Source organism: Scyliorhinus torazame, chromosome 25 (assembly GCF_047496885.1).
Source record: "Scyliorhinus torazame isolate Kashiwa2021f chromosome 25, sScyTor2.1, whole genome shotgun sequence".
Lineage (NCBI taxonomy): Eukaryota > Metazoa > Chordata > Chondrichthyes > Carcharhiniformes > Scyliorhinidae > Scyliorhinus > Scyliorhinus torazame.
The window spans coordinates 14,165,850-14,237,060 of record NC_092731.1 but is presented as its reverse complement, the minus strand read 5'-3'; the positions used below and the strand labels follow the sequence as shown (position 1 = coordinate 14,237,060).

At 51.2% G+C, this 71,211-nt stretch overlaps 1 protein-coding gene across 1 annotated transcript; it reads left to right on the top strand.

The window, feature by feature from the left end:
• Positions 1–19,695: 19,695 nt before the first annotated feature.
• On the top strand, positions 19,696–67,439 carry LOC140402343 (uncharacterized). Its single transcript, XM_072490060.1, has 12 exons — positions 19,696–19,856; positions 32,708–32,743; positions 34,112–34,893; positions 40,969–41,120; positions 43,118–43,209; positions 49,524–49,649; positions 51,641–51,745; positions 53,855–54,070; positions 58,693–58,758; positions 61,723–61,782; positions 64,766–64,828; positions 66,934–67,439. Exons 1-12 carry the CDS (start codon positions 19,808–19,810, stop codon positions 67,401–67,403), a joined length of 2,217 nt encoding a protein of 738 aa, XP_072346161.1. The 5' UTR covers positions 19,696–19,807; the 3' UTR covers positions 67,404–67,439.
• The last annotated feature ends 3,772 nt before the right edge of the window (positions 67,440–71,211 follow it).

Below are 71,211 nucleotides of genomic sequence, written 5' to 3'. Positions count from 1 at the left end.
TTGGGGGGTTCCAGTTGGGGGGTGGGGGTCCAGTTGGGGGGGGGGGTCCAGTTGGGGGGGTTCCAGTTGGGGGGGGGTCCAGTTGGGGGGGTTCCAGTTGGGGGGGTCCAGTTGGGGGGGGGGTGGATTCCAGTTGGGGGGTTCCAGTTGGGGGGGTGGGGGTCCAGTTGGGGGGGGGGTCCAGTTGGGGGAGGGGGGGTGGATTCCAGTTGGGGGGGTTCCAGTGGGGGGGGGGTTCCAGTTGAGCAAATATTGAACTGCCTCCCATCGCCACCGAGACAGCGCATCAACAGCCTGTGCCCCCTCCCAAAATCAGGGTTCAGGCACCCTGACCCTTAAAATGTGGCTTGGCATTTGCTCCACCACCTGTGAATCTCTCCGCCCTCCCTCACTGCCCCCCCCCCCAACTCTGGGAAAGATCTCGAGATGTTCCTCGATCTTAGATAAATGGTAGTGTTTTTCTGCCTCGAGTTTATTCCACCTGTGACCGGGAGCGGAGGGGGGGACCCGGAGCCGGGTTCAAACCCGGGACCTCGGCGCCGTGAGGCAGCAGTGCTAACCACTGCGCCACCGTGCTGCCCTCACATTTGCCTCTCTTCACAGGCAACTGAGCCGAATTGACGTTGGCAAATGAAAGGACTTGACAGTGGATAAATGGTCACACTTGCTGAATTTGTATCAGCTCCAGTTTCCTCCTAAATGTCCCTGGCTGTCCACAGAGATTAATCATTGCCTGTGGAGTGCCTCACTTCTGTGATCCTGAGGAAATGACGGGGCACTGCCAGGGTGAAACCCGCTGGTCGCCTCAAGTCCCACCTCAGACGCTTGAGTGTGCAACTCAGACTGAGGGAGTGCTGCACTGTCGGAGGCACCTCCTCTCACGCGGGGTGTTAAACCGAGACCCTGTCTGCCCTCCACCTCGGACGTGTAAGATCCCGTGACATCAGTTTAAAACTACAGAAGGCCAGTTAATCCCGGGAATCCTGACCAATATTTAATCCTCGAAAAACATCACTGACAAAGAGCTAATCTGGTCATTATCACTTTGACGTTAGTGGAAAGCTGCTGTTTGCAAATTGGCTGCTGGGTTTCCCTGCAGATGTGACTACACCTCAATAAAATACCTTATTGGCTGCGAAGCACTTTTGGGCTGTTCTAATATTATGACGGGTGCTATATAAATGCGAATCATTCTTTATTACAATATGTTTTGCCGGTTTAGCTCAGTGGGCTGGATGGCTAGTTTGTGACGCAGAGCGAAGCCAGCAGCGTGGGTTCAATCCCCGTACCGGCTGAGGTTATTCGTGAAGGCCCCGCCTTCTCAACCTTGTTCCTCGTCTGAGGTACGGTGATCTCAGGTTAAATCACCACCAGTCAGCTCCCCCCCCTCTCACAGGGACAAGCAGCATTACAATTTACAGTGCAGAAGGAGGCCATTTGGCCCATCGAGTCTGCACCGGCTCTTGCAAAGAGCACCCTACTTAAGCCCATGCCTCCACCCTAACCCAGTAACGCCACCTCACCTTTTTGGACACTAAGGGGCAATTTGGCATGGCCAATCCACCTAACCTGCACATCTTTGGACTGTGGGAGGAAACCGGAGCACCCGGAGGAAACCCACGCAGACACGGGGAGAACGTGCAGACTCCGCACAGACAGTCACCCAGCCGGGAATTGAACCTGGCATCCTGGAGCTGTGAAGCAACTGTGCTAACCACTGTGCCGCCGTGCTGCCCTCCTTCCTCATAGACATCTGGGACTATGGTGACTTTACTTACTTACGTATATAGCCTGGTACACAGTGGCCACGCTACTGGGCTAGTAATTAGTGTTTCGATCCCTGATTTTTAAACCAAATCTCAGCATCTGCTGTGGTGGGATTCAAACCTGGGTCATCAGGTCTCTGAATGCCTAGTCCAATGACAATACATCTACTCTACCGCCATTAATTTAAAAAACTCTGGAATTGAAAGTTAGTCTCGATAATGGTGGCCTTGAGGGCAGCACGGTGGCGCAGTGGGTTAGCACTGCTGCCTCACGGCGCCGGGGTCCCAGGTTCGATCCCGGCTCTGGGTCACTGTCCGTGTGGAGTTTGCACATTCTCCCCGTGTTTGCGTGGGTTTCGCCCCCACAACCCAAAGATGTGCAGGTTTGGTGGATTGGCCGCGCTAAATTGCCCCTTAATTGGAAAAAAATGAATTGGGTACTCTAAATTTATTTTAAAAAAATAAAAATAAAAATAATGGTGGCCTTGAAACGACTCGACTGCTGTGAAAATTGTCATGATATTCAGGTAAACATCATGGTGCAAACATACATACATACTGATGGACAGATCAACGCACCAATCAATACACACACACTACAGCCAATCACAGGCAAGAGCATACACACTATAAAACGGGGAACACAACACTTCCCGCTCATTCCAGCAGGAGACAGCTCAGGGCACAGAGCTCACAGCGTGCCACTCAGACATCCACCATGTGCTGAGTGCCTCTCCAAGATAGTGTTAGGGCTGGGTCCACAGATTCAAGGGTAATGAACGAACCACAGTAACCAGTTTACCATTGTAAATACTGTTAGTAATAAAACTGAGTTGCACCATCTGCAACCGTGTTGGTTTGTCTGTGTAGCAGAGCACCCAACACGACAAAAACCATCTCATGTCAGTCATGAAACTCGCAGCGTTTGAGAAGAAAGAAACCTATTAAAACATTCTCGGGATGTAGGCGTAGTGATCTCTGTATATCAATACACATTATCAACATATGTAATGCTAGTACAGGCAATTGAACACTAGATGTCTCACTGTCCTGGTGTCACAGGGTCAGCACGGCACATTCTGTCCATCAAGTCCATGCTGGCCCTCTCTAGATCGATCCAGACAGTCCGTGATGCCCGCGAATCCCCTTTAGGGAAGGAAGTTTGCCGTCCTTACCCTGGTCTGACCTACACGTGACTCCAGACCCACAGCGATGTGGTTGACTCTTTGCTGCCCTCTCTCTCCGCTAAGCCACTCGGTTGCACTCGAAAAGGCAGCTCACCGTCACCCTCTCGAGGGGTTGGCAAGAAAATGCTGGTCTAACCGGGGAGTGGCGGAGGCTGGCGGACTCCATCCTTGAGGGTGCGTCATCAATACTCACTCGCCCCAACCCCGGAGTTGTCGGCAAGTAGGAAAAAGCTGCGGACACAATTTAAACTATTAACTCTGGATAGGGTGGTGCGCCAGCTACAACACTCGAGGGGCATGTTTTATGAACACGGGGAGACGCCCAATCACCTCTTAGCTCACCAGCTGAAACGGGCAGCACATGGGCAGCACATAGTGTTATGGGCCAGGGTTTAGAGAACCCCAAAGTGTATCATGGAGTTCACCTGACCCACAACTTTTACTAGATTGTGGTACGGGGAGCACGCGGCCCACTCTACAGGTGTGGTACAGCAGAAATGGAAAAGTATTTTTTTAAGCAAAACAATGTTTATTCTATGAACTCAAGTTAACCTTTTTAAAACATACAGTGAACATCTTAGCAACCATCAATTCAAATACACCCCCCAAAGAATACAACACTAAGTAATCCTTAATAACTTCCCAAACAGCATTCAGAAAACAAAAGACCCTTTTAACACAAAGATCAGGTTTAAATTCACTATTGAGAGCAGTCACCATGTTGAAATCAGCAAATGAACATTCATAAGCTTGCAGAGATTCACACACATCCTGCTGTGATTGCAGCTTCTCCAAAACTAAACCAAACCCACCCTGCAGCAAAAAACCTAAAGCGAAAGTAAAAAGCTGACAGACAGCCCAGCTCCACCCACTCTCTGCCATCACTGCAGTAAAAAACACCCATTTCTTAAAGGTACTCTCACATGACAATAGATACATAGCAGATAGGAGCAGGAGGAGGCCTTTTGGACCTTTGAGCCTTCTCCGCCATTCATCACAATCATGGCTGATCATCCAACTCAATAGCCTAATTCTGCTTTCTCCCCATAGCCTTTGATCCCACTCTCCCCAAGTGCCAGATCCACCTGCCTCTTGAATATATTCAAAGTTTTAGCATCAACTAGTTCCTGTGGCAATGAATTCCACAGGCTCACCACTCTTTGTGTGAACAAATGTCTCCTTATCTCTGTCCGAAATGAATCCTCAGACTGTGACCCCTGGTTCTGGACACTCCCACAGCACGTTAGCACAGTGGTTAGCACTGTTGCTTCACAGCTCCAGGGTCCCAGGTTCGATTCCCACTCGGGTCACAGTCTGTGCGGAGTCTGCACGTTCTCCCTGTGTCTGCGTGGGTTTCCTCCGGGTGCTCCGGTTTCCTCTCACAAGTCCAAAGATGTGCAGGTTAGGTGGATTGGTTGTGCTAAATTGCCCTTCGTGTCCAAAAAGGTTAAGTGGGCTTACTGGGTTACGGGGATAGGGTGGAGGTGTGCGCTTGAGTAGGGTGCGCTTTCCAAGAGCCGGCGCAGACTCGATGGGCCGAATGGCCTCCTTCTGCACTGCAAAATCGATAATCCATGACAGGTGGCTTTGCAGACGATCGTACAGGTATGTGACTCGAGTAGAAACCTGGTTTTGGCCTCACCTCAGATCACTGCGGCTTTTGAAATATTTTATCGGGACCTCTATAGATCCGAGCCCCCGGTGGAGTCAGCCATGACCGATTTTTTTAGGATGGATTATCCATCCCAGCTGTGGAGGGGGAGAGACGGGAAGAGTTGGAATCACCATTGGGCCCAGAGGAAATTCTGAAATGCATTGGGTTGATGCAGACTGGGAAAGTCCCTCACCCTAATGGCCTCCCCATTGAATGTTGGAAGAACTTTGTGGAATCATTTAATGATTCATTGTCCCGGGGTTTGTTACCCTCGGCCCTCGCGCAGGCCTCTATCTCCTTCATCCTCAGGAAGGACAAGGACCCGACTGAGTGTGGGTCGTACTCAACCTATTTCACTTTTAAATGCAGATGTTAAGCTACTTGTTAAAGTACCGGCACTGTGGCTGGAGCCCTCCCTCCCAGAGGGGATCTCGGAGGACCAGACGGGCCGTTAAGGGTCAACAATTGTCGGCCAATATATGTTGTCTGTTAAATGTTGTCCTCTCCCCCTTCTCAGTGGCCAGACCAGAGGTGATTGTTTCCCTAGAAGCTGAAAAGGCGTTTGATAGGGTGGAGTGGGGATTTGAGATTCTTGGGAGGTGTGAATTTGGACGAAAGTTTATATCCTGGATTTGTTGAATTTACGCCCCCCCCCCACCCCACAGCTAGTGTTCGCACAAATGCTTTGAATTCTGGCTACTTCCTGCTGAGTAGGGGCAGGAGGCAGGGACGTCTATTGTCTCCGCTGCTGTTTGTTTTGGCAATAGAACCGCCCAACATCGGGCTGAGATCTTCTATTAAGTGGAGTGGGATAAGTCGGGGAGAGGTGGAGCAGAGGATGTCCTTGTAAGCGGAAGACCTGCTTCTTTATATTACGGACCCAGTATCCAGTACGGACGAGGTAATGAAGCTGCTTGGGAGCTTAGCCGTGCCAGATCTACCTTTCATTATCTGGAATCCGGGTGACACATGATTGGGCCTTGCTTCATAAATTAAATCACTGGTCAATGGACTTGCAGAGGTGGGACAACCTCCCCCCTCCTTGGTGGGCAGGGTTCAGACTATTAAAATGAACGTAGGGGCAGCACGGTGGCGTAGTGGTAGCACTGCAGCCTAACGGCGCTGAGGTCCCAAGTTCGATCCCGGCTCTGGGTCACTGTCCGTGTGGAGTTTGCACATTCGCCCCGTGTCTGCGTGGGTTTCGCCCCCACAACCCAAAGATGTGCAGGGTAGGTGGAATGGCCACGCTAAATTGCCCCTTAATTTAAAAAAATGAATTGGGGGGCAGCACGGTGGCGCAGTGGTTAGCACGGTTGCCTCACGGCGCCGGGGTCCCAGGTTCGATCCCGGCTCTGGGTCACTGTCCGTGTGAAGTTTGCACATTCTCCCCGTGTTTGCGTGCGTTTCGCCCCCATAGCCCAAAGATATGCAGGGTAGGTGGATTGGCCACGCTAAATTGCCCCTTAATTGTAAAAAATGAATTGAGTACTCTAAATTCATTTTTAAAAAATTTTTTAATTCTCTAAAATTAAAAAAAAAGTGGGGTGGTCTTGCCAAGGTCGGTGCAGACTCGATGGGCCAAATGGCCTCCTTCTGCACTGTAACTTCTATGTTCTATGAATGCCGCCTTTTGCTACTCGGCATTTGGGAAAATTGGGTGCTCTAAAAAAAAAATTTTAATGAACGTGCTCCCGAGATTTTTTACTTTGATTTTTCTGTGTCTCCCCACTTTTCTCCCCAAGGTTTTCTTTGTCAAAGTTAATAAATTGGTGTCGTCATTGATTTGGGTGGGTAAGACCCCAAGGATCCCTAGGGCGTTGCTTCAGAGAGACATGCAACCGGAAGGCTTGGCTTTTCCCAATTTATTATTCTACTATTGGACAGCCAATATTGAGAAGGTACTGGGGTGGTTTACTGATCCTGGTTCCGTCGGGTTTCCGTAAGGGTTCTAGCCTTGTCACCAGTGTAAAGTCTCAGGCAAGCGATCACTCGGAAGCGATGACTGTAAAAAAGACTTGATTTATTCTCCTTACAATTTGCACCTCCTACTCCTCAAAGGGACTCCTGCGATCGTCCCACACTTGGGCCGGGGGTATTTATGTCCCAGCAGTCCTAGGAAAGGAGGGGTAACCCTGCCCCCCCCATCATATGGGTAAATCATACTCAGGTGAGGCCACGGGGACTCTGAGATTGCAGATCCCTGGGCTTCCTGTCGAGCAATACTAGTTGCATCGCTGCCTTTCTCTCCGGTAAGGTTTTCCCTGAATCCAATAGTGGTGTCCACCCTAAGAATCTGGACACATGTAGGCAGCTTTTTAAACTTAGTTCCATGTCTTCACTGTCCCCTATCTGCAATGATCACCTTTTTTTGCCAATGGGTTTAGACTCGACGTATAGGTCCTGCAAGGGGAAGGGTTTGGAGAGGTTTGGCGACCTATTCGTGGACGGAAGGTTTGACAGCTTTCAGGAGCTGTCGGAGAAATTCCAACTCCTTGGTTCCAATCTGCTTCGATACTTTCAGATTTGCCACTTTTTGCACAAGGCACCACCCTCCTCCCTGTTGAAGAGGATTTCGTCAACAGCCAGCTCTGGTGGGGGGCCGATTTCAGAGGAACATAGGAATTAGGAGCAGAAGTCGGCAATTCAGCCCTTCGAGCCTGCTCCGCATTTCAATCAGATCATGGCTGATCTTGTCCTGGTCGCAAACCCTCCCCACCTGTTGCCCATATCCATTTAACCCATTTTTAAAAATCAGAAACATATCTTTCTCCCTCTTGAAACCATTTAATCATTCAGATTCCACCGCACTATGGGCCAGCGAGTTCCACAAATTCACCACCCTCTGCGAGTAGTTCCTCCTTATCTCAGTTTTAAATCTACCGCCTCTTAATCTATATCCGTGACCTCTCGTTCTAGATTGCCCCACAAGGGGGAACATTTGGTCTACGTTTATTTTATCAATCCCACTTAGTATTTTATACACCTCGATCAGGTCCCCTCTCATCCTTCTAAACTCCAGCGAGTATAAACCCAGACTGTTTAATCTCTCCTCATCCGTCAACCCTTTCATCCCCGGAATCAATCTGGTGACCCTCCTCTGAACTGCCTCCAATGTCCCCACATCCTTCCTCAAATAAGGGGACCAAAACGGGACACAATACTCCAGATGTGGCCTCACCAACACCCTATTCAATTGCAACAACACTTCTCTACTTTTATACTCCAGTCCTTTTGCAATAAACACTAACATTCTATTTGCCATTTTAATTACATGCTGTACCTGCATACCGACTTTCTGCGATTCATGAACAAAGACACCCAGATCCCTCTGCACAGACGCATTTTGAATCTGCTTTCCATTAGATAATAATTTGCCTATTTTCTTCGGCCAAAATGGATAACCTCCACTTATTCACATTAAACTCCATCTGCCAAATTTGGCCCAATCTCCTAGCCTATCTATATCCTGTAGCGAAAAGGGTTTATTTTACTCCACAACAGGCTGGTATTGGGGGGTCACAGGTAACTGTGGGTGTCTCTCTCCTACAGGTGTTAATACCACGACCCGGAGGTTTCGCACTGGGACTCGCAAGAGAGAGGGGACAAGTCTCACTGTTTATACCTAACCAGTGAGGTTGTCCTTCTGCCACACCAGTTTCCTTGACTGCCACCTACGCCTGTGAGTCTCTCTCCTGTGATGGTGAAATGTCACCCGGAAGCGCCCCAATTCACGAGAGAGGAAGAGGGACCACTGTTTATTCCTAACCAGTAGCCTCTCTTGAGTGAGCCTTTTCGAAGCGCTCAGATTCCCTTTTCCAGTCCTTGGCTACGGGATTATGTCCTGGCAATTATTGTGACTTGACCAGAGCGGACAGTGAAAGGAAGGTGAGACCACAATAATGGTAGTTTTAAAATAATTGATTTATTCAAGAGAAATTAAGTGTTCTGCAACTCAGATTAACCCACACACACAAATACCGATGATGAAATACTATGTGTAAAACAAGAGACCAAACGGCACATCGAAAATTCTTACAGCTTACACAGATTTACTTTAGCGACGCAAACACAGATACATTCACTCACCCGCCCCAAACCTCGACAAGCTATACTAATTGGGAGTTTTCTGTGAACTGGAGGAATATACTCACCGCTCCAGGGACAGGATAGTTTAAAAAACGTTGACACAGATTTCTTTAGATCTTCTTCCGAGTTGGCCGGTCCTTGCGGCCGTTGTCCCTCCGGTTCTCGTGGTCTGTTTTCAGCCAGGCGAAGCGTGGGTCAGGCAAGAGAGTAGAGCTTCTCACAGTTCCTCAGACTTGGCTTTCTAAGGGCAAAACCCTGAATGGGTCATACACTGACCCTCCCACAGGTGAGTTCCAGGACAAAGGAAGCCTTTCTGATTGTTGACAGGATGGAAGTGATCAAGTTCCCCAATCAAAAGGTGTCATAATGTAATGTGATTTTAATCAGTGCTCTTGCAAAAAGCTTGCAATGTCTCTGCTTTCTGCTGGTCTCTTGACAATGGTTGTTTTAGACAACTTTAATCGTTATCCCATTAAGGTATTGTGCTTCCGTCTGGCCAGGACATTAAGTGATTTGCATTTCAACTGCCCCTGGTCTCTTGACAATGGTCGCTGGAGATAACTTTAACTGTTGTCCCATTAAGGTATTGTGAGTCTTTCTGGCCGGGGCTGCAAGTGATTTGCATTTCAACTGCCCCTGGTCTCTGAATGAGATTGGGCTGCTTCATGACTCACGGCCTGTTTGTCTTGATTCAGTTGTCTGCCTGGTCTGCCCATTTAAAATGGAATGTCCACTTCAGTTTGGTCCCTTGATGAGTTTGCTACAACTTACAATCCGTCTGTCGAATCTGTATCTACTCTTGACTGTCTGCTTTCCCACCTATTTTAGTATCATCTACAAATGTTGCTATGTACACTTTGTAACTGCTTGTAGATCATTTATATAGATTGTGAACAGTTGAAGTCCGAGGGCTGAACCCTGCGGCACCCCACTAGTTACAGTTCGCCAGGCAGCGAAGGACCCATTTAACCCGACCCTCTACTTTCTGTCAGTCAGCCAATCCGCAATCCAATCTAGTACTCTACCCTCAACCCCCTACGATCCTACCTTCAGGATCAGTCTTTTATGTGGCACCTTGTCAAACGCCTTCTGGAAGTCTAGATACACCACATCCACAGGTTCCCCATTATCCACCTTGCTGATTACGTCCTCAAAGAACTCAAGCAAGTACGACTTACCCTTCATAAAACCATGCTGACAATGGTGGATTGAGCTATGTCTTTCCAAATGTTCAGTCATCTCCTTGATTCCAGCCACAGAGGTCAAGCTATAGGTTCCTAGTTTTTGCATCTCTTCATTTTGAATAGGGGCGTCACATTAGTATGTTTCCAATCCACCGGGACCTTTCCAGAATCCAGGGAATTTTAAAATATCATAACCAATGCATCCACTATCTCTGCTGTCACCTCCTTTAATACCCTAGGGTGCAGGCCATCTGGTCCCGGAGACTTATCTGCCTTTAATCCCATTCAATACCTTCTCCCTAGTGATGGTTATTGCACCAATTTCCTCTGCATTAACTGCAGTTCTTGGGAAAAATGTTATTATCCTCTATTGTGAAGACAAGAGGTAAAATATTGGTTCGGTGGAAGAAATGAATTGGGCACAATAAACTTTTTAAAAAACAGTTCACCATGAGGGGACGGTAGAGGGGTTCTACCTAAGATGGTAGCCAATCATTTCCTTTTTCGAAGAGTTAGTCACCGTCCGTTGTTATGTCTGGCCGGATCAACTTTATAAATGTAGTCCCACTCGATCGGGCGGAATCTTCTGCTCACGCCGCTGCAGGAATCGTGGTCGGCCTGGGAGCGGGAATTGGCGGGTGGCCAAAAATCAGCGGGAAGTTAGTTTGGAAACATGTTCTCCTAACTTTCATAACGGCTTAAGGATGGGAGTCGAAGAGCAGAGTGGGAGAGTGATTGGCTGTCTGGGTGCCGTGCGAATATGGCGGACTGGACGTTGGGGCCTATTAGCTAAAGGCAGAGCTGCCCACTTCCTGCCCGCCGTGCCACACAATTCGATGAGCGTCTCGCAGATGCATAACCAATAAGCTGAACAGCACAAGATCTTGTGTGTTCAGCAATCTCCTGCAGGAGTCTATAGAACTATGGAACCATAGAATTCACACAGTGCAGAAGGAGGCCATTCGTCCCATTTAGTCTGCACCGACGCTCTGAAAGAGCACCTTACCTCGCCCCATTCCCCGTCCTATCCCCGTAACTCCAACTAACCTGCACATCTTTGGACTGTGGGAGGAAACCGGAGCATCCGGAGGAAACCCACGCAGACACGGGGGAGAAAGTGCAAACTCCACACAGGCAGATACCCGAGGCCGGAATCGAACCCGGGTCCCTTGCGCTATGAGGCAGCAGTGCTGACAACTGTGCCACTGTGCCGCCATCCAGGGGTAGGATTCAAACCTGGGATCTCCTGGCCAACCCATGGATGCGCCAAAAGACCTCCTCCGAGCGAGCTGGTGCTACCCATATAAATAATGACTGTCATGTGAGAGTACCTTTAAGAAATGGGTGTTTAAGAAATGTACCTTTAAGAAATGGGTGCTTATCAGTGATGTCAGAGTGTGGGTGGAGCTGGGCTGTCTATTAACATTTTACTTTCGTTTTAGGCTGTTTGCTACAGGGCATGTTTTAGTTTTCGTTTTCAGAGCTGGATAGCTGCAGTCACAGCAGGAGGTGTATGAGTCTCTCTCTCTGTACTCTAAAGAATGTAAATCAATCCTTTGGTGATTTAAAATTAATAACTGCTCTCAGTAGTGACTTTAACCTGATGTGCTTCTGTTAAAAGTTTTTTTTAAAGTCTTAAGGATGTTGAAAGGAAAGCTTAAAGATTTACTTCGGGTTGTAGTCTTTGGGGGTTGTATTTGAATTACTGGTTGCTAAGATGTTCACTGTATGTTTTAAAAAGGTTAACTTGAGTTCATAGAATAAACATTGTTGTGCTTTAAAAAAATACTTTTCCATTTGTGCTGTACCACACCTGTAGAGTGGGTCGTGTGCTCCCCATACCACAATCTAGTAAAAGTTCTAAAGCAATGCACCAAGTGTCACACCCCCACCTTCTCCCTGTAACCCTTCACATTCTTCCTTTTCAGATCTGGATTTTAGATATATTGGATTATAAACATTTGGCAATTTAAGGGTTAAAATCCTGGGGTTATAGTGCGTTCGACTGCAGTAGTCAGGTTTTTCAAAAGAATCTTGTTTTGCAAGACCCGAAAGCTTTTAGGAGCCAAAGATGAAATTGACCAGAGTAAAAAGCCTGGGCTGATGCACTGTTGTTTGACTTGGGGGAGTCCCTGGGGAGTTAATTTGTTTTCAGCTTGGGAAGATGATGTCATTGCTGGGTGGAACTAAGGCATTCAGACATGATGAGAAAGATTTTGAGTTGAGTTCTGATCTAGCTAACACCGAGCCCACAGGTAAGGCAGTTTCCTCTCACAGTCGGATAATTGAAAAAGATGAATAGTATTTGAAACAGTGCAGACTTGTCTGAGGACAAGGGGGGGAAGCTGAAACAAACCAGGTGAAACAGCTTTTTGAAGAAATCCAGCAGGAGTCTATAGGGGTTCTAACGAGAGCCAAATCTGTTCTGGAAAGCAAGCATTGCTCTGTGCCATTGGGATGTGGGATGGATTGAGAGCCATATATTTTTTTTTTTTGTGTCCTTTAATTGGGAATATAGATAGTGATTCAGGATATTGTATTTCCTGTATTGAGTAGTATTGGTTATTGGATAATTGTAAGCTATTTCAGGTGTGAGGTTTGAATTCAATTCCAAACTGGAATTAAAAGTCTAACGATGACCATGAAACCATTGTCGATTGTCGTAAAACACCACCTGGTTCACTAATGCCCTTTAGGGAAGGAAATCTGCTGTCCTTACCCAGTCTGGCCTACACGTGATTCCAGACCCACAGGAATGTGGTTGACTTTTTTTATAATAATCTTTTTATTGTCACAAGTAGGCTTACATTAACACTGCAATGAAGTTACTGTGAAAAGCCCCTAGTCGCCACACTCCGGCACCTGTTCGGGTACACTGAGGGAGAATTCAGAATGTCCAATTCAACTAACAGCACGTCGGGAACCCACGCAGACGCAGGGAGAACATGCAGACTCTGCACAGTCACCCAAGCGGGAATCGAACCTGGGACCCTGGCGCTGTGAAGAAACAGTGCTACCCACTGTGCTACCGTGTTCCTCAAGGGCAATTAGGGGTGGGCAATAAATGATGGCTCACGTCCCATGAACGAATAACAAAAAGATTAGTGCCTCTCTTGTTCTCGATTCTTAAACCAATGGGAGCAGGTTTCTCTTGATCAACTGTGCCCAAACACCTCCTGAATCATAGAATTTACAGTGCAGAAGGAGGCCATTCCGCCCATCGAGTCTGCACCAGCTCTTGGAAAGTGCACCCCACTTAAGCCCACACCTCCACCCCATACCCGTAACCCAATTATCCCACTGAATTGCACTAAGGGCAATTTGGCATGGCCAATCCAGCTAACCTGCACATCTTTGGACTGTGGGAGGAAACCGGAGCGCCCGGAGGAAACCCACGCAGACACGGGGAGAACGGGCAAACTCCGCACAGACAGTGACCCAAGCCGGGAATCGAACTCGGGTCCCTGGTGCTGTGAAGCAACGGTGCTAAACACTGTGCTAGAGTATTGTGCACCGCTAACAAACCTCAAACTTTTCTTCTCCAAGGAAAACAGTTGCCTGTGACCTCTACCAACTTAGAAGGACAAGGAGGGCAGCAGGTGGGCAGGAACACCTTCACCACCCGTGCGTTTCGGACACCATACCGCTGTCCCTTCACTGTCACTGGGCCAAGATTCTGGACCTCCCTCCCGCCGCACTGTGGGTCCCGGTGCCCCTTAAATGAAGTAAAAAACTAAGAGGCTGCCAGCTGCTTGCACGTAACCATCCCTACGCCAAAGGGGTCTTACACACTGAACGACACAGGCGATAGAGAGAATCCCCAGTGCGTCACCGTTGGTTTTGATATTATTTCACTGAGAGTACAATTGGTTGTTTGGGGGGAACTGATACTGCAGCCTGGTGGGAGTTCTGGGTTTCGGTTTGGTGTGATTGTTGTATTTATTTCCCCATGATGCGGATAGTTTTGATTTGTCTGGGAACAAAGTGGGAGGCTCCTGTGGTCAGACCTGTGGCCTGTTCCTCATCAGCAGTGGAACCATGGCCGACAGACGCAGCTGAACGGGGCCAGTTTCACAGTCCACCGGCAAGGACTCTGGCAGCTTCACGTGCATTTATATGGCGCCTTTCACAACCTCAGGACCTTGTGTCTTGGGAGTCAACCTTTGTCGCTGTTGCAATGTAAGAAGCACGGCTGCCAATTTGCACGCAGCAGCTGTCACAATTGTCAGGTTTGTCAGGTTATTATATTTTGGGACTGTAGCTTTAGATTTAGGGAGCTATGCGGCATTTGCCTGACAGTAAACCTGGTTGGTTTGGTTGTTAGAGATCAAAAGGAAGGCTTAAATTGTTTAACCCAGAAGAAGATGCAAGATATTTAGGCTCGAAGACGATGGCAGCAGTCTCTGAGTTTACAATGAATAAACTCTGAGTGACCCAAAGTCCCAGAAAGGTGTTGTAAGGTATTGGGTAAACCGTTGTTCTGTAAATATTCTATTCACTTTATGGTGAAAGGGAGTTGGAGTTGAGGGTAACTATTTATCATTTCTACTTGGATGCAAGGGTAATAATGGGTTTCATGGTGCCATGGGGAAGAGACCATTTTTAATATCAGGTTACAGGATTCCCTACAAACCACTGAATACCACAGACAGGTGGCAGTTTTGTGTGGTCAGGAGAAAGGCTGCTTGACTTTGCAAACGACTAGAGCCAGAAGGTAGAGGAAGATGGTTTCTAGTCAGACATGCACCCCCAGCCATCTAAGGATCCCGGGAGTTCCTATAAAGCTCTGACAGGGCTGGACAGACTGGATGCAGGGATATTGTTTCCTCTGGCTGCAGTTGGGTGGGGGGTGGGGTTGTCATGACACTCTGGGCTAGTGCGCAGTCAATTCCATCCTCACTTTCCCCGGGGTCACAACACAAGTGAATAAACCAACAATTCTTTAAAAAGTATCCAAAATATTTGGCCCTTGGCTGCCCAACGTAAGTTCAAACACAATTACTGTTCATTTATAACAAGAGCTACAATGAAATATGCAGCAAATACAACTGGTTAACTATTTTCTAATTCCTAATTCCCTGCTTCAACTTACTCCCCCCCCTCCCCCCCCCCCCCCCCCCCCCCCCGCCACACCCTCTACATATACACACACAAGACAGACAAACACAGAGAGGGAGAACGGGGGTAAAAAATCTTGAGAAAAAGAGTCATCCTTTCAAATGGGAGAGAGAACCGTCAAGCCTGAAACCTCTGTTCAAGCTGGCAGAGTCTAGCAGGATGTTCTCTCCTGTAGCTTAGCGAGCGCGGGGATATGGCGTAGAAGTAGAGGATCAGGCATGATCATAGTGAATGGTGGACCAGGTTCGAAGGGCCGAATGGCCTCTTTCTGCTCTTATTTTCTATGTTCCTCTTTGTATTTTTAATTTTAATTGCCTTGCAATAAAATGTATTTATTCAGTAGTGTTCTTTTAGTCATTTAGAGGCATAGAGCCACACAGTACAGAAGGGGCTCTTTGGCCCATCGGGTCTGCACTGACAACACTATACTAAATCTGCACTCATCCCACTTCCCAGCACTTGGCCCGTAGCCTTGAATGTTGTGACATTTCAACTGCTCATCCACATACTTTTTAAAGGTGGTGAGGTTTCCCTCCCTGGCAGGGAATCCCAGATTCCCACCACCCTCTGGGTGATACTCTTTTCCTCAAATCCCCTCTCAACTTCCTGCCCCTCACCTTAAAATTAAGCCCTCTCATTATTGGTCCTTCAACTAAGAGCAACAGCTGCTTCCTATCCACCCTGTCCATACCCCCCCCCCCCCCCAATAAGCTTATACATCTCAATCGAGTTCCCCCTCAGCCTTCTCTGCTCCGAGGAAAACAACCCCAGCCTAACCAGCCTCCCTTCATAGCTAACATGCTCCATCCCAGGCGACATCCTGGTGAACCGTCCTTCCTATAGTGAGGTGACCAGAACTGCACACATTACTCCAGCTGTGGCTTAACTAAAGTTGTGTACAGCTCCAACATCACGTCCCTGCTCTTATAGTCCATGCCACAACTGATAAGGCAAGTGTCCCGTATGCCTCTTTTTTTTCTTCTTTTTTTTTAATAAACCTTTTATTGAGGCATTTCTGGCATAGTAACAATAACAAAATAAACAATATACATGAAACCAGAAACTTAGTGCAAAAGCCATTTACCTTTCGTACAGATGCCACCCGTATTACCCCCTACTCTAATCTAAACTACTCCCCCCCCCCCCCCCATCTTCTGACGATTAATTTCCCGCAAAGACGTCGACGAACGGTTGCCACCTCCGGGTGAACCCTAACAGTGACCCTCTCAGGGCGAACTTGATTTTCTCCAAACAGAGAAAGCTAGCCATGTCCGATAGCCAAGTCTCCGACTTCGGGGGCTTTGAGTCCGTCCGTGCTAATAGTATCCGTCTCCAGGCTACCAGGGAAGCAAAGGCCAGAACGTCTGCCTCTTTCTCCTCCTGGATTCCCGGGTCTTCCGACACCCCGAAAATTGCCACCTCTGGACTCAGTGCCACCCTTGTTTTTAACACCGTGGACATGGCGTCCGCAAACCCCTCCCAGAATCCCCTAAGCTTCGGACGTGTCCAAAACATGTGGACATGGTTCGCCGGTCCTCCTGCACATTTTGCGCACCTGTCCTCCACCCCAAAGAATCTGCTCATCCTGGCTACTGTCATGTGACCGTATGTCTTCTTAACTACCCTATTAACCTGTCCTACCGCCTTCTGGGATCTGTGGATAAATACCCCAAGATCCCTCTGAGCTTCCTATTGTCCTGCCATTCATTCAGTACTCCCTTGTCTTATTACTCCTTCCAAAGTGCATCCCCTCGCACTTTTAAGGGTTACATTACATCTGCCACTCATTTGCCCATCTGACCAACCTGTCTACATCTTCCTGCAACCTAAGACCTTCTTCCTCACTATTAGCCACTCTGCAATCTTCATGTCATCTGCAAACTTACTATCTTCCCCCCTCATTCTCATCTATATCATTTATATATATATATATATAACGGTCAATAAAGGACCCAGCACTGATCCCTGTGGTACACCACTGGACACCAGCCTCCAGTCACACAAACAGCCCTCTACCACCACCCTCTGTCTCCTACCACTAAGCCAGGTTTGGATTCAACTTGCCAAGTTACCCTGGATCCCATGCGTTTTTACCTTCTTTCTCAGTCTCCCATGTGGGGCCTTGTCAAAGGCTTTGCTGAAATCCATGTAAACTACATCAACTGCACCGCCCTCATCTACACACCTGGTCACGACTAGGGGATTTTCACAGTAACTTCATTGCGATGTTAATGTAAGTCTACTTGTGACACTAATAAAGATAATAATTATTATTGCCTCAAAACATTAAATACAATTTGTTGGGCATGAGCTCCCTCTGACTAAGCCATGCTGACTGTTCCTTGCCTCTCCAAATGGAGATTAATTTTCCCCTGCAGAATTATCTCCAATACTTTCCCTACCACTGATGTGACACTCACTGTTCCGTAGTTCCCTGGATTATCTATGCCCCCCCTTCTTGAAAAGTGGAACTGCTTTAGTTGTCCAATCCTCTGTCACCTCACCTGTGGCCAGGGAGGACTTAACAATTTGGGTCAGAGGCCCTGTTATTTCCTCCCTTGCCTCCCACAGCAACCTGGGATACAACTCATCTGGACCTGGGGATTTATCCATTTTAAGCCTGCCTAAACCTCCAAGATCTCCTCACTCTCTATGTCAAACTGTGCAAGAGCTTCACAGACCCTCTCTCCAAATTCTGTACCTACATCCTCCTTCTCCCGAGTGAAGACAGATTAGGAGTACTCGTTTAACACCCTACCTACATCCTCTGACTCCACAGATTGTCCCTAATGGGCCCCACTCTTCCCCGTGATATACTTAAAGAATTTTTTTTTAAATTTAAAGCACCCAATTTTTTTCCAATTAAGGGACAATTTTAGTTTGGCCAATCCACCTATCCTGCACATTTTTAGGTTGTGGGGGTGAAACTCACACAAACACAGGGAGAATGTGCAAACTCCACATGGACAGTGACCTGGGGCCTGGATCGAGCCCGGGTCCCCAGCGCCGTGAGGCAGCAGGGCTAACCACTGTGCCACCGTGCTGCCTACTACGAGAATACCTTGGGACCTGCTTTAATCCTACCTGCCAGTACTTTATCATGCCCCCTCTTTGCTCTCCTAATTGTTTATTTAAGTTTCCCCCTGCACTTTGTATTCTCCACTAAGGCCTCCGCTGATTTATGGACTCCCTACAGTGAAGAAGGAGGCCATTCGGCCTCTCGAGTCTGCACCGAACATCTGAAACAGCCCCGGTAGCACTGTTGCTTCACAGCGCCGAGGTCCCGGGTTCGATCCCGGCTCTGGGTCACTGTCCGTGTGGAGTTTGCACATTCTCTCCGTGTTTGCGTGGGTTTCGCCCCCACAACCCAAAGATGTGCAAAAAGTGCAGAGGATACTGGAAGTCTGCAGTAGGATTTGGATAGGCTAAGTGAATGGGCTAGGGTCTGGCAGATGGAATACAATGTTGACAAATGTGAGGTTACCCATTTTGGTAGGAATAACAGCAAAAGGGATTATTATTTAAATGATAAAATGATGTGATGAGAGACCTGGGTGTTCTAGTGCATGAGTCGCAAAAAGCTGGTTTACAGATGCAACAGGTGATTAAGAAGGCAAATGAAATTTTGTCCTTCATTGCTAGAGGGATGGAGTTTAAGACTAGGGAGATTATGCTGCAATTGTATAAGGTGTTAGTGAGGCCACACCTGGAGTATTGTGTTCAGTTTTGGTCTCCTTACTTGAGAAAGGACGTACTGGCACTGGAGGGTGTGCAGAGGAGATTCACTAGGTTAATCCCAGAGCTGAAGGGGTTGGATTACGAGGAGAGGTTGAGTAGACTGGGACTGTACTCGTTGGAATTTAAAAGGATGAGGGGGGATCTTATAGAAACATATAAAATTATGAAGGGAATAGATAGGATAGATGCGGACAGGTTGTTTCCACTGGCGGGTGAAAGCAGAACTAGGGGGCATAGCCTCAAAATAAAGGGAAGTAGATTTAGGACCGAGTTTAGGAGGAACTTCTTCACCCAAAGGGTTGTGAATCTATGGAATTCCTTGCCCAGTGAAGCAGTAGAGGCTCCTTCATTAAATGTTTTTAAGATAAAGATAGATAGTTTTTTGAAGAATAAAGGGATTAAGGGTTATAGTGTTCGGGCCGGAACGTGGAGCTGACTCCACAAAAGATCAGCCATGATCTCATTGAATGGCGGAGCAGGCTCGAGGGGCCAGGTGACCTACTCCTGCTCCTAGTTCTTATGTGCAGGGCAGGTGGATTGGCCACACTAAATTGCCCCTTAATTGGAAAAAATGAATTGGGTATTCTAAATTTATTTAAAAATAATGTCTTTTACCGATGTTGCCTTAACAATATAACTGGGCAAGAAGGAAACTTATAAAATTTAGTGATTATATTACATTTGTGACCCCTGCTCCCTGTCAGATTAACTGTTGGTGGTTGGAGAAGATCCGTGTTTTGGACTGAGATCCACTCCTGGGTTTTCTTTGGGAGGGGGTTGCTTAGCTCCGATCCTGCTCCTGGCGTTGATCCACTCCAACTCTTCCAGCGGCCGGTTGGCGCGGTGGCGTCACTGGGGCAGCGTCACGTGCTCGGCCGAAGGGGGGGTTCCCCCGGCGCGGACCAATCAGCGCGTGAGCGCTGCCGCCTGGGAAATTCCCGCAGAAGGAGCAAAAAAAAGAGAAACTGAAATAAACAGAGAGGCGCGGCCGGGGCGGCAGCAGCAGCAGCACAGACACAGACACAGACAGGGCACACGGCACAGCCCAGCACCGGGCACAGCCCAGCGGCAGCAATGAAGGGCAAGAAGCAGGAGCAGCTCCCGGGGCTTCCAGGCTCCACAGGTGGGTGTCCCTCTCCTCCACCCCACCCTGTCTGTCACTCCCCACCCCCTGCGAGTGTGTGTCTGTCACTCCCCACCCCCTGTAAGTGTGTCTGTCACCACTTCCCCCCCCCCCCCCCTGTGAGTGTGTCTGTCACTCTCCCCCTGTGTCTGTGTCTGTCACCCCCCCCCACCCCCTGTGAGTGTGTCTGTCACTCTCCCCCTGTGAGTGAGTCTGTCACTCTCCCCCTGTGAGTGTGTGTGTCACTCCCCACCCCCTGCGAGTGTGTGTCTGTCACTCCCCACCCCCTGCGAGTGTGTGTCTGTCACTCCCCACCCCCTGCGAGTGTGTGTCTGTCACTCCCCACCCCCTGCGAGTGTGTGTCTGTCACTCCCCACCCCCTGCGAGTGTGTGTCTGTCACTCCCCACCCCCTGCGAGTGTGTGTCTGTCACTCCCCACCCCCTGCGAGTGTGTGTCTGTCACTCCCCACCCCCTGCGAGTGTGTGTCTGTCACTCCCCCCCCTTGTGAGTGTGTCTGTCACTCCCCCCCCCCCTCCCCGTGTGTGTGTCTGTCACTCTCCCCCTGAGTGTGTCTGTCACTCTCTTTCCCCCCCCCAGTGTGTATGTCTGTCACTCCCCCCCCCACCCCCTTTGTGTGTGTCTGTCACTCCACCCCCCCCCACCCCCTGTGTGTGTGTCTGTCACCCCCCCCCACCCCCTGTGTGTGTGTCTGTCACCCCCCCCCACCCCCTTTGTGTGTGTCTGTCACTCCCCCCCCCCACCCCCTTTGTGTGTGTCTGTCTGTCCCCCCCCCCCCCCCCAGTGTGTGTGTGTCTGTCTGCCCCCCCCCCCTCGTGTGTCTGTCTGCCTGCCTGTTCTCCCCCCCCCCACCCCTCACTATCTGTCAAGCCCATGTACCTGTCTGCTCTGCACTCTCCTTTGCCGACCTAATGTCTCTTCCCCATTTCCCTCACCCCCTTGTCTGAGTTTGATGTTTGTTCCTGACTGATGTGCCCGGTTGCCCCGGCCCTATCCAGCCGTACCTCTTCTCCCATTCTCCTTCCTTGTTCCCTTCCTCCTCCTCCTCCTCCTCCGCCACCCGTTCTGGCGGAGCGAGACGGGGACTGGAAGGTGACCGAGGGGATGAATCGCGGGGCAGTCAGCGCGGGTGACGGGATGGAGGTTTACAAACAGACAGCGGCGCGGTTTGCAACCAGATTAAAGGGCGCAGAACTGTATTTTGAAATTGCGAGGCACTGCTGCAAGTCAGTGGAGCGTTGAGACTGTCAGAAAGATCAATCCGAGGTCACCCGTCCCGAGAATATAAGATTGTCGCCGATTAATTTGGGTGGAACCTCTCTTTTTTTTTGTCCCAGAGAATGTGGAACTCGCTACGGTGTGCCGTGTTCGAGGCTCGTAGTACAGTAGCGTTTATGGGGAAGCTATACGAGGGAGGAAGCACGAGCAGGATATGTTGGGGTGAGAGGCTCGCGTGTGGCATAAACACCGACATGGAGTAGCTGGGCTGAATGCATTCACAGCACACAAGCAGCTTCTGCAGTTTAAGGCATGTTTTTAACCTAGTAAATGTGAACTGCGGACACCAGCGAAACAACAGAACGGAGTTGGAGGGCCAGCTGTAACGGTTTCAGGGTGCACAGGCTCCCCTTTCTAAAAGAAACACTTTACTGAGCAGCAGCGAAGGACACGTCGAAAGTTGGCACCTGCACTGTTATTTCTGCAGCCTGGTTTCTGGATCGTGCTGAAGAAGAGAGTTTGATTTTTGTACGTGACTGGTGTCACTCCATGGGCAGACCCGCGGCTGCCATGTGGCCGTGCTGTGCAGCCAACTTGGCTGGCATGGACCTTCTTGAGAATATTGTTCTTCTGGGCAAATGCCAGCCGGGTGATCAGCGCCGAATGGTTACAACACTGGAGGCCATTCGGCCCATTGTGCTCTCCGAATGAGCGACTCACCGGCTGCCCGTTCCCTTGCAGCCCTGTGCATTTCCTCCTTTTCAGATCATCGTCCAATCCTCTTGAAAGCCTCGAATGAACCTGCCTCCGCCAGACTCTGGGACAGAGCATTCTTTTTTTTTTAAATTTAGAGTATCCAATTCATTTTTTCCGATTTAAGGGGCAATTTAGCGTGGCCAATCCACCTAACCCTGCACATCTTTGGGTTGTGGGGGTGAAACCCACTGGGAGAATGTGCAAACTCCACACAGACAGTGACCCAGAGCCGGGATCGAACCTGGGACCTCGGTGCCGTGAGGCAGCAGTGCTACCACTGCGCCACCGTGCCGGGACAGAGCGTTCCTGACCCGCTAACCACTCGCTGCATGGAAAAAACTTCCTTCTCGTTGCTCCTTTTGCCAGCTGCCTTAAGTCTGTGCCCCCTCGCGATCCTTCACCAATGCGAACGGTTTCTCCCCCTGTCGACCCTGCCCGGGGGCCTCGCGATTGCGAGCATCTCCCTCAGACCTCCTCCCCACCTTCTCTGCTCCAAGGAAAATGGTCCCAAAGTCTCCAATCCGTTCCACGGTGAGGATGCAAGAATCAGAATGTATTCTGGAAACAGTTCTTTTCGGACTGTCTGTGCAAGATGTTGGGAGTTCCTCTTCCCTGGCGAGGATGGGATTGAAGTTCGCATATTCTGATGGGGCAGGTATTTTGTGGATGCTTGCCACTGTGTGCGCTTGAAGGCCCATTCGATGGAGCAGAATATTGGGATAACCTCAAGGGTGGGACGGGAGACAGATTTCTGTGGTCGGTCAACAGTCCGAGGCACTGCGCCAATCCTGCCAGGTTCGTTTTAGGGCAAGTACCAATTTGAAGGGGAGATGCGAGTTTGTGTCAAAGTATTGAAGCTTTCTGAAGAAATATTATTATAAAGAATGGCCATTGTAGCTCCCCCATGGCATGGCAAACCCCTCCACCGCTCAAACGGTGCGGACGTGGCTCAGTGTGCGGTGCTGGACCTGTTGGAGATGTTTTGTTTTGGGAACAGGATTATTTGGCATCTTTTGTCCGGCTGATTTCTTGACTCCGTTTTTTTTTTGCGGTCGCTGTGTGCTGACTTAATCATCGGGTCTCTTTCAAAAGCCGAAGTGAGTCAGTCGCCCACAGGCGGGTGAGACCCGCCTCCTCTCGTTATTTTTAACCCAGGGAGAGCCTTCGAGAGCAAACCGCCTGCCTCTGCCACGGAAGGCTGAGAGGAAAGGTTGACGGCAACCTTAACGTGTCAGTCGAAACCCGATTGAAATCTCTTTTTCCATGCCAGTCTCTCTCTTTCTTCCCCCCCCCCCCCTTGCACAACCTCTGAAATAGGAGCAATGAGTAGGCCATTCAGCCCATCGAGCCTGCCCCGTCACTCAGTAAGATCATGGCTGGTCCACAAGTGGCCTTGACTCCCGTCTTCCTGCAGCCCCCCCCCCCCCCCCGCCTTGTCAATGAAATGAAAATCGCTTATTGTCACAAGTAGGCTTCAAATGAAGTTACTGTGAAAAGCCCCTAGTCGCCACATTCCGGCGCCTGTTCGGGGAGGCTGGTACGGGAATTGAACCGTGCTACTGGCCTGCCTTGGTCTGCTTTCAAAGCCAGCGATTTAGCCCTGTGCTACAATCAACCTTGGCCTTGAATATATTCAATGACCCGGCCCCCATTTCTCGCTGGAGGAGCGGCAGAGCTCCAAACACTGGAGCGCTCTCAATTTGACACTGTGGCCCCTCGTTCTCGACCCCCACCAACCCGTGAGGGGAGACATCCTCTCTCGGCATCTACCCCCTCAGAACTTTGTATGTTTTAACAATTGATTTTCCAAATAAATCTTGTCCGCGCCAATCCTATTTGGTGCGTTTCTTTGGGTGTCTGTGCATTTCTCTCCGCCCACTTCCTCTTCTCTCACCCTAGTGCCGCTGATTCCTTGCTTTAGCACAGTTCCTGGATCTGCCACCTTTCGTCATTCAACAGGAGCTTCAACTTGGCACCCTGGCCAATACTGACCGAAATCACGCCGCGTTCCGTTCACACATCAACCCCCCCCCCCGCTCTGCGTTTGCCCACCTAAACTCGCTCCTGATCTGGCAGTGTCTTTTAAAATTCCCAAATCCAGCCGCGGCCTCTTCTCCCCCCCCCCCCCCCCCGCGGCTGTAATCTCCTCCCAGCCCGCCAACCTGACAAAATCTCTGCACTCCTCTCTAATTCTGGCCTCTTGAGCAACCCCGGTTATCATCGCTTGGTGGCCGTCCCTTCAACTGCCTGGGACCCTAAGCTCTGGAATTCCCTCCCTAAACTTTACTCTCTCTGCCCCCACCCCTCCCTCTCCCACACTCTCTGTCCCTTCTCCTCCGACCTCGGGTGACCGTCTGTGCGGAGTCTGCCCGTTCTCCCCGTGTGTGCGTGGGTTTCCTCCGGGTGCTGCGGTTTCCTCCCACAGTCCAAAGATGTGCGGGTTAGGTGGGGGTTATGGAGGGTAGGCCGGCGAGTAGGGCCTGGGTGGCTCTTTCAGAAGGTCGGTGCAGATCCACTAGGCCCCCTTCTGCACTGTAGGGATTTTCTGGTTGACTGGGAGGTTTCTGGCGGCATGAGAAGTTTTAATTGTGGAACTGCTCCCTGGGCTTCCATTCTCTCTTGTGCCTCGCTCACTGACATCTCTCTCTCTCCCTCTTTGTTTTTTTTCCCACTCGAAAAAGGAATGCTCTTTCTGTGGGTCGGTGCAGACTCGATGGACCAAATGGCCTCCTTCTGCACTGTAGGGAATCTATGGTTCCTGTTTCTATATCTCCTTTTGTGGCTCAGGTTAACACTTTTCTACTAATGCTCCGATGAGACCCTTTGCGTTAAAGGCACTGTATAAACATTCTCCCTTTTCCGGTTAACTCCACATTAACAGGGGGCCGGTATCGAACAGGGGTCCTCGGTGCCACGAGGCAACAGTGCTAACCACTGCGCCACCGTGCCGCCCTGCATTTGAGTTAGAATTGATGTTTTAATTCTTTTATCGTTTAATAGATTTCACTGTTTACATCGACTACACCCAATAAATAAAAAGAATGCAGATGGCACTGGGAGAGGTGATGGGGAAGTGATCACTGCGCAGATTAAACCTGGATTTGGAGTTTAGATTTGCTTTCTAGTCATATTGGCCGAGATACCTCTTTGTGCTTAATGTGAGCCATGATGTGGAGATGCCGGCGTTGGACTGGGGTGAGCACAGTAAGAAGTCTTACAACACCAGGTTAAAGTCCAACAGGTTTGTTTCGATGTCACTAGCTTTTGGAGCGCTGCTCCTTCCTCAGGTGAACAGATTCAAAGATGCCAGATAATGCTTGGAATGCGAGCATTAGCAGGTGATTAAATCTTTACAGATCCAGAGATGGGGTAACCCCAGGTTAAAGAGGTGTGAATTGTGTCAAGCCAGGACAGTTGGTAGGATTTCGCAGGCCAGATGGTGGGGGATGAATGTAATGTGACATGATTCCCAGGTCCCGGTTGAGGCCGCACTCGTGTGCGGAACTTGGCTATAAGGTTCTGCTCGGCGATTCTGCGTTGTCGCACGACCTGAATGACACCACACAACCCTGCCATGGCAATCTCTGCAAGACGTGCCAGATCATCGATACGGGTACCACCATTACACGTGAGAACACCACCCACCAGGTACGCGGTACATATTCGTGCGACTCGGCCAACGTTGTCTACCTCATACGCTGCAGGAAAGGATGTCCCGAAGCGTGGTACATTGGCGAGACCATGCAGATGCTGGGACAACGGATGAACGGACATCGCGCGACGATCACCAGACAGGAATGTTCCCTTCCAGTCGGGGAACACTTCAGCAGTCAAGGGCATTCAGCCTCTGATCTCCGGGTAAGCGTTCTCCAAGGCGGCCTTCAGGACGCGCGACAACGCAGAATCGCCGAGCAGAAACTTATAGCCAAGTTCCGCACACACGAGTGCGGCCTCAACCGGGACCTTGGATTCATGTCGCATTACATTCATCCCCCACCATCTGGCCTGCGAAATCCTACCAACTGTCCTGGCTTGATGTAATTCACTCCTCTTTAACCCGGGGTTACCCCATCTCTGGATCTGTAAAGATTTAATCATCTGCTAATGCTCGCATTCCAAGCATTGTCTGGCATCTTTGAATCTGTCTATATATATGTTTCTGGCGCATACTTCTTCATTCACCTGAGGAAGGAGCAGCGCTCCGAAAGCTAGTGACATCGAAACAAACCTGTTGGACTTTAACCTGGTGTTGTAAAACATCTTACTGTGCTTAATGTGAGGCATGGAGCTGGGGGGGGAGGGGGATGGTGTGAGGAAGACCTTTTTCACATAGCGAGTGATATGAGCTGGGACTTGCTGTCTATGAGCAGGGGTGGGGGGGGGGGTGTTGGAAGCGGAGATGATAAATGATTTCAAAAGGAAATTGGATTAGAGCTTGAGGAAATAAACGTTTAGGGCTGCGGGGATGGGACGGGGGTTTGTTGGATGGGAGGGGGGTTGCTGAATGGGACTGACTGGTTTCTCTCAGGTCGGCACAAATTTAATAGGCTGACTGACCTTGTTTTGTGTCTGTATGACTATACGACATAGGAGCAGAAGTTGGCCACTCGGCCCATCGAGTCTGCTGCGCCATTCCATGAGATCACGACTGATCTGATGTGACGATCCTCAACTCCACTTTCCCACCTTATCCCCATAACCCTCGATTCCCTCACTGATTAAAAATCTCTCTCAGCCTGGAACACACTTAGCGACCCAGCCTCTACAGCTCTCTGCGGTAAAGAATTCCACAGATTCACTCCCCTCTGAGAGAAGAAATTCCTCCTCATCTCTGTCTGAAATGGGTGACCCCTCACTCTGAGATTCTGCGCTCTGGTCCCAGACTCTCCCACAAGGGGAAACATCCTCTCTGTGTTATGACCAGACTGCCAGAAACACGAGGAAAACCATTGGGGCCATTTACAGAAGAATTATTATTTTTTTCTCTCATTGTGCACTTAATTATTTTACTTTATTAGCTAAGAAAAAAAAGAGGACGAGGGGCAGAAATGGCGGCCAGGAGGCACAGTGGTCAGCACCGCTGCCTCACAGCGCCAGCGATCCAGGGTCAATTCCGACCTCGGGTGACTGTCCGCGCGGAGTCTGCACGTTCTCCCCGTGTCTGTGTGGGTTTCCTCCGGGTGCTCCGGTTTCCTCCCGCAGTCCAAAGGTGTGCAGGTTAAGTGGATTGGCCGTGATCAATGTGCGGGGCATTGGACCGGGTGGGGGAGTGGGCCTAGGGCGGGAGCTCTTTCGGAGGGTTGGTGCAGAATCAATGGGCCGAATGGCTTCCTTCTGCACTGTGGGGACTGTGGGGATCCTGTGATTCCAGGAAAAGTTTCTGGCATGGTTATGCAGAGGCGGGTGGTCATATGATGTAACCTCTGGGCGTTTGTCCAGAAACACGTGGCAACTCCAGATATTCAATTCAGTTATTTTCTGCTTCCGTTGGCAGTCACTTTGTCTTCTCAATTCCACCCCCTTCCAAAAGACGGAGGGCTGGATTCTCCTGTTTTTGGGACTACGTCCCCACGCCTGCGTCAAGACTATGCCTGCATCAAAACAGGGGGCTAGCAGGGACCTGGCGTAAATCTAGCAGCTCTTGCTGCAGATAAAGGGGCTGTTTAGCACAGGGCTACATCGCTGGCTTTGAAAGCAGACCAAGGCAGGCCAGCAGCGCGAGTTCAATTCCCGTACCAGCCTCCCCGAACAGGCGCCGGAATGTGGCGACTAGGGGCTTTTCACAGTAACTTCATTGAAGCCTACTTGTGACAAGCGATTGTCATTTAATTTCATACGGGGCCCCCGCACCTCCGGGTCGGAGGCCGCACACGGCGGCGGCCTCCAGCGGCTGTGCCGTGCTCCATGGCGGACTCGGACCGCGGAGCTGGACACTGAAAATAGACCACCCCGATCGGCCGCGCGTCCGACCGCCCGCGCAAACATTGCCTTGTCGCGTATAAGGACGCCCGCCCTCCGATCGTGGAACTGGTGCTGGTCCTGATTTCGGGGAAATTAATTCTCTGCCCCGGCGCCGGCCGCGATTTCGGAGTCGGGGTGCGGAGAATCCAGCCCCAACGCTGGCGGTGGCCATTCATCCCCTCGAGACTGTCCTGCCATTCAGCCCGATTTCAATCTGCAATCTTTGCCGCTCACTGGTGGCTCAGCGGTAGTGCCCTCGGTTGATATTTATCCCTCGCGCAACGTCGCCTGTGCAAGGAACAAAGACACGTGGAAGAAAGTGGAGGCCTTGGAAATGTGGGATATAAAGAAGTTTCTTTAAAATTCCGTGTCCAGTCCTTGAGACAAATGACGGGCCTAAGTGTCACCTAGAAAACAAAATGTCTGTATTTGGGCCACTTGGAACCTCCTCTAGAATGCGGGCAGGCAGCGGAACCTCCTCTAGAACGCGGGCAGGCAGCGGAACCTCCTCTAGAACGCGGGCAGGCAGCGGAACCTCTGCTAGAACGCGGGCAGGCAGCGGAACCTCTGCTAGAACGCGGGCAGGCAGCGGAACCTCCTGTAGAACGCGGGCAGGCAGCGGAACCTCCTGTAGAACGCGGGCAGGCAGCGGAACCTCCTGTAGAACGCGGGCAGGCAGCGGAACCTCTGCTAGAACGTGGACAGGCAGCGGAACCTCTGCTAGAACGCGGGCAGGCAGCGGAACCTCTGCTAGAACGCGGGCAGGCAGCGGAACCTCCTCTAGAACGCGGGCAGGCAGCGGAACCGCCTCTAGAACGCGGGCAGGCAGCGGAACCTCCTCTAGAACGCGGGCAGGCAGCGGAACCTCCTCTAGAACGCGGGCAGGCAGCAGAATCTCTAGAATGCGGGCAGGCAGCGGAACCTCCGCTAGAACGCGGGCAGGCAGCAGAACCTCCGCTAGAATGCGGGCAGGCAGCAGAATCTCTAGAACGCGGGCAGGCAGCGGAACCTCCTCTAGAACGCGGGCAGGCAGCAGAATCTCTAGAACGCGGGCAGGCAGCGGAACCTCCGCTAGAACGCGGGCAGGCAGCAGAACCTCCGCTAGAATGCGGGCAGGCAGCAGAATCTCTAGAACGCGGGCAGGCAGCGGAACCTCCTCTAGAACGCGGGCAGGCAGCAGAATCTCTAGAACGCGGGCAGGCAGCGGAACCTCCGCTAGAACGCGGGCAGGCAGCAGAACCTCCGCTAGAATGCGGGCAGGCAGCAGAATCTCTAGAACGCGGGCAGGCAGCGGAACCTCCTCTAGAACGCGGGCAGGCAGCGGAAAGAGGGGATTGACCTGGGTAGTTGGATGACGGACGTGATGGGGTTCTTGCAGCGGATGTGTGAGGGTGGTGCAAGACAGACGGGGGTGACACACGGTGACAGCAGATCATCTCCTCTGTAGGAGCAACGGCGACGGGGCTAGAGAGTGACGAGCTGGTCATTTGATCGCGTGTCGCCGTTGGTGAGAGCTTCCTGTGCGCAAATGGGCTGCTCCCACCAACAGTGGTGACACTTCAATTAAAAAGTGAACAAAGGGGCAGCACGGTAGTGCAGTGGTTAGCATTGCTGCCTCATGGCGCCGAGGTCCCAGGTTCGATCCCGGAGTGGTTAGCATTGCTGCCTCATGGCGCCGAGGTCCCAGGTTCGATCCCGGCTCTGAGTCACAGTCCGTGTGGAGTTTGCACATTCTCCCCGTGTTTGCGTGGGATTCACCAGACAAGGATCACGGTGGGAGCCCTAGCTGATTTTTTAACTCCCCCCCCCCCCCCCCCCCCCACCACAACCACCACTTCCTTCCTTTCCCTGATGCCAGTTAGAATCATAGAAATTACTGTTCAAAAATAGGCCATTCAGCCCATCAAGTCTGCACCGGCCCTTGGAAAGAGCACACCACTTAAGCCTCACACCTCCACCCTATTCCCATAACCCAGTAACCCCACCCACTCTTTTGGACACTAAGGGACAATTTATCACGGCCAATCCAACTAACCTGCACATCTTTGGACAGTGGGAGGAATCCGGAGCACCCGGAGGAAACCCACGCAGACACGGGGAGGACGTGCAGACTCCGCACAGACAGTGACCCAGGGCCGGGAATCGAACCTGGGACCCTGGAGCTGTGTGAGGCAGCAGTGTTAACCACTGTGCCGCCTGGGTGGATGGTGGATGACGGTAACGTCACTGGACTAGCAACCCTGAGGGGTCACGGGTTCAAATCCCACCCCGGCAACTGGCGGAATTCAAATTCGCTGAATAAGGGGGCAGCACGGTGGCACAGTGGTTAGCACCGCTGCCTCACGGCGCCGAGGGCCCAGATTCGATCCCGGCTCTGGGTCACTGTCCGTGTGGAGTTTGCACATTCTCCCCCGTGTCTGCATGGGTCTTGCCCCCACAACCCAAAGATGTGCTGGGGTAGTCACACTAAATTCCCCCTTAATTGGAAAAAATGAATTGGGTACTCTAAATTAAAAAAAAAAAAAAAATTCGGTGAATAAAATCTGGAATTGAAAGCTGGTCTCAGTCACGGCGACCGTGACAACTATCGTCAATTGTTGTAAAATCCCATCTGGTTCACTAATGTCCCCTTTAGGGAAGGAAATCTGCCATCCTTACCCGATCTGGCCTACATGTGACTCCAGACCCACAGTGATGGGGTTGACCCTTAACTATCCCTCTGGAATGGCCGAGCGAGACACTCAGTTCGAGGGCAATTAGAAATGGGCAATAAATGCCCGCATACCATGAATGGATTAAAAAAAAAAACCGTTGCTAATTCAGCAATGGGCAGGACGTTTATGTAGCTCGGTGTTAGCGGCATGGTAACAGTGGTTAGCACTGTGGCTTCACAGCTCCAGGGTCCCAGGTTCGATTCCCGGCTTGGGTCACTGTCTGTGCGGAGTCTACACATCCTCCCCGTGTGTGCGTGGGTTTCCTCCGGGTGCTCCGGTTTCCTCCCACAGTCCAAAGATGTGCAGGTTAGGTGGATTGGCCACGCTAAATTGCCTTTAGCGTCCATAATGGTTAGGAACGATTACTGGGATAGGGTGGAAGTGAGGGCTTAAGTGGGGTGGTCTTTCCAAGGGTCGGTTCAGACTCGATGGGCCAAATGGCCTCCTTCTGCACTGTAAGTTCTGTGTTCTATGTATGGCGCCTTTTGCTACTTTGCATTTGGGAAAGTAGCAGATTGGCTTAGCACCACCTACTCTTTGCTGCCCACCACCACCCCCCCCCCAACTTTCTGTCTTCAGAGTCCCATCGAGCAGAAATTGCAACTTCTGAAGTGGTCTCTACCCCATGACGAGACACGTCACGGTATCGGTTGAATTTGACTCAGGAAGCTGTTTGCACACAACTTCTCCCTGAATTTGGGACGGGGGAGGAAGCTGGCCAGATGGTCCAGGCAAAACAACAAAAAAAAATGTACGTTGGCGCACTTCCTTATTCTGGGGAAGCTTGCAGGCTGACCTGAGGAGTTGGCCACTGACGAGGAGGGCATCCTGTAACGGAGGGTGGGGGCGAAAGCGGGGAATTATTGCCTCCAGTTTCTGGCAGTGGGGGGAATTACTCTGCTGTCGACGCTTGACGTGGGCTGCTGCTCGTTCCCGAGTTTCTCTTCCTGTTCCTCTGGTGGATTTAAAAGGTGGCTCGCAGCTGGACGTGTTCAGTCCCTGACTCGAGCTTGGCGCAGGTTCCTGACGCGGAGGCATTTCTGTGTGAATAAGCTTTCCTGCTTGGTTTGAGCGCTCTGTGGCTGGAGACTTGCTTCCCCTGGTACCCGCTGACCTGTCTGCCTGCGGCTGAGGGCGGTGAGAATTTGGCAACAAATCCGGTTTAATTTTTGTGCAGTTGGGATAACGGTAGGTCGTTGGGACCACAAATGTGGGTGATTCCAGGCATCCGGAATTATCATCGCAAGCATAGAGTATGGAAGCCATTTTCTTTTTTTGCCTTGGAAAAGGGAAACATTTACCTGAGTTGACTTGTAATATAATCGAGGCACATTATTCACTGGTGACCGATTTGAAATAGCAGCGGAAATTAACATAGAACGGAGGGCAAGGAATCAGGCCATTCGGCCCAACTGTTTAATGCTGGGTGTTGACAGTCCCACGTGACATCACGCCAGTAAGGAAAATCCTGCGAAGGAATAAAGCTGCGTAAACTTGTTGTGCTGAAGTAGACCGCCTGAGCCAATGAGAAATGAAAATCACTTATTGTCACAAGTAGGCTTCAAATGAAGTTAGTGAAAAGCCCCTAGTCGCCACATTCCGGCGCCTGTTCGGGGAAGCTGTTACGGGAATTGAACCGTGCTGCTGGCCTGCCTTGGTCTGCTTTCAAAGCCAGCGATTTAGCCCAGTGTGCTAAACCAGCCCAGATGCGTTTCTAGAGAAATTTGGGATTGACTTCCACACCCCATCGAGTTGAGTGAGGGTGATCTTCTATGGAAAATAGGTGGGGTTTATTGGGAATCCTTGTTCTTCTCTTTCAAAATCCTCTTGTCATATATGGCAGAGACCCCCCCTATCTGGGGGGGTGGTATGGTGGCACAGTGGTTAGCATTGCTGCCTCACTGCGCCAGGGACCCAGGTTCAGTTCCGGCCTCGGGTGACTTGTACGGAGGGTGCATGTTCTCCCCGTGTGTGCGTGGGTTTCCTCCCACAGTCCAAAGATGTGCAGGTTAGGTGGGGTTACGGGAATAGGGTGGAGGAATAGGCCTAGGCAGGGTGCTGTTTCAGAGAGTTGGTGCAGACCCGATGGGCCGAATGGCCCCTGTAGGGATTCAATCTCGGAGGCTGGGGTCACCCTGTGTACGATTTTGTTTCACTTTTTTTCTTCTCTCTCATCTTCCCAGGAGCCAGCGGGTCAATACATCAGGACCAGAATTTCGGTGAGTACCTGTACATCTGGAGCAATTCTCCCTTGGGCAAGGAAACACGGTTATTTTTCCATTCGGGGTCCCAGCTGTTGAGTCAGAAAGTCGCAGAGTCGGTCAGAATTCTGCGGTTAGTAACACTCCTCCTGACTCCCTCAAAGCCTGTCCAATATGGGTACAAGTCAGGAGTGCGATGGAATGCTCGCCACTTGCCTGGATGAGTGCAGCTCCTAACACTCCAACATCATGGACAAAGCAGCCCCGCATGATTGGCATCTCAAATATCCACTCCCTCCACCACCGACACACGGGCAGCCTGTGTGTCATGTACAAGATGGTACACACCAAGCCCCCTTCAACGGCACCTTCCAAACCCACCACCTCTACCAGGACAACGGCAGCAGACACTTCGAAACATCACAGGCCTGGGGGGTTCCCCTCCAAGCCCAGCACCATACCAACTTGGAAATATATCGGCCGTTCCTTCACTGTCGCTGGGTCAAAACCTTGGAACTCCCTCCCTAACAGCACGGTGGGTGTACCTACACCTCACGGACTGCAGTGGTTCAAGAAGGCGGCTCACCCACCAGCTTCTCGAGGGGCAATTAAGGACGGGCAATAAACGCTGGGCCCAAATCTCAGGAAAGAATGAATCCAACAAGATTGTGTACTGTCCCCTCCGCCACACCCTCAACCTAACTATTATGTTAGCAGAATTCGTCACTGTCTGTGCGGAGTCTCCACGTTCTCCCCGTGTCTGCGTGGGTTTCCTCCGGGTGCTCCGGTTTCCTCCCACAGTCCAAAGATGTGCAGGTTAGGTGGATTGGCCGGGCTAAATTGCCCTTTCACGTGCAAAGGTTGGGTGGGTGACTGGGATGGGTCGGGGAATTGGGCCTAGGTGGGGGTGGGAGGTGGGGGGACCTCTTCCGAAGGGTCGGTGTGGGCTTGATGGGCCACAGGGCCTCCTTCTGCACTGTAGGGATTCTGTGATTTCTAAGAATCTATCTAACTCGGTCTTAAGAATATTCAATGACTCGGCCTCCACTGCTCTCTGGGGCAGCGAATTCCACAGTCTCACGATCGTCTGGGAGAAATAAATCCTTCTCAACTTAAAATGGGAGACCCCATATTTTTAAACTGTGTCCCCCCCCCTAGTTCTAGTCGCTCTCATAAGGGAAAGGAAAATCCTTTGAACATCTTTCTGTCAAGTCCCCTCAGAATCCGACGTGTTTCAATAAGATTACCTCTGAACTCCAATGAGGGAGGATCGGCCAGATGGGCCTAACCTGTCCTCGTTGGCAAACCCTTCACGCCAAGAATCAGCCAAGTGAATCTTCCCTGAACTGCCTCCAATGTAATTATGTTGTGTGTTTTATTTTCCAGATCTGAATGTACTGAATGAATTTATCCTGAAGGATCTTGAAGAGGGGAAAATCAGGAACACGCAGCCTTGCGACTTCGCCGATCCTCAGATTGGAGAGATCAGGAACCAGCTCATGAACCAGGTTCCCGGCTGGGCTGCGTCCCCGGCTGAGCTGATGCCCATGGACACGGGGCCGCCTCAACTGGTCAGCAGGGGCACGGGGCCGCCCCAGATGGTCGGCAGGGGCACGGGGTCGCCTCAGCTGGTCGGCAGGCGCACGGGGTTGCCTCAGCTGGTCGGCAGGGGCACGGGGTCGCCTCAGCTGGTCGGCAGGGGCACGGGGCCGCCTCAGCTGGTCGGCAGGGGCACGGGGTCGCCTCAGCTGGTCGGCAGGGGCACGGGGTCGCCTCAGCTGGTCGGCAGGGGCACGGGGTCGCCTCAGCTGGTCGGCAGGGGCACGGGGACGCCTCAGCTGGTCGGCAGGAGCACGGGGCCGCCTCAGCTCGTCAGCAGGGGCACGGGGCCACTTCAGCCGGTCAGCAAAGATGACGGGGTACAGGACACGAAGAGGAAAGCCGCCCGGCGCGGGGGGAGGAAGGCCGATCCATCGCGGTCCGGCTCCAGGCTCTTTCCCCACCCGTTCGGTGACGTTTATGTGAAGGAGGAGATGCCCAAATTGGTCATTGTGGAGCAGCCAAAGCAACGGGGTATGAGGTTTCGCTACGAGTGCGAGGGCCGTTCAGCGGGCAGCATTCCAGGAGAGAACACAACGGAACAAAGCAAAACTCTCCCAGCCATCCAGGTGAGTGTCCATGGTGTGCCTTCGGGAATGTCCGTGCTGTCTGCCTGTGTGGGGTGTTACTCGATCAAAGCTGACTGGTGGAGGCTCTCCTGGAGGATTCTGCCTCATGAGCTGCCTCAGCTGATCAGCTGCTGAACCCCTCATTTTCTTTGTTAACATAGAATTTACAGTGCAGAAGGAGGCCATTCGGCCCATCGAGTCTGCACCAGCTCTTGGAAAGAGTACCCCACTTAAACTCACACCTCCACCCTATCCCCATAACCCAGTAACCCCACCCAACACTAAGGGCAATTTTGGACACTAAGGGCAATTTACCATGGCCAATCCACCTAACCTGTACATCTTTGGACTGTGGGAGGAAACCGGAGCACCCGGAGGAAACCCACACAGACACTGGGAGAACGTGCAGACTCCGCACAGTGACCCAAGCTGGGAATCGAACCTGGGACCCTGGAGCTGTGAAGCAATTGTGCTATCCACAATGCTACCGTGCTGTTACTTCCGGAATCGACTATTGCAACACACTTTGTGACAGTATCCTACGTTCTACCCTCGGTTAACTTGAGTTCTTCCAGGGCTACGCTGCCTGTGTCCTTGCACGCTCCAAGTCCCATTCACTCATCACCCTATTGCGCTCGCTGACCGAGTTTGATTCCCAGTCGAGCAATACCTCTATTTTTAAGTAAAACAAGCAAACAATTCTAATCATTGTTTCAAATTCCTCCATGGCCTCGCCACCCCATCCCTCTCTCCGTAAACGTCTCCAGTCCCTCAATCCTCCGAGACCAGTGCACTTTTCCAACTCTTTGAACATCCCCCGATTTCACTCCTCCACTGGCGGCCGTGCCTTCTGCTGCCTGGGGCCCCCAGCTCTCTCTCGCCAAATCTCTCCGACTGTCCACCTCCTTTAAAACGCTCCTTAAAACCTCCTTCAAGCCAATCGGCGATGGTGGTGCAGTGGTAAAGCCTCTAGACCACTAATCCAGAGGTCCAGGCTAACGTTTTGGGGTTTGGATTCTGTTGATGAAATCTGGAATTGAAAGCTAGTCTCGGTAATGGTGACCATGAAACCATGGCCGATTGTTGGAAAAACCCACGGTGGCAAAGCGGTTAGCACTGCTGCCTCACGCCGCCAGAGACCCGGGTTCAATTCCGGCCCCGGGCGACTGTCTGTGTGGAGTTTGCACATTCTCCCCGTTTCTGCGTGGGTTTCCTCCGGGTGCTCCGGTTTCCTCCCACAGTGCAGGGATGTGCAGGTTAGGTGGATTGGCCGTGCTAAATTGTCCTTCGTGTCCAGGGATGTGCAGGTTAGGTTATGGGGTTACGGGGATAGGGCGAGGTGGACACTCCTACATGGGTAGAGTGCTCATTCGAAGGGTCGGTGCAGAATCGATGGGCCGAATGGCCTCCTTGTGCACCGTAGGGATTCTATGGTTCACTAATGTCCCCTTTAGGGAAGGAAATCTGCCGTCCTTACCCGGTCTGGCCTACACGTGACTCCAGACCCACATCAATGGGGCTGACTTTTAACTGCTCCCCCCCCCCCCCCCCCCCCTCTGAAATGGCCGAGTGAAACACTCAGTTGGACTGACTAGAGAAGGGCAACAAATGCTTCATAATGCTCCTGGGAAGAGCCTTTATATTGAAAAAGTTATATCGATGCATGTTGATTTTGTGGCACCAAAAGCATTTCATAGTATCTGCAGCACCAAAGCAGACCGTTCGCCCCAACAAGTCTGTACTAGCTCCATATCAACCAAACTGTTCATACCCTCAACCAAAAGGAAGATAGTTCATCGACTAAATCCTTGACACCAGCAAATAAGAGTACCCTTGCTGTGTACAGTTCGGATCTTTCGATTATAGAATGGGATCCAGAGGCACTGGAGATGGGGTATTCCTAGAGCTTTGATCACATGACTTGCCCTCCCCCGCCACACTCCAGCCATTATTCGGCCTTCACGTCCGTCCTGGTGACGTCCGGCCTTCCTACGCCAATCGGAAAGCACCAGGACTCGTTCCCCAACTGGATGATGTTTGGCTGTCGGCCGAACAGCAGATGTCTACGGGGTTTTGCGTACACCGCCACACTCCGCCACCAGGAACGCGTTGCCTGATGGATGGGGGGGAGGGGGGGAACCATTAGCAGGATCAGATGATTCTGCCAGCGGGAACGGCCCAAACATTCTGCCCTAAAACTAGGGACCATCGATGTATGACGGTCACCGATAAATACGGAGCGACCTCTTTACCCAGCGAGGGGTGAGAATGTGTTAGCCGCTCCCTGTGAACGTTGAGATGCATTAAAGGGGAAACTAGATACATGCGTTAGGGAGGGGGGTGGGGGGGGGAGGAGAAGGAGACGGGTGTGTTGGCACGGAGAGACGGAGAAGGGGTGGAAGCAGGCTCATGTGGAGCACGAAGGCCAGCATGGACCGTTTGGACAGAATGGCCTATTTGTGTGAATTCTGTGTAATCCAGTCTAACTGGTTCAGCCAGACGTCAAGCTAGATTGTGTTTATACATCACCGTCCGACGCAATTCCCTCAAAAATGGATCGTTTTTGAATTGATGTTTTTCTCACTCCCCACTGCCTCATATTTCACAGACTCGTCCGGAACATAAGGGGAGGCATTTGCCACCTCGTGCCTACACCAGCCCTTTGAAACTATCCAGTTAGCTCCACTCCTCACTCTCCATTGCCCCAAAAGTATTTCCTGTTCAAGTATTTATTCAATTCCATTTTGACAATTACCATGGAATCTAATTTCATCATCTTTCCAGGCCACGCTTCCCTCATCATCCTAACTGGTCTTTGTTTATATATTTTTTGCTAATTATCCTTTGATTGTTAAACTCTCCCCAACAGGAAGATTATCATTTGTTAACCTTGCACTACCCCATCAAACACTCCCAGGACAGGTACGATTCCCGGCTTGGGTCACTGTGTTCTCCCCGTGTGTGCGTGGGTTTTCTCCGGGTGCTCCGGTTTCCTCCCACAGTCCAATTATGTGCAGGTAAGGTGGATTTGCCATGATAAATTGCCCTTGGTGTCCAAAATTGTCCTTAGTGTTGGGTAGGGGGGGGGATACTGGGTTATGGGGATAGGGTGGAGGTGTGCACCTTGGGTAGGGTGCTCTTTCCAAGAGCCGGTGCAGACTTGATGGGCTGAATGGCCTCCTTCGGCACCAAATTCTATGAAAAGTACAGCAAGGGGGTAGACACAGAGTAAAGCTCCCTCTACACTGTCCCCATCAAACACTCCCAGGACAGGTACAGCACGGGGTTAGATACAGAGTAAAGCTCCCTCTACACTGTCCCCATCAAACACTCCCAGGACAACTACAGCACGGGATTAGATACAGAGTAAAGCTCCCTCTACACTGTCCCCATCAAACACTCCCAGGACAGGTACATCACGGGGTTAGATACAGAGTAAAGCTCCTCTACACTGTCCCCATCAAACACACCCAGGACAGGTACAGCACGGGGTTAGATACAGAGTAAAGCTCCCTCTACCCTGTCCCCATCAAACACTCCCAGGACAGGTACAGCATGTGGTTAGATACAGAGTAAAGCTCTCTCTACACTGTCCCCATCAAACACTCCCAGGACAGGTACAGCACGGGGTTAGATACAGAGTAAAGCTCCTCTACACTGTCCCCATCAAACACTCCCAGGACAGGTACAGCACGGGGTTAGATACAGAGTAAAGCTCCCTCTACACTGTCCCCATCAAACACTCCCAGGACAGGTACAGCATGGGGTTAGATACAGAGTAAAGCTCCCTCTACACTGTCCCCATCAAACACTCCCAGGACAGGTGCAGCACGGGGTTAGATACAGAGTAAAGCTCTCTCTACACTGTCCCCATCAAACACTCCCAGGACAGGTACAGCATGGGGTTAGATACAGAGTAAAGCTCCCTCTACCCTGTCCCCATCAAACACTCCCAGGACAGGTCCATCACGGGGTTAGATACAGAGTAAAGCTCCTCTACACTGTCCTCATCAAGCAGTCCCAGGATTGGCATAGACCGGGGTTAGATACAGAGTAAAGCCATTTTATGTCTGATTACAATAAAGACCATACTTCAAATGGAAGATTGTTGAGCTGCCTGCTGTTGACTCTCGTCATTACAGGCAGCAAGTTTAAAAACGTATCAATAGTTGTTTGCTGGAGAAGGGCTGGGTAAATCACGACACCGATGTTCGAAATTCTCCAATGGTTTTGCTGCATTTGTTTGGCTTTTTTTCGTAGTGGAATATTCGGGGGAATTTTAGCCAGGAGTTTGAAGCACCAGTACTAGGTGAATTCCCAGGGTCACAGGGTGGGGCCAGAGGAGGGAGATTTTGTGGGGGATTCCATTATACCTGCCCATGGTTTATTTGTTAAATGCATCTTGAATTACCCTTCGGTCTGTGGTGGTTTATAGTCGTTATTGGCTGGGATGAACTGAGAGAATGAAAGAAAGACTCGCTTTTCTAGAGCTCTGATCACGAGCTCAGGATTTCCAAAGTATTTTACAGCCAAGGCCTTACTTTCTGAAATGTAGTCACTGCTGTAATTTGGGTAACGCGGAAGCCAATTTGCACGCAGCAAGCTCCCGCCAACAGCAATGAAATGATGATCAGATTATTTTTAGTCACATTGGTTGAGGGGTAAATACTCCCCAGGAGGGAGAACTCTCCTGTTCTTCGTCGAAATAGTGCCGTGGGATCTTTGACCTCTCTCTACCCAAGGCCTCAGTTGAAGGCCTCATCTGAAAGATGGCACCTCTGACAGTGCAGGGCCCTGGCACTGAGGCCCAGATTTAAAAAATATATTTTATTAAGGCATTTATAATTTTAACAGTTTTGGTTTTATAAATTTAGAGAACCCAATTCATTTTTTTCCAATTAAGGGGCAATTTAGCGTGGCCAATCCACCTACCCTGCACACCTTTGGGGTGTGGGGGCGAAACCCACGCAGACACGGGGAGAATGTGCAAACTCCACACGGACAGTGACCCAAAGCCGGGATCGAACCTGGGACCTCGGCGCCGTGAGGCTGCAATGCAAACCGCTGTGCCAACGTGCCGTCCCCCTTGAGCATTCCTGATTTTTAATCGCGCCACCAATGGCAGCTGTGCCTGGGTCCCAAGCTCTGGAATTCCCTCCCTAAGTAACCCATCTCTACATCTCCTTCCTCCTTTTTAAGACGCTCCTTACAACGACCCGATCAAGCTTTCACGCAACTGTCCAAATATCTCCTCCTCTGGTTTAAAAGTCTAATTTTGTGTTCAGCACCTTGGGATGTTTTATTACGCTGAAGGTGTTATGTAAACGCATTTTAGAATCTCTTCCTCCAATCAGTGTGACCAAATGTCACAGCCATGTTTTTAAAAAGTGTATTCATGGGGTGTGGGCAACACTGGTGAGGCTGGCATTTGTTGCCCATTCCCACGTGCCCCTCGAAGGTGGTGCTGAGCTGCCACCTTGAACCACTGCAGTCCATATGAAGTAGGTACACCCACTGTGCCGTTCCGGAGGAAGTTCCAGGATTTTGACCCAGCGACAGTGAAGGAACGGCCGATATATTTCAGTGACTTGGAGGGGAACCTCCAGGTGGTGGGGTTCCCAGGTATCTGCTGCCCTTGTCCTTCTGGATGGTAGCGGTTGTGGGTTTGGAAGTTGCTGTCTAAGGAGCCTTGGTGAGTTGCTGCAGTGCATCATGCAGATGGTGCACAGAGCTGCCACTGGGAGTCGGTGGTGGAGGGAGGGAACGTTTAAGGTGGTGGATGGGGTGCCAATCAAGCAGGGCTGCTTTGTCCTGGATGATGTCGAGCCTCTTTTGAGTGTTGTTGGAGCTGCGCTCACCCAGGCAAGTGGGGAGTATTCCATCACACTCCTGACCTGTGCCTTGTAGATGGTGGACAGGCTTTGGGGTGTCGGGTGATGAGTTACTTGCAGGATTCCCAGCCTCTGACCTGCTCCGGTAGTCACAATATTTGCTGTCCCAGTTCAGTATCTGGTCAATGGTAACCCCCGGGATGTTGATAGTTGCTGAATTGGTGCCTTGTTCTCCTGTATCCAGATCCAGAACTGGCAAGGCGAGGTGAAGGTGATCGTGTCCTTGGTAACCAAAGATGAACCGTACAAGCCGCACCCGCACAGCCTTGTGGGTAAAGACTGCCAAAATGGCATCTGTGAAGTAACCGTTAGTCCCAAGTGCAACATGAAAGCGAGGTAAGGGATTGAGTTCCTGTAGTCAAGAGTGTTTGTTGTGTCATTGTAAAAGGCTGTGCCGTCCTTGCATATAGAGAATAACTCCCCAAACGACAGGTTCTTTATTGCTGAAGAGTTCAATGTGAGATTACAAGGATTTTTTTTTTTTTAAACCCTAGCCCTTTCTCTTATGATTACCTCCTCTCTCCTGGTCTCTCTCTCTCCTCCGCCTGACTGCCCTCCCTCTGCACCCCCCTCCATATCTATCTATCTCTCTCTCGCTCTCTCCATCTGCCCCCTCTCTTTCTCTCCCTCCCTCCTCCACCTCTCTATCTCTCCCTATGCCCCCCTCACTCTTTCTCTATCTCTTCCTCCCTCCACCCCCTCTCTATCTCTTCTTTCTCTCCCTCCGCCCCCCACTCTCTCTCTGGCTCTCCCCCTCCGCGCCCTCTCTGTGTCTCTCTCTCTTTCTCCCTCCTCACCCTCCTTACTCTTCTGACTAATTATAGGTCTACTCTATTCCACCTTTATCTTTATAATAATCTTTATTGTCACAAGTAGGCTTACATTAACACCACAATGAAGTCACTGTGAAAATCCCCTCGTCGCCACATTCCAGCGCCTGTTCGGGTACACAGAGGGAGAATTCAGATTGTCCAATTCACCTAACAAGCACGTCTTTAGGGACTTGTGGGAGGAAACCGGGGCGCCCGGAGGAAACCCACGCAGACACGGGGAGAACGTGCAGACTCCGCACAGACAGTGACCCAGCGGGGAATCAACCTGGGACCCTGGCGCTGTGAAGCCACAGTGCTAACCACTGTGCTACGTGCTGCCCACCTCTCCTCATAGGACGGGGTTTGATAGTTCAGTTGGATAGTTTAGAATAGGTGACTAATTGGGATAGCAGTATTGCCAAAGAGGCAGCGCAGGGCTGATGGGCTGAATGGTCCCCTCTGAGCTGTAAGGTTCTTAAGATTCTCCTCTGAAGGACACTCCACTCTCGCCGGGATATTATTTATGCTCACTCTCTGTTTTTTTAAAAATAAATTTAGAGTATCCAATTATTTTTTTTTTCCAATTAAGGGGCAATTTAGCGTGGCCAATCCACCTCCCCTGCACATCTTTGGGTTGTGGGGGGTGAAACCCACGCAGACACTGGGAGGATGTGCAAACTCCACACGGGACAGTGACTCAGGACCGGGATTCGAACCTGGGACCTCGGCACCGTGAGGCATCAGTGCTAACCACTGCGCCACCGTGCTGCCCAACTTGCCCAGTAATGACCATCTATGGATGAGTCAAGGAGGTTAATATGGGTGGGATATTTGACCCTGGCGGGCATCCCGGTCTTAGGTTGCACTGCTGCCTCACGGCGCCAGGGGACCCCGGATTCCATTCCGGCCTCAGGTGATTGTGCGGAGTCTGCACTTTCTCCCCGTGTCTGCGTGGGTTCCCTCCGGGTGCTCCGGTTTCCCTCCCACAGTCCAAGATGTGCAGGTGAAGTGAGGCTTAGGGGATAGGCGGTGAGGGGGGGAGGGAGTGGGCCTAGGTGGGGCGTACTCTTTCGGAGGGGTCAGTACAGGCTCGACGGACCAAATGGCCTCCTTCTGCACTGTAGGGACTCTATGGTATGTGAGTGTTGTTCATGATTATTACGGAAATAACCCTAGCTCTGCACTTGTGACTGGGCCCCTTCTTATTGTCAAACAAGCAAGCTCTCATCTTGAGCCAACCGTGGAGTGTGGGGTTGGAGTCGCGTGTCGGCTAGACCAGATAAAAGTCGCTGTTTCCCGTCTACAAAGGATCTTGGTGTCACATTTTAGGATTGATTCATTTTTCCCTCTGGATGTTTCTGTGTCCTCACCCCCGTGATTTATTGAATTTCTGTCCTCTTGGGTTGATGGCCCAGTCCTTCAACCCCTGCGCCCCTTGGCCGTTTGAATGTACCAGTGGTTACGGTCATTGTGCACAGACCTCCCACTATTCACGACACTCCCTGTTTCTCTCTCTCTCAGTTTTGCTAATCTCGGCATCCAGTGCATGAAGAAGAAAGAGATTGGGAAAGCGCTTGATCACCGACTGAAACTTGGGATCGATCCTTTTAACGGTAAGCCGATATTCTTGAGATTCATTGGAAAACCTGCGTTTTTTGGCGAATTTACTTCTGTAGCACAGTGGTTAGCTCCGTGGCTTCACAGCGCCAGGGTCCCCGGGTTCGATTCTTGGCTTGGGTCACTGCCTGTGCGGAGTCTGCACGTTCTCCCCGTGTCTGCGTGGGTTTCCTCCCGGCGCTCCCGTTTCCTCCCACAAGTCCCGAAACACGTGCTTGTTAGGTAATTTGGACATTCTGAATTCTCCCTCCGTGTACCCGAACAGGTGCCGGAATGTGGCGACTAGGGGCTTTTCACAGTAACTTCATTGCAGTGTTAATGTAAACCCACTTGTGACAATAAAGTTTATTATTATATCCCGCCGAAACTGCGGAAGAAGGGAGCCGGTACAGACATCTTAGGGACAGGATAAGTTGACAGATCTGGGGTCGAAGGGGGCGAAAAAAAAGCATATCCGATCGTTGAATTTATAACTCTGATGCCCTCCAGGGTCAAATATCCCAACCGCGTAAACTGCCGTGGCCCGTCCATATATGGCCGTTACTGGGCACGTAATCAGAGAGTGCCCAGTGACTATGAAATATTACCCCAGCGAGAGTCCGTGTCCTCTAGAAGAGAATCTTAGAACGATAGAACACAGAAGGGGAACATTCAGCCCATCATTGGTAGTGCTATCCCAAATTAATCGAACCAAGGAAGCTACATTAAACATTTATGAATCACTGGTTTTGGTTTCAGCTGGAGCACGGGTAGCGCAGTGCCTTCACAGCACCAGGGTCCCAGGTTCGATTCCCCGCTGGGTCACTGTCTGTGCGGAGTCTGCACGTTCTCCCCGTGTCTGCGTGGGTTTCCTCCCGGGTGCTCCGGTTTCCTCCCACAGTCCAAAGACGTGCAGGTTGGGTGGATTGGCCGTGGTAACATTACCCTTAGTGACCAAAAAGGTTAGATGGGGGTTATTGGGTTACGTGGGTAGGGAGGAAGGGAGTGCTTAAGTGGGTCGGTGCAGACTTGATGGGCTGAATGGCCCCCTTCTGCACTATATGTTCTATATACCTCATCCAATTCCGGGGCACCACAAACTCAGGAAAGATGTCTAGGCCTTGGAGATGGTAGAATGGCGCAGTGCGATCAAGGGGCTGAATTGCCTAGTCCTGCTCCTAGTTCTTATAGGATTCTCAGGGGGTTTGACAGGGTCGATGCTGAGAGGTTGTTTCCCCTTGTGGGAGAGTCTGGGACCAGAGGGCAGAATCTCAGAGTGAGGGGGTCACTCATTTCAGACAGAGATGAGGAGGAAATTCTTCTCTCAGAGGGGAGTGAATCTGTGGAATTATTTTACCGCAGAGAGCTGTAGAGGCTGGGCCGCTAAGTGTGTTCAAGGAAGGGCGGCATGTGGCACAGTGGTTAGCACTGGGACTGCGGCACTGAGGGCCCGGGTTCGAATCCCGGCCCTGGGTCACTGTCCGTGTGGAGTTTGCACGTTCTCCCCGTGTCTGTGTGGGTTTCACCCCCACAACCCAAAGATGTGCAGGGTGGGTGGATTGGCCACGCTAAATTGCCCCTTAATTGAAAAAAAATAATTGGGTACTCTAAATTTAAAAAAAGAAAAAGAAAAAAAGTATGTTCAAGGCTGAGATAGACATATTTTACATCAGTAAGGGAATCGAGAGTTATGGGGATAAGTGGGGCGGCACGGTGAACACAGTGGTTAGCACTGCTGCCTCAGTGCCAGGGTCCGATTCCCCGCTGGGTCACTGTCTGTGCGGAGTCTGCACTTTCTCCCCGTGTCTGCGCAGGTTTCCTCCGGGTGCTCCGGTTTCTTCCACAGTCCAAAGACATGCAGGTTAGGTGGATTAGCCATGATTAATTGCCCCTTAGTGTCCAAAGGTTAGGTGGGGTTACGTGGATAGGGCGGGGGGAGTGGGCCTAGGTAGGGTATTCTTTCAGAGTGTCGGTGCTGACCAGATGGGCTGAATGGAATGAATGCGACAGTGAAGGAATTGCCGATATACGTCCAGGGCGGGGGGGGGGGGGGGTTGCAATCGGAGGAGCCTCGGCGAGTTGCTGCGGTGCATCTAGTAGATGGCAGACACGGCTGCTGCCGTGCGTCGGTGGTGGAGGCAGTGAATGTTGACGAAGATGGATGGGGGTGCCGATCGAGGATTCCGCGCATCTGCATGAGAGGGACGTGCCTGTGAAACCACGCAATGGCGAGGTTTTCAGGCTCTCTGGGTTTTGCCAGTAATTACCAGGGTCCCTGTGTGCAGTTGAACCTCGTTTAACTTCAACAAGCGATACAAATGCCCTTGCAACTTGGAGCCAGGTGGTCGAGCCAGCTATTAGTTTCCAACGGTTATTGTTGCTATGTGACAAAGATAGAGTGTTAAATTTAACGGCTATGAGACCACAAGAGACTCTCCCATAGGCTCTGGCTCCAAGCCATAACCCCAGGAACCAAGTCACAGAGCAGAGCCAGCACAACCGGAAACTCTGCTCTTTGCACACATTGCACTTGGCTGCTGCTGTCCCGTCCTGTTAGGGTAGCCTGGCTGGGTTGAGAGAAATTCAGCCAAGATGCAAGATCAATGATCTACAATTGCAGCCGCTCTATCACTGGAGAGGATGGCTCACTCGGCATGTGAGGTTGCGAAGTTTAGAAGGATCCCTGACCCTCCTCTCTTCCCCCACCCCCTTTCTTCCCCTGCATTGGGGGGCCACCTTAGTAGCCTGCCTGGTAGTCAGTCGGCTGAGGAATTTTGCAGTCGAGTGCTCGGCCTGTGCTGGGTTAGCGCTAGCCTCCTTGCGCGCGCACACAGCTCGGCCGGTTCGAGTCCCGCTCCAGGGACCCGAGGACAGGGTGTGGGCCATCATTGCCGGTACTCTAGGGAGAAACGCTGCACCGTCAGGAGGTGCCCTTCCAGGTGAGCCACTAAACCAAGCCCCCCCCCCCAACCTGCCCTGGCAGCTGGATGGGTTACGTGGCCACATGGGAGTGTTGGTCAGGATTGCCTGCTTAGATGCCCCCAAGAGACCAGATAGCTGACTTGATGACTCTTGCAACCTGCAGACAGCTGCTCCGAGTTCCAAACGAGGTTTTGGTGTGCTCTCAAAACGAGAAAGCTCTCCAACGACCGTGTTGCATGTTAAGCCCCGGCTGTCTAGCCATCGGTGTCCACGGATGAGTCAGGAGTGCAGCAAATTCTCTCTCTGCCCTGCCAGTATCACAAGCTGCATCACAGGACAGCACTCACGCGCGCGCACACACACTGCAGGCAGGAGGGAAATCCCCAGCTCTTGGGGAACCTGAACCCTCCACCAAGTGTTGCTTAACGTCATAGAGTCAGAGTTTACAGCAGAAAAAGAGGCCCTTCAGCCCATCGTATCTGCGCCGGCCATCAATCTATTCGAATCCCCATTTTCCAGCACTTCATAAGACATGGGAGCAGAAATAGGCCATTCAGCCGATCGAGTATGCTACGCCATTCGATCATGGCTGATCCGTTCTTCATCCCCATTCTCCCCGTATCCCCGACCGTCATATTAATCACAAAATCCCCTTATTGATTTGTGCCGGAGGTGCTGTTACCCACAGGGCTGCAGGCCAAGAGCTGGAAGGTGAAGTCAGAGTGAATAGTTCTTCCTGAGAACACATTAACTCGGAGCAGGAGTCGGTAATTTAGCCTCTCGATCCCCGCTCCACCCGTTCAATGTGATCATGGCCGATCTCCTCCCGGCCTTAACTCCACCGTCCTGCCCGTTCTCCATAACCCTTCAACCCATTCCCCATGAAAAATCTGTCTAACTCCAATGTCCCGTAAATTCAAACCCATTCCTCCCACACCAATCTTGAGCCACGCGTTTACCTCCTTAATCTTATTGACCCTGTGCCAATTAGCTCGTGGCTCAGGTAGTAATCCAGAGATTATTACCTTTTTTGTTCTGCTTTTTAATTTAGCTCTGAGCTGTTCATACTCCCTCAGCAGAATCTCTGGCCTTGTCCTACCTGTATCATTGGTTCCTAGGTGGAGCACGACACCTGGATCTTTACTTTTCCCACTCCCAAGTTCCTCTGCAGCCCAGATGAGATATCCCACACCCTGGCACCAGGCAGGCAACACAATCTTCGGATTATCGATCCTGGTCACAGAGAACATCGTCAATGCCCCGAACTATACTATCCCCAGTTACAACTACATTTCTTTTCTCTACCCCCCACTTGAAATGGCTCCCTGTACCACGGTGCTGAGGTCAGTTTGCTCATCCTCCCTGCAGTCCCCGTTCCCGTCCACACAGGGAGCAAGAATCTCAAACCTGTCGGACAGGGACAAGGGCTGAGGCTCCTGCGACCCCTACCTCCTGGATCCTTCTACCTGCCCTAACTCGCAGGCCACACCCCGCTGGCCGAATTCAAGGTAGTTAATCTAAGGGGTGTGACTGCCTCCTGGAACACAAGAGTCCAGGGACCCCTCCTCCTCCTCCCTGATGTGTCGCAGCGTCAGAAGCTCAGAATCCAGCTCACCAACTCTGAGCCGGAGTTCCTTGAGCAACCAACACTTACTACAGGTGTGCTCACTGGAATGACAATGGGGTCCACCACCTCCCACGTCACGCAGGAACAACACGTCACCTGGCCCTCCATCTCAATTTTTAAAAATATCGCTCCTTATTACCTCCACCTGAAATCAATTTTTAAAATTCCAATTAAGGGGCAATTTAGCGTGGCCAACACCTACCCTACCCTCCGGTAAGGTTTTTGTCCAACTAAACCTTCTGTAGTTACAGTTCGAGTTTCTTCCGCTCTGCTCAGCTCCGGTCTCTAGCCCTGTGGCGTTGAGAATGCTCATCTAAATGCTTCTTAAAGAGAGGGTTCCTGTCTTTCCCACCCTTTCAGGCAGCGTGTTCCAGATTCCCGCCACCCTCCGGGAGATATTTATTTTTATTATTCTCCTCACCGGGTCGTAAGGCCAGCATTCGTGTACCATTCCCAATTCCCCTTGAGAAGGTGGCGGTGAGCCTAGAACAGCTGGGGCACTGTAGGTACACCCACCGTGCTGTGAGGTGGGGAGCTTCAAGATTTTGACCCAGCATTTCAATATTTAAAACCTACAAATACAACCAAAATTAGCTTGGCTGCCTTCCCCTCTGTTCCTGAGGCGATGGACCACTGGGGGAGGGCCGAGTGAGTGGGGTGAGGCAGGGACGGTGCTAGGTGCTGTGCACCATGCTGCCTGGTATAAAAAAGTCATTAGCGAGGGTCCCGTCGCGACGTCCCTGTATCCCATACTGATGCATCCAAGAAAAGCAGTGAGTAGCAGGACATTGACAGCTTGCATTTATGTAGCGCCTTTCGTAGAATGAAATGAAATGAAAATCGCTTATTGTCACAAGTAGGCTTCAATGAAGTTACTGTGAAAAGCCCCCTAGTCGCCACATTCCGGCGCCTGTTCGGGGAGGCTGCTACGGGAATATCCTGAGATGGGGGTTAGCACAGTTGCTTCACGGCTCCAGGGTCCCAGGTTCGATTCCCGGCTTGGGTCACTGTCTGTGCGGAGTCTGCACGTTCTCCCCGTGTCTGCGTGGGTTTCCTCCGGGTGCTCCGGTTTCCTCCCACAGTCCAAAGATGTGCAGGTTGGGTGGATGGGCCGCGCTAAATTGCCCCTAAGTGTCCAAAATGGTTAGGTGGGGGTTGCGGGGATGGGGTGGAGGTGTGGGCTTGGGTAGGATGCTCTTTCCAAGGGCTGGTGCAGACTCGATGGGCCGAATGGCCTCCTTCTGCACTGTAGATTCTATGATTCTGAGCCAGGGCAGGTATATTGACCACGCTAAATTGCCCCCTGGTATCTAAAGATGTGACGATTAACCGGACGGGTGAGGGGGGGGTGAGGGGGTGGAGCGAGGTGCTCTTTCAGAGGGTCGGTGCAGACTCGACGGGCCTCCTGCAACATAAGGTTCTCTGGGTTCTCTAACCAGTCCGTGGTTCAGCTTCACGAGTGGAATCTGGCAGAGACGTGGGAGGGCTGTGGGGTCTGACTGAGGTTACAGAGATGGGGAGGAGGGGAGAGGCCCCGGGTAGATGTGAAAACAAGGATGTGAGTTTGTGTTATCGGACCACAACTCCTTTGCTCCCCCCGAGGGAGGCAGCGCCCCTCGCTGACTACCGAGCTCCTGTCGAGACTGACTCAGGCGGTGGGTTTGGTAGGTGCCCTGTCTTGCCAGGTGGAGTTGGGAGACCTCATCGTTGAGCTCAGGATGGGGCAGTGATGGGGATTCTAAGTTGTGGATAAACACTTGACGAATCTTACTTCTTTCACAGTTGGCGACTCAGCGAGATGTGCGGAAGATGTTGATATGAACGTGGTTCGACTCTGTTTCCAAGCCTTTATCCAAGAATCTTCCTTGGCTCTCCCTCCCATCCTATCGGAGCCTATCTATGACAAAAGTATGGAAAACTGAATGGGATTAATTTGTTGTTACTCCCCACACCTGTTGTTCAGCTGCCTCACCCTCCCTGACTCAAAATGGCACCCCCCCTCCTCCCTAACCCAAATCTCCAGCCCCCCTCCTCTCTTCTCCCCCCCCCCCCCCGTCCGAAATCTCCAACCCCCCTCCTCCCTGTCCCAAAACACCAGCCCCCCCCCCCTCTGTCTCAAATCGGCACCCTCCTCCCTATCCCAAACCTTCAGCCCCCCTCCTCCTCCCTGTCCCAAATCTCCAGCTCCCCCTCCACCCTGTCCCAAATCTCCAGCCCCCTCCTCCTCCCCGTCCCAAATCTCCAGCCCCCTCCTCCTCCCCGTCCCAAATCTCCAGCTCCCCCCTCCTCCCTATCCCAAATCTCCAGCCCCCCCCCTCCTCCCTATCCCAAATCTCCAGCCCCCCCCTCCTCCATCCCAAATCTCCAGCTCCCCCCTCCTCCCTGTCCCAAATCTCCATTTCCCCCCCCCTCCCCGTCCCAAATCTCCATTTTCCCCCCCCCCTCCCCGTCCCAAATCTCCAGCCCCCCCCTCGTCCCCGTCCCAAATCTCCAGCCCCCCCCTCCTCCCTGTCCCAAATCTCCAGCCCCCCCTCCTCCCGTCCCAAATCTCCAGCTCCCCCCTCCCTGTCCCAAATCTCCAGCCCCCCCCTCCTCTCTATCCCAAATCTCCAGCCCCCCTCCTCCCTATCCCAAACCTTCAGCCCCCCTCCTCCTCCCTTTCCCAAATCTCCAGCTCCTCCCTCCTCCCTGTCCCAAATCTCTAGCCCCCTCCTCCTCCCCGTCCCAAATCTCCAGCCCCCTCCTCCTCCCCGTCCCAAATCTCCAGCTCCCCCCTCCTCCCCGTCCCAAATCTCTCCCCCCCCCCCCCCCCCCCCATCACTCTATTTGTCACAATTTTCACCCACTCCTTCCCACATTGCCCCCCCCCCCCCTGGTCCCTGTCTTGTTTTCTGTTTCTATTTTAGTTTGTGGAATATTGAATAGCGTTGAAAAAAGAGACCAGTTGCGGAAGCTTTTCAGCTTGCACTCATCAGGACAAACACGAGAATACCAAATTTCAAAGGGGAGCAATGATTTGTACTGCACGAGGAGAAAAGGGTGCTGATTGGTGGCCAAGTTGATTCTGATTGGTGGAGGTGTTGCTATGGCAAATGCACCAGAGTGTTTCGGTGCCCTATGTTTGTGTTTAATTCAAGAAAAGGCACAGTGCCCGGACACTTTGCTTTTGTCTGCACAGGATGAATGTAGGCATTTTCTAGCAAGTGTAAGTGAGCCACATTGCGATCCTTATCTGGCAAATGACAGGGGGATTACGGAGTTTATTCAAACGCATCCCCAGGCAACCGCATCTATTTATCCAGCTCCTTTAACATAGCACAACGTGCGAAGGCTTCATTGGTGTAATCCGAAACAAAATTTGACACCGGGTCACGTAGGAGATAATAGATCAGGTGACCAAAGCTTGTACAAAGTAGCGGGTTTTAAAGGAGAATAGGAGGCAGGTTTGGGGAGGAAATGGGCAGCACAGTGGTTAGCACTGTTGCTTCACAGCTCCAGGGTCCCGGATTCGATTCCCAGCTTGGGTCACTGTCTGTGCGGAGTCTGCACGTTCTCCCCGTGTCTGCGTGGGTTTCGTCCGGGTGCTCCGGTTTCCTCCCACAAGTCCCGAAAGACGTGCTTGTTAGGTGAATTGGACATTCTGAATTCTCCCTGTGTAGCCGGACTGGCGCAGGAATGTGGCGACTAGGGGCTTTTCACAGTAACTTCATTGCAGAGTTGATGTAAGCCTACTTGTGACACTAATAAAAATTATTATAGGAAAAAAAAAATTCCAGAGCTTGGGGTCCAGGCAGCTGAAGTCACAGCTGCCCGTGGCGGAGCAGCGATGTGCGAGAGGATTGGATATGTGGACACTTTGGTCGGGTCCCTGCTCTCATGGCTCCTCCTTTCAATTCTAGAGGCAACGAATACTTCGGAGCTTAGAATCTGTCGCCTGAACAAAGACAACGGGACCTGCACAGGAGGGGAGGAGCTGTTTATCCTGTGTGACAAGGTGCAGAAAGGTATTGGTGTTTGCATTGCAGTTCATCAAGGCCATCGACCTTAAATGTTAACTCTGTTTGTCTCGCTCCGCAGATGCTGCCTGACCTGCTGGACTGACCCACCTTTTGTTTTCGATTTCCAGCACTTGGCAGAATTTTGCTTTTTGCGTTTCTTTTTCCTATATCATTGTAGTTTAACTAATGTTGTGGCGTGGTAAGGATGGCGACAGTCGCATCAAGTTTTGTGCTTCTGAGAATATTTGAAGTGCTTGGTAATGTCAGGTTGCAGCTAGGAAGCAGGAAGCATTCTTATTTATAATTCTGTTTCCTTTAGCCATAAAAGTTTATTACTTTAAAGGCAGTATCCAAGATGTTATATCTGACTCTGTGGCTGTATAATATCTCCAGGTAAAGTTTCAGATATAACAACTTGGATACTGCCTTTAAAGTAATAAACTTTTGCCATTTATGGCTGAAAGAATAGAGTATTAAAGTAGGGAGGTGTTGCTGCGACTGTACAAGGCATTAGTGAGATCCCACCCGGAGTATTGTGCACAGTTTTGGTCCCCTTATTCGAGGAGGGAGCAGAGTGAGGCCCACAGCACGGGTTCAATGGCTGAGGTTATCCATGAAGGTCCCTCGTCTGAGATGTGGTGACCCTCGGGTTAAACCACCACCAGTCTGCTCTCTCTCTCTCTCTCTCTTCCCCCCCCCCCCCCCCCCCTCAAAGGGGAAAGCAGCCTATGGTCATCTGGGACTGTGGCGACTTTACTGGATGAATGGGAGGCAGTTCAGAGGAGCTTGATTCCAGGGATGACGGGTTTGTCGTGTGAGGAGAGATTGAGCAGTTTAGGCCGATACTCTCTGGAGTTTATAAGAATGAGGGGAGATCTAATTGAGGTGTACAAGATGATAATGGGTATGGATAAAGTAGACGTGGAGCGGATGCTTCCTCTTGTGGGGCATTCTGGAACGAGAGGTCATAGCCTCAGGATAAGAGGTAGCAGATTTAAAACCGAGATGAGAGGGCAGCACAGTGGCGCAGAGGGTTAGCCCTGCTGCCTCACGGCGCCAAGGTCCCAGGTTCGAATCCCGGCTCTGGATCACTGTCCGTGTGGAGTTTGCACATTCTCCCCGTGTCTGCGTGGGTTTCGCCCCCACAACCCAAAGATGTGCAGGGGGGTGGCGAGTCTGTGGAATTCGCTGCCCCAGAGTGCGGTGGATGCTGGGTCAGTGAGTAAATTTAAGGAGGAGTGAGACAGATTTTTAAATTGGTAATGGGTTGAAGGGTTATGAAGAACGGGCAGGATGGTGAGGCCGAGAGAAGATCAGCCATGATCGCATTGAATGGTGGAGCGGGATCGAGGGGCTGAATGGCCGACTCCTCCTAGTTACATTCTGAAAACATACCACAACGCTTCGCAGGAGAGTTAGACCACAAAATACGACACCGAGACATTAGGACAGGTAACCTACAGCTTGGTCAAAGAGGTAGGATTTAAGGAGCGTCTAAAAGGAGGAGGGAGAGATGGAGAGGTGTAGGGAGGAAATTCCAGAGCTTGGGACCCAAAGGCATGACGCCCAGTGGTGGAGCAATTAAAATCGGGGGTGTGGAAGAGGCTGGAATGGGAGGCGTGCGGAGATCTCCAAGAGGGTCTCGGGCTGGGGGATATTACAGAGAGGGGGAAGGTGAGAGAGCACCGGGGGAAGGGGGGACGGGCGGTGTTGAAAGCAATGATGAGAATTTTAAGATTAACTGGTCGTCGAGCATCGAGGGGTGGCAGGGGAACGGGTCTTGGAGTGAGTTAAGACCCGCCCGCAGAGTTGTAAATAGTCGGGACAGGCACCTCAAGATTGTTTTTCATTCAGGTGGGTGATGGGCGATCTGATTCAGTTCCACCCGGTTGGGTTTCTCTCTTCCTCCTGCCGACAGCCCCCTGTCCCCCTGCCCGGGTGTGGTGCCTTCAATGGGGGAGGGCGGGGGGGGGGGGAGTAGAGTTGAGATCATAACCCAGGCATGATCTTGTTGAATGGCAGGGCAGGCTCGAGGAGCTGAATGACCTCTCCCAGGTCCTACATTACTAAATCTTCTCTTTCTCTCCCCCCCCCCCCCCCCCCCCCTCCCAACAGAGGATATCGCCGTTGTCTTCTCAAAGGGCAACTGGGAAGCGAAGGGGGTCTTCTCCCAAACCGACGTTCACCGACAGATCGCCATCGTCTTCAAAACGCCGCCGTACTGTGACATCGACATCCAGGACCAGGTCATTGTGCAGCTGCAATTGTATCGTCCCTCCGACAAGGAATACAGCGACTCCTTCGAGTTCCGCTACTTCCCAAAGCTAGATGGTAATGTACTGAAACAGCTCGACTAAACTCCCCCGAGTCTTAACTAAAAACGCGGGACAGATGTTTTCATAAAACAAAAAAGAGAGACTTGCGTTAATTCTCTCTCTCTTTCAGCAAACTGGTTAGACTAAGTCACCGAGGGGCACGTTAAAGGAGCAGCCCCTTGAAGGGATACTGCATCAAACAAAAAACAAACTGCAACAGAAATTTAAAGCATTCAATGAAAATGTGATTAAAGGGATTGATAAAACATCCCAGTCCCTGTGGTACACACCGGGTACAAAGCCGCGATCGTGCCAGCGGACATCGCGCGGGTCCCTCTCAAGGGACCCCCGGTGGCGATAGAGGGGGGCAGACAACCCCTTCGAACGCACGCTGCCTTTACCTGAGCAAGACTTGCACTTGTGTAGCACCTTTTTGTGACCACCAAACATCCTGCAGTGTTTTTTTACGTACGGTTACGTTTTTTTTTTGAAGTGCAGTAGCTATTCTTGCCCTACCAGCATGGTGGGTGTACCTACCCCCCACAGACTGCAGCGATTCACGAAGGCAGCTCACCACCACCTTCTCGAGGGCAATTAGCGATGGCCGATGAATGCTGGGCCCGGCCAGCGACACATATCCCAGGAACTAATTTAAAAACCGAGGAAAGATGGACGGCACGGTGGCACAGTGCTTAGCACCGCTGCCTCACGGCACCAGGGGCAAGGGTTCGATTAGGTGACTGTGTGTGTGGAGTCTGCACGTTCTCTCCATGTTTGCGTGAGTTTCCTCCGGGTGCTCCGGTTTCCTCCCAATATCCAAAGGTGTGCAGGTTAGGCGGGGTTACGGGGATAGTGTGGAGGAGTGGGCCTAGGTTTGGGTGCTCTTTCGGAGGGTCGGTGCAGACTCAGTGAGCCGAATGGCCTCCTTCTGCGCTGTAGGGTTTCTATGATTCTATGGCAGCCAAGTTGTGAATCGCGAATTCCCAAAGCAAAAATGTAATAATGAGCAGATGTTTTTGTGGCGTTGAGCGAGAGGTGAATACTGTTACTTGGCTACGCGTGAGGCACTCCTACTTTGGTAGGAGCAAGAATAACGTGAAGTGCAACAGAACGCTTCATTTTGAGCGTCTCGGAACTTAGTGACTGATTTGTGAGCAGCCTTCACAGGGGCATGTGGCTTCCGTTTACACAGAGGGTGGGTGATTTCCTGGAACGTGTTGCCAGGGGAGGTTGTGGAAGCAGATACATTAACGGCGTTTAAAAGGCATCTCGACAAACAGATGGATAGGATGGGTATGGAGGGAGACAGCACAAGGAAGGGCTGAGGGTTTTGGCCAAGGTTGGTATCATGACCGGTACAGGCTTGACGGGCTGAAGGGCCTGTTCCTGTGCTGTATTGTTCGTTGCGTTCAGCTAAACTCGCACAGACCCTTGGTTCGACCGCACTGCTGGCACAGGGATCGGAGTATTATGAGAAGTTCGACACAGGCACTTGAGATAATGCAAAGAAAAGAGTTTGACGAGGAGGATATCAGATCTGTGACGTTGCAGGATACGCGGGCTCTTTTTAATTTTGCAGGATACGCGGGCTCTTTTTAATTGAATAAAACTAGTGAGATTGGAGGAGTGACCTGGGCAGAATTCTTTAACGTTATGGAGGGATTTGATAGGGTAAGTGTAGACTCATTCCCACTTGCCGGGAAATCCAAAGCTGGGAGTTGGCGGGGTGGGGGGGGGGGGTCACATAGATGGTCACTAACAAAGTCAATGAGACATTCCGGGGAGTTTTGCGAATGTGGAACTCGCTACCACAGGGAGTGGCTGAGGTGAACAGCATGGATGCACTCAAGAGGAAGCTAAATTAGCTCATGGGGGAGAGGGACAGAATGATATGCTGATAGGGTGAGATGAAGGGGGATGGCAGGAGGCCAATTAACAATGGCATGGGCCGGCTAGATCCAGATCGAAGGAACTGAAATACAGCCTCGACTGGCAGTCTGTTGCAAAGATGGTGATGGGATTTCTTTTAGTGTTTATAAATTTTGAGGACCTAATTTTTTTTTTTCCCAATTAAGGGGCAATTTAGTGTGGCCCCGGCACATCTTTTTGGGTTATGGGGTGAGACCCATGCAGGCACTGGGAGAACGTGCATACTCCACATGGACAGTGACCCGGGGCCAGGATCGAACCCGGGTCCTCGGCGCCGTGAGGCTGCAGTGCTTTTTCTTTTATAAATTTAGAATACCCAATTAATGTTTTATCCAATTAAGGGGCAATTTAGCGTGGCCAACCACCTACCTGCACATTTTTGGGTAGTGGGGGCGAAACCCACGCAAAGACGGGGAGAATGTGCAAACTCCACACGGACAGTGACCCAGAGCCGGGATCGAACCTGGGACCTCGGCGCCGTGAGGCTGCAGTGCTAACCACTGCGCCACCGTGTTGCTCTTGATGCAGCAGTGCTAACCACTGCGCCATCGTGCTGCTCCAGGTGATAGGGTTTTTAATGATGATATTTTGTTGGGCTGCACGGTGGCGCAGTGGGTTAGCACTACCGAGATCCCAGGTTCAATCCCGGCTCTGGGTCACTGTCCGTGTGGAGTTTGCACATTCTCCCCGTGTCTGCGTGGGTTTCACCCCCACAACCCAAAGATGTGCAGGGTAGGTGGATAGGCGATGCTCAAATTGCCCCCTTAATTGGAAAAAATGCATTGGGTACTCTAAATTTATATTAAAAAAAAAAAACAATATTTTGTTCACGAAACACGTGCGCCCGAAAGACTAAATGACACTGAAAGTAAATTCTGTAGACTGATATCGGGTTTAAACCCTGTAAAATTTGTGTATTAACAAAAATCGAGTAAATAGGTTTTTGCAGGATATTTAAAAAAGGCGTTGCGAGGTTGAAGTTGATTCACTCTAACTGGGAGGAGGGGGGCCTTTTCAGGGGAGCTCCAGCGAAGTCCGTCTATCTGCCGATCCGAGACCAAAGGCCAAAAATAACCCCCCCCCCCCTCAAAATTCTGATTCCTCTTAAGATACCATTGTCACTGAGTCGATATTCTAGAATTCCATCCCGCTCCCCCACCACCACCACAGCATGGTCTGCAGATGTTCGAGAACAAAGCCCTTCACAGGGCAACGAGGGGTGGTCAACAAATGCTAGTCTCATCCGAGTTACTGACTTCCCAAGGTGGTGGTGGGGGGGGGCGGGGAACAATTTGCCTCACTTAATTGATTTGGTCCCACTCCTATGGGGCAGCACGGTAGCATTGTGGATAGCACAATTGCTTCCCAGCTCCATGGTCCCAGGTTCGATTCCGGCTTGGGTCACTGTCTGTGCGGAGTCTGCACATTCCCCCCGTGTGTGCGTGGGTTTCCTCCGGGTGCTCCGGTTTCTTCCGACAGTCCAAAGATGTGCAGGTTAGGTGGATTGGCCGTGATAAATTGCCCTTGGTGTCCAAAATTGCCCTTCGTGTTGGGTGGGGTTACTGGGTTATGGGGATAGGGTGGAGGTGTTGACCTTGGGTAGGGTGCTCTTCCCAAGAGCCGGTGCAGACACGATGGGCTGAATGGCCTCCTTCTGCACTGTAAATTCTATGATGATCTATCCATTAATCCTGTAGGTGTCCGTATCCCTGACTGATCAGTGTGTGTAACCTCACATTAATAGTATGCTTGGTAGAGTAGCAATATCTACGGTGCTATCGGATTTGTTTGTTTTCTTTTCTATCTTCACGTGCACTTTTCTCCATTGGAGGGGGGGGGGGGGGGCGGTGGAAGGATTAGCAGGCTCATTATCGACCTGTTGAACCGTGTTGTGCACCCTCCTTCCGTGTCCCCCAGCCAACGAGTCCCGGTGTGGCGCGTGAACCCGGAGCTTCGGCCTCCGTGGCAGGGACGCGAGCCCGCTGCGCCGCAAGTCCTCGAAACGGGGCAGAATGGAGTCACAGCAAGTCCCAGTCTCCTAACGTGTGAGCCTTGAGTGATGTGCTCGTGGGGGCGAAGTGGGATTGGCAGTCCCTGAACACGTTGGCCAGCGTGACTGATGGAACCAGCTGATAGCAAGGCAGCAAGGCCCCTTATGCCTGCTCTTGTGCCTTTTCGGTGACCCTATTCAATTATTCCCCCGATCACCAATGGAACATTTTCATGTTTCTAAGTATATATCACAGGGCAGCACGGTGGGGCAGTGGGTTAGCCCTGCTGCCTCACGGCGCCGAGGTCCCAGGTTCGATCCCGGCTCTGGGTCACTGTCCGTGTGGAGTTTGCACATTCTCCCTGTGTCTGCGTGGGTTTCGCCCCCACAATCCAAAGATGTGCAGGGCAGGTGGATTGGCCACGCTAAATTACCCCTTAATTGGAAAAAAATTAATTGGGTACTCCAAATTTATTTTTTTTAAAGTATATATCGCATTGCTTTTTGAAAGTTGTGACTGAATTTGCTTCCACCTGCCTCTCGGGCAGGGCATTCCAGATTGCACCAGCTCTGTGCTCAAGCAGGGGAAGCCTTGGAGCTGAGGGGGACTGTAAAATCACCTGGGACGGTGTTTAAGGGATGAGGTTGCGGTACCCGGGGTACAGATTCTACACCACCGCGCGCCGCCAGTTACTGACCATTTCTGTGTTTTGTGACAGATGCTTATGGAGTTCGGTCCAAGTGCATGAGGAAGTTCAAGTTTCCTTCGATTAATACCTTCATGGGTGAGTGTCTGTGTCTGATTGCTGGGCGAGATTTTAACCCCCCGTGTGGGCTTTGGGTGTGCTGTGCCGATGGGCGGGTTCTGTTGGATTTGCTGTGATATGAGCAGTGGTATCGCAATGCAGCCCGTCCGTGCCTTTAGCGCAGTGCAAGACCCCAAGAAGCTTCGCAGACGCGGCGAAAAGTTGCCGATCAAAGAAACTGGATTTGAGCATTGTGGAGGTGGGGTGGAAAGAGGTAGAATTAGTCTGCGTGGGTTTCCTCCGGGGGCTCTGGTTTCCTCCCACAAGTCCCGAAAGACGTGCTTGTTAGGTGAATTGGACATTCTGAATTCTCCCTCTGTGTACCCGAACAGGCACCGGAGTGTGGCGACCAGGGGCTTTTCACAGTAACTTTGTTGCAGTGTTAATGTAAGCCTACTTGTGACACTAATAAAGATTATTATTATGAAGAATCTTCTGCCGAGAGGGGAATGGGTAGTGAAGATGCAGTGCGGAGGAGTCGGCACAGTGGTCAGCACTGCTGGCTCACAGCACCAGGGACCTGGGGTCAATTCCGACCTAGGGTCACTGTCTGTGGGGAGTCTGTACGTTCTCCCCGTGTCTGCGTGGGCTACCTCCCGGGTGCTCCGGTTTCCTCCCACAGTCCAAAGCTGTGCAAGGTAGGCGGGGTTACCAGACAGGTTGGGGAGTTGGCCGAGGTAGAGAGTCCTTTTGGAGGGTCAGTGCATACTCGATGGATCGAATGGCCTCGCTTCCGTGATAAGAGTGGGACACATTGGGACATGTGGAGAAGGGCACAGGGATAGGGTTGGGCAAAGTCTGTCTGAAACTAGGTCTAGGATTTTAGTTGGGGCTTTTCACTCAAATTTCATAACATGAAAATTGTCAGGGAAAGTTTTCTTTTAAGGAGAAAAATCAACTTTGCAAACTTGTTCCCTCTGGTCTTATGCTAGATAAGAAAATAGTAGTATAGTGGTTACACTTCTCGACTAGTAAACCACAGAGCATAACTAACCCGGAGGCGTTCGGTTCAAATCCCACCCACAGCAGCTGCAGGAATGTTAAATCGGTGCTTTTTCAGAGGGTCGATGCAGATTCGACGGGCCGAATGGCTCCCTTCTGCACTGTCGATGGGCCGAATGGCCTCCTTCTGCACTGTCGATGGGCTGAATGGCCTCCTACACTGTCGATGGGCTGAATGGGCTCCTTCTGCACTGTCGATGGGCAGAATGGCCTCCTTCTGCACTGTAGGGATTGAATGAATTAAATCAATCTGGAATAAATGGCTTGTCTCAGTCATAGAAACACAGAACCAATAGGAGCAGGAGGAGGCCACACAGGGATGTACTTCTGAGGCTATGTGAGGCTCTGGTCAGACCCCATATGGAGTATTGTGAGCAGTTTTGGGCCCCGTATCTAAGGAAGGATGTGCTGGCCTTGGAAAGGGTCCAGAGGAGGTTCACAAGAATGATCCCTGGATTGAAGAACTTGTGGTATGAGGAACGGTTGAGGACTCTGGGTCTGTACTCGTTGGAGTTTAGAAGGATGAAGGGGGATCTTATTGAAACTTGCAGGATACTGCGAGGCCTGGATAGAGTGGACGTGGAGAGGATGTTTCCACTTGTAGGAAAAACTAGAAGCAGAGGACACCATCTCAGACTAAAGGGACGATCCTTAAAAACCGAGATGAGGAGGAATTTTTTCAGCCAGAGGGTGGTGAATCTGTGGAACTCTTTGCCGCAGAAGGCTGTGGAGGCCAAATCACTGAGTGTCTTTAAGACCGAGATGGATAGGTTCTTAATTAATAAGGGGATCAGGGTTTATGGGGAGAAGGCAGGAGAATGGGGATGAGAAAATATCAGCCATGATTGAATGGCGGAGTGGACTTAATGGGCCGAGTGGCCTAATTCTGCTCCTATGCCTTATGGTCTAACTTACACCCTCAAAAATGCAGTCTGTGGTGGCTCCGAGCGATGTGGCGGTGCGGAGGACCTCAAATCCTGAGGTGCTCGAACAAACCTCACAAAGTGGGGTGCTCTTTCCAAGAGCCGGTGCACACTCGATGGGCCGAATGGCCTCTTTCTGCTCTGTAGATTCTATGATTCAAACAGCCTGCTGTTTAAGAAACGTGCTTCCCGGCAAAATGTTTTTTTTAAAAGTAGATGATAATGATGGTCTGAGTTATAAGGAGAGGCTGGTTAGGCTGGAATTTATTTTCCCTGGAACGTAGGAGACTTGGGGGGGATCTTATAGAGGTCTATAAAATAATGAAGAGCATAGATAAGGTAGATAGTCAACATCTTTTCCCAAAGGTAGAGGAGTCTGGAACTAGAGGGCGGAGGTTTAAGGTGAGAGGGGAGAGCAGCACGGTAGCATTGTGGATAGCACAATTGCTTCACAGCTCCAGGGTCCCAGGTTCGATTCCGGCTTGGGTCACTGTCTGTGCGGAGTCTGCACATCCTCCCCGTGTCTGTGTGGGTTTCCTCCGGGTGCTCCGGTTTCCTCCCACAGTCCAAAGATGTGCAGGTTGGGTGGATTGGCCATGATAAACTGCCCTTGGTGTCCAAAATTGCCCTTGGTGTTGGGTGGGGTTACTGGGTTATGGGGATTGGGTGGAGGTGTTGACCTTGGGTAGGGTGCTCTTTCCAAGAGCCGGTGCAGACTCGATGGGCCGAATGGCCTCCTTCTGCACTGTAAATTCTATGACGTGAGATACAAAAGAGACCAGAGGGGAATGTCTTCACACAAGAGGGTGGTGAGCATCTGGAATGAGCTGGTAGAGGCGGGTACGATTTTGTCTTTTAAAAAGCAGGGTGGGTATAGAGGAATATGGGCCAAACGCGGGCAAGTGGGACTAGCTTAGTGATAGAAACTGGGCGGCATGGACAAGCTGGGCCGAAGGGCCTGTTTCCATGCTGTAAACATCTATGACTCTAACCCGCTGTTTTTCTTCTCGTTTGGCAGGATCTAGTTTCACTTCACCACACGCGGTAACCCGGTTAAAGCAGACAATTGAGCATCGAGGTAATTTCTGACTTGACTGGTGCGGAATACTCGGCTCAACAACAACAAAATTGTATTTCGATAGCGCCTTTTACATCCCAAAACACTTCCAAAGTGCCGTCGCAGGAGCATGATCAAACCAGGCATGACCCCGAGCCTCATAAGCGATGTGGGGTCAGATGACCAAAAAGAGGTTGGCTTTAGGGGAAGCACGGTGGCGCAGTGGTTAGCACTGCAGCCTCATGGCGCCGAGGTCCCAGATTCGATCCCGGTCCTGGGTCACTGTCCGTGTGGAGTTTGCACATTCTACCAATGTCTGCGTGGGTTTCGCCCCCCACAATCCAAAGATGTGCAAGGTAGGTGGATTGGCCGCGCTAAATTGCCCCTTCATTGGAAAAAATGAATTGGGTACTCTAAATTAAAAAAAAAAAAAGAAGTTGGCTTTCAGGAGCGAGGGAGGTGGCGAGGTTTGGGGAAGGAATCCCAGAGTTTGGGGCCCAACCCTAATTCAGGGAATGAATTAAATAGGAACCGGGAGACGGCAAATCCTGAATGATCAGCCGTAATCTCTGTGAGCCAGAGCTGATTGTTACTAAAAAGCTGATTGCCGTGCAAGGGGGATGGGGGAGGGGTTGGTAGACCAGAATAGTATCCACGCTGATGTGCATCAACCCCCCCCCCCCCCCCCCAACTGAACATCACTCTGGTGTCTGGGGTCCAGGCAGCAAGTATTGTCGTTGGGGCTGGTTTAGCACAGGGCTAAATCGCTGGCTTTGAAAGCAGACCAAGGCAGGCCAGCAGCGCGGGTTCAATTCCCGAAACCGGCCTCCCCGAACAGGTGCCGGAATGTGGCGACTAGGGGCTTTTCACAGTAACTTCATTTGAAGCCTACTCGTGACAATAAGCCATTTTCATTTCAGGAAGAGGCAAACAGAATTAAGCTACTCCGTCAGGATCGGACTCTCCCTGTTCTCCATTTGCCGGCCTTTCCAAATAATCCCCGTTTTAAATTTTGAGATTGTACCTCCCGGTTCTGGACTCGTTGGAGGAAATAGTATTTCTCTCCACCCGAATGAATCCTTTCATCACCTTGATCACCATCAGCTAGATCACACCTCGGCCTTCCCAACGCAAAGGAATGAAAGCCGTGTTTGTGCCACCTATACTTGTAATTCTAGTTAATCTGCAACATACCCATTGCAAGGCCTGTATGACCTGCCTGACCCGCTTTCTGTCGGGGGACGGTTAGCTCAGTTGGCTGGACGGCTGCTTCGTGATGGAGAGCGGCCACGCCAAAAGCGCCGGTTCAATTCCCGTACCGGCTGAGGTTATCCACAAAGGCCCGGCCTTCTCAACCCTACCCCCTCCTCGCCTGATGGTGGTGATCCCCCCCCCCATCTCAGGTTAAATCGCCAAGGATCAGCTGTCCAAAGGGGAGTGCAGACTGTGGCCCTCTGGGACTGTGGCGACTTTTTAGACCTGCCTGCCTGAGGTGAGGGGTTTGTCGTACGAGGAGAGATTGAACAGTTTAGGCCGATACGCTCTAGAGTTTAGAAGAATGAGTGGAGATCAAATCGGGGTATGCAAGATGCTAAAAGGTATGGACAAAGTTGATGTTTAGAATGCCTCTTGTGGGGCATTCTAGAACGAGAGGTCATAATCTTGGAGCATAAGAGGTAGCAAATTTAAAACCGATTTAAGGAAAAACTACTTCTCCCAAAGGGTTGTGAATCTGTGGAATTCGCTGTCCCAGAGTGTGGTGCATGCTGGGACAGTGGGTAAATTTAACGGGGTGTTGGACAGATTTAAAAAATAAATAAATTTAGAGTACCCAATTCATTTTTTCCAATTAAGGGGCAATTTAGCATGTTCAATCCACCTACCCTACACATCTTTGGGTTGTGGGGGCAAAACGCACGCAAACACGTGGAGAATGTGCAAACTCCACAGTGAACCAGAGCCGGGATCGAACCTGGGACCTTGGCGCCGTTAGACAGATTTTTAATTGGTAATGGGTTGAAGGGTTATGGAGAACGGGCAGGACAGTGGGGTTGAGGCCAGGATGGGATCAGCCATGATCACATTGAGGGTGTTCGGCTCGGGAGGTTAAATTGCCGACTCCCGCTCCCAGGTCATGTGTTCCAGGGAGGAGATGCTCTGGCTGATTTTGCAATCCAGCTCTTGGTCTGGAGCATTGTAGGTAGCAGATGAGAAACATATCAGCCATGATAGAATGGCGGAGCAGATCTGATGGGCTGAATGGCCTAGTTCTTTAGCAGCTTCCTCCGGGGCCTGTGCAGTTGGGAAAGCAATTTCGAAATCTGATCCCAGACAGTTAAAGGCGCATGTCAATGTTAGGGTCACTGCCGGGCAAAAGGAAGTTTGTTTCTGTTGGCGTTTCAATAAAATGTGAGGGGGTCAACTAATGTCAGGTTGGGCATCGCACCTCCACTGGGCATCAATGGCCACTCTCACCGCCTTTGCCCTCCTGCTCCAATGACGAGCTGCCCTCTCTCAGGAAGGCAACACCACCCCCCAAAATAGCCTCCGCCTGCCTTTGCCACTGGCGCCAGGCGAGGTAGCTTCCACCTCGGCTCCGGCTCGGGCTGGCGACCGTAATTCACCTGGCGTCTGGTTCCCCGACCAGGCATTGGAAATGCGGCCCCACAATTCCCAGTCACAACGGAAATGATCGGGAAGGCCGCCGGGTGATGACCAGGGTTGATTTTTCAAGCCCATGGTTGGTGTCGTGTTACTTTCCACCACTGACTGCAGTCCGCTGCAAGGTAATCCCACTCGTACTGGGGGGAGGCTGTTGGCTGTAGTTCCATTTATAAGCCGCGTGAATTTATACAAGCCCCCAACTCGTTGGCTGACACGGTGCCAATGTTCCGCCCCTGCCTCTATCTCGTTGGCTGGCGCAGCGGTGTCAGTCGTCTGCGTGAATAATGCTCCCTTCTCTCTCCCAACTGAGAATCTGCTGTTCAATCCGCTTCCCCGACAGGTTCCGACTTCTTTTCGATTGACCAGGCAGCGGGACGGCTAAAGCGGACGATCGAGAATCGAGGTAATTTAGATTTAATTTGCGGTTTAAAGAATAGGTTAAACGTCCACTCGATGGTGGTTGCCGTGGGCAGGCACGCCCTCCGTTAACCAGCTGCAGCCTCGAATGGACAGGTAGCTACTAAAGCTGTGCTGTGAAAGGGGGGCAGGCGAGAGCGAGGCCCGAAGAGTCACCACTTTGAAGGTACTCCACCCTCGCCCTTTCACTGACTCCCCGCTCAAAATCTGGGAGACTAGACAGCGAGTATTGACGTATGCAAGACAGTAGAATTCAAGAATTAAGCCATTCCGTTCGATTGATTGCCTCACTACTTCACTGATCCAACTTTGCTCCGTATCCGTGGCCCATCCGAAATCTGTTAATCGTTCCCCTAAGATCCACAGCCTTTTTTGGGGTGGATTGGGACTTCATTAAATTGTGTTGGAACAAATGCTTCTTGACGTCTTGAATGGTCTAGCTCTGATAATAAGGTTGATTTTCCATTTTGTGAACCGAAGGGGAGACGACCATAAGAGACTGACTATTTGGATGTCAGACTACTTTTCCTAGCTCTGTCCCTCTCCCTTTGCTGAAGGGGAGGTGTGAACAGCCATGGCTGCTCTCCTGTCCCGTTTTCCCCGCCTACCCACAACCCAAGGCCACCACATGGACTGCAGCGGTTCAAGATGGTGGCTCAACTCCACCTTCTCTTTTTGTTTCATCAATTTAGAGTACCCAATTAATTTTTTTCAATTAAGGGGCAATTTAGCGTGGCCAATCCACCTAGCCTGCACATCTTTGGGTTGTGGGGGCGAAATCCAAGCAAACACGGGGAGAATGTGCAAACTCCACACGGACAGTGACCCAGAGCTGGGATCGAACCTGGGACCTCGGCGCCGTGAGGCAGCAGTGCTAACCCACTGCGCCGTCGTGCTGCCCTAACTCCACCTTTGAGGGCAATTTGGGGGGGGGGTGGATGGACAACAAATGCTGGCCTAGCCCAGTCATGCCCACATCCCATAAAATCTCTGGACTACTGCTGGGCTATTGGTGCCCCGAATGCAAACATTATAACTTTTGCTCATTGTTTTAAAATCTGTCGTCTGTGGTCATGAAACCTCCGGCCAATAAAAAAAAAAGCAAAAAAAAAAAGCTGCATATTTAAGAGTTAGGGGCAGGCGTAGACCATTCGGCCCATCGAGCCTGCTCTGCCATTCCATACCATCATGGCTGAGCTGGGGCTTCATCGCCACTTTCCCCACCCTCGCCCCCATATCCCTTAATTCCCCGAGACCAAAATCTGTCCATCCCAGCCTTCAATGTGTGCGACGATGTAGCATCCACCAACCTCTGGGGTAGGGAATTCCAAAGAACCGCAACCCTTGTGAGTGAACAATGTTCTTCCTCACCTCCGTGCTCAACGATCGGCCCCCTTATCCCGACGGCGTGTTTTGGATTCCCTGACCCACGGAAATTTGAAAAGCACTTCACGCCCAATGAAATGCCTTTCTGAAGGGCAGTCGCTGTTGTCGTGTCGGAAAGATAGCGGCCAATTTGTACGCAGAAAGCGCACACCAACATCATCGTAATCAGACCATCTGTCTTGGAGGGCATAGTTTCTTCCCATTGTCTATATCAAAACCCCTCGATGTTGAACATCTATCGAGGGCGGCACGGTAGCACAGTGGTTAGCATTGTTGCTTCACAGCGGCAGGGTCCCGGGTTCGATTCCCGGCTTGGGTCACTGTCTGTGCGGAGTCTGCACGTTCTCCCCGTGTCTGCGTGGGTTTCCTCCGGGCGCTCCGGTTTCCTCCCACAAGTCCCGAAAGACGCGCTTGTTGGGTGAATTGGACATTCTGAATTCTCCCTCAGTGTACCCGAACAGGCTCCGGAGTGTGGCGACTAGAGGCTTTTCACAGTAACTTCATTGCAGTGTTAATGGAAGCCTACTTGTGACACTAATAAAGATTATTATAAATCGCCTCTCGAAGGAAAACAACCCCAGCTCCTTCAGTCTAGTCCCTGGCGAGAATGCACTTCTGATTATTTTTTATTCGCGCATTTATTTTGAAATGCGTAAAGATTTTTGCTGCGGGCATTGACTGATTTCACCGATTTCTGCACTTCAGAATTCCAATTCACGGCTAATGTTGAGGACGTTGCTTATAATTTCCCTATGGAGGAAGATGAGCTCTATCCTGCGGAGGAAGAGTCGAAAGCCTGGAACTGCTACAGCCAGGAATACGGTTCTGCCCCTGCTGCTGCCGCCTATACCGACGGTTCCCTCGGAGACTTTCAGGATGTCCCCTACAACCAGTGTTACATGAAGGATGAGCCATCGGACCTGGCCGAATATGAATTCTACGGCCCGGCGGCGGAGGAGCTGCGGAACTGTGGGGAGGCCGAGGCGTTGAACCCCACCTTCGACACGAATTACAACGTCCTGGCCACCGTCGATGACCTGTCCGTGACTGCGGCCAACGGGGACGTCAGCAACTTTGTTCTGGGCATGGGCTTTGCGAGCGGCAACGAGGCGCTGTCCACTATTTTGGGCAGCAGTATTGCCATGCCGAGTGAGCAGGCAGGATCCAAGGGCTGAAGGGCGAGACGCTCGCCAATGGATGGAAAGCCATGGGGGAGGGGAGGGGGAGGGTTGGGTTGGGGGCATTTGGGTTGGGCGGGGGTGGGGGTGGTTGGGATGCGAGCACCTCGCTCCCGGTCTAGATGTGTTGCCGCGTAGTCGCCCTTCCAAGGACCTTGGAGCTAATGCAGTGATTGTCTCCGAGTGGGATGACCGTTGGTTCAATGGCTGCGTGGGCAATCCTGGCGGCTAGCTCTGACGGTGCAAGTAACCTGGGGAGTTTTATCGGATAAGCTCCCTAGTTCTCCCCCCTCCCCAAACCCTGTTAACCCCCCTCCCCCTCTCCGTCGCTTGTCCTCGAGCCTCCCCAATTTATATTAGAAAACAGTTCAATGATGGAATGGGCGAGACGGGGGTGGGGGAAACACGCTCAAGGATGACGACCTGGTCAATTGGAATTCCTGGTTGTGTCGGATATTGGGCGTGAGACTTGCATGGCATATGCCTTCCACGAATGTTTTACCAACATGTCCAACCTGCCAATAAAAAGGGGCAGGGAGAGCGAATTGTGAGCCAGTTACGGTTGAATGTGTCGCTGACCGTTAAGGAGGCCTCGCGCCTGTTCAGCGATGGTGGAGTTTTAAATCCTGGCTTGAGGCCGTTCTATTCCTAAATTTTGTGGAAGAACTGTTAATATTTTTATACTGGAACTTGAGGAAACTGATGGCACCTGGTATCTGTGAAAAATGTATTTAAATCTGCTTTTTGTTTTTAAATAATGTGTTTCAACGTTTCCGTTCAAAGTAATTTACAGCTGATTGTATTGTCCCAGTGTGTGTGCACGAAACTGTCCAGTGACTTGTCTAGCCAGGAGTTGCTAAGACCCCAGTTGTTGTCTCTGGGATTTAGTGGTTTGTCTGTGGTGATTGTTAAACTGGGAGCTGGCAGCGCCTTTTTTTTTTAAACATGGAAAGTTCTAGAAGAGAGGAAGAATACTCCCCAATTCCTCCTCCCTCTCTCACTTCTCCTTTGAGACGCTCCTTAAAACCACAAGACATAGGAGCAGAATTAGGCCACTCGGCCCATCGAGTCTGCTCCACCATTGAATCATAGCTGATATTTTTCTCATCCCCATTCCCTTGCCTTCTCCCCCATAACCCCTGATTAATCAAGAACCTATCTATCTCTGTCTTAAAAACACACAGCGATTTGGCCTCCACAGCCTACTGCGGCCAAGAGTTCCACAGATTCACCACCGGCTGGCTGAAGAATTTCCTCCTCATCTCGGTTTTAAAGGATCGTCCCTTTAGTCTGAGATTGTGCCCTCTGGTTCTAGTTTTTCCTACAAGTGGAAACATCCTCTCCACGTCCACTCTATCCCGGCCTCGCAGAATCCTGTAAGCTTCTATAAGATCCCCCCTCGTCCTTCTAAACTCCAATGAGTACAGACCCAGAGTCCTCAACCGTTCCTCATACAACAAGCTCTTGGTCATCTGGTCATTGTGATGCCGTGATTAATGATGCTCTCGCCCTCCTGTTTGGGATCATAGAATCCCTACAATGCAGAAGAAGGCCATTCGGCCTATTGAGTCTGCACTGGCCCTTGCTCCGATAGCGCACCCTACCTAGGCCCAATCCCAGCCCCGTAACCCCATCTAACCTTTGGGCAATTTAACATGGCCAATTCACCTAACCTGCACACCTTTGGACTGTGGAAGGAAACCGGAGCATCCGGAGGAAACCCATGCAGACACAGGGAGAACATGCAAACGCCACACAGACAGTCACCCGAGGTCAGAATCGAACATAGCACCGTGTATTTTGTTACTCCAAAAGGTGCTATATAAATGCAAGCTGGTTGGACAAATGCATACATGAACCACCAAAGGCTTCTGTTAACTTGCTGACATCTTGTGCAATTTTGTTGATTTCCAACCTTTTTCCCTCCCTTGGGACATGTAGCTATGTCACAGGCAGGACGAAAGGACTAGTTTCTACCTTCTGTAAACTTGAACTCATCCAAAACCCTTTGTCCTGAGTCTTTAACCCTCATCAAGTCTCTTTCATCCATCATCACCTCCAGTCACTGGCCTACCCTGGCTCCTGCTCAAAAGGTGCCTCTATTTTTAACATACCTCCATTGTCCTTACTCCTCCCTATCTCTCTCATCTCCTCCAGCTCTACAACTCCTCAGAAATCTGAAACCTAATTCTGGCCTCTATATCATCCCTGGTTTATTTGCGAATGTGCCTTAAGCTGCCTGGACCCCGACCTCTGCATTTTCCCTCCTTTTAAAGGCATTCCGTTGGGACCCACCTCTCTCCTCCTTTATGACATTTCTTTGGCCAAGCATTTGGTCACTTGTCATTTGGGTAGCACAAGTGGCTAGCACTGTGGCTTCACAGCGACAGGGTCCCAGGTTCGATCCCTGCTGGATCACTGTCTGTGCGGAGTCTGCACGTTCTCCCCCGTGTCTGCGTGGGTTTCCTCCGGGTGCTCCGGTTTCCTCCCGCAGTCCAAAGATGTGCAGGGTAGGTGGATTGGCCGTGATAAATTGCCCTTGGTGTCCAAAAAGGTTAGATGGGGTTATTGGTTACGGGGATGGAGTGGAAGTGAGGGCTTAAGTGGGTCGGTGCAGGCTCGATGGGCCGAATGGCCTCCTTCTGCACTGTATGTTCTATGTCCCGACATTATGCGGCACAGTGTCTAATCTTGTTTGGGACATTTTATTACACTCTAATTATAAATGTGGTTGGACAAGTGCCGAACACGTACATGAATGATCAAAGACACCTACCCTCTTGGCTACAGGATCACAAAAGCTCTCTTAAACAAAATGTGCACTGGCGGGCGACTGACCTTTTTTTATCGTTGCGATAGGTGTAAGAGGTACGAGGAACACTGAATCTATCACACAGGAGATTTACGGGATTGTACACAAAGATTTCGTTTTTAAATTTAGAGTTCCCAATTAAGGGGCAATTTAGCGCGGCCAATCCACCTACCCTGCACATCTTTGGGTTGTGGCGGTGAAACCCACGCAGACACTGGGAGAATGTGCAAACTCCACAAGGACAGTGACTCAGAGCCGGGATCAAACCCAGGTCCTCGGTGCCATGAGGCAGCAGTGCTAACCACTGCGCCACCGTGCCGCCCTGTACACAAAGATGATAAACGCTACAGAAAGGGAGAATCAGCAACACTACTGCAAACTCCACTGTGACAATGGAGTAGGGTGGCACAGTGATGCAGTGGCTAGCATTGCTGTCTCACCGCGCCCAGGACCCGGGTTTAATCCCAGCCCCCGGGTCACTGTCCACGTGGAGTTTGCACATTCTCCTGTATCTGCGTGGGTCTCACCCCCACAACCCAAAGATGTGCGGGGTAGGTGGGTTGGCCATGCTAAATTGCCGCTTTAATTGGAAAAAATATAATTGGGTACTCTACATTTAAGAAAAAAGACAATGAAGTAAGGGCAGGAACGGGGTAGACATGACTTCGAAGTGACCCGAGGACAATATCATGATTGAAGTTCTTCAAACGCTTATCAATAGGCTGGACTAGGGTGAAGTTAGTGGAGATGAGGGCCTGGGGCGGAGGCGGAATGTGTTTTAATGTAAATGCGCCACTGGTTCCAAATCGAGCCTGGGAGAGTTTGAAAGACAAATCTCTGGGAGTGAGGGGAGGAGAGGAGACCCATAGAATTTGCAGTGCAGAAGGAGGCCATTCAGCCCATCGAGTCTGCAGCGGCTCTTTCAAAGAGCACCCCACTCAAGTCCACACCTCCACCCTATCCCCTGCAACCCACATTGTGACAGTCACTAGC

Coding starts and splice junctions, on each gene's coding strand:
- LOC140402343 (XM_072490060.1), top strand. CDS start 19,808: ATGAAGGGCAAGAAGCAGGAGCAGCTCCCGGGGCTTCCAGGCTCCACA. Junction 19,857..32,707: donor GGGGCTTCCAGGCTCCACAG/GTGGGTGTCCCT, acceptor TCATCTTCCCAG/GAGCCAGCGGGTCAATACAT. Junction 43,210..49,523: donor TGGGATCGATCCTTTTAACG/GTAAGCCGATAT, acceptor CTTCTTTCACAG/TTGGCGACTCAGCGAGATGT.